The sequence below is a fragment of the Chamaea fasciata genome, unplaced genomic scaffold (genome assembly GCF_029207755.1).
Source record: "Chamaea fasciata isolate MVZ Bird 193981 ecotype frontalis unplaced genomic scaffold, bChaFas1.0.hap1 SCAF_2, whole genome shotgun sequence".
Classification (NCBI taxonomy): domain Eukaryota; kingdom Metazoa; phylum Chordata; class Aves; order Passeriformes; family Sylviidae; genus Chamaea; species Chamaea fasciata.
In genome coordinates, this window is record NW_027094087.1 from 93,239,159 (window position 1) to 93,311,247 (window position 72,089).

General features: G+C 36.3%; 1 long non-coding RNA gene across 1 annotated transcript; it reads left to right on the forward strand.

Annotated features, from left to right (window-relative positions):
• The first annotated feature begins 30,681 nt into the window (after nt 1-30,681).
• Nucleotides 30,682-35,629, forward strand: LOC136286070 (uncharacterized). Its single transcript, XR_010719727.1, has 4 exons — nt 30,682-30,895; nt 31,297-31,337; nt 33,588-33,636; nt 35,596-35,629. It is a non-coding gene; the product is annotated as an uncharacterized lncRNA (long non-coding RNA).
• Nucleotides 35,630-72,089: the final 36,460 nt, after the last annotated feature.

Here is a 72,089-nt window from a genome sequence, read left to right on the forward strand (position 1 = left end):
TGTTTTTTAATGTGTGTGTGACTGTTCAAGAACTTTTCCCACAGTTTGTGATAACATTTGCAAGACTGTGCTTTTATTCTTCTCTGACTTTTCCTCCAACATATTGTTCTTTTTATTTCCACTCTTGAACCATGGGTTATTTTTAGAACTCAGTCACAAGCACCAAGTGCCAAATAAAATATAAGGAGTACATTAATAAAGTATAAAACATAAAAAAATATGCCCATATTTACCTTAAATGTGAGGGACCAGAACCTCAGATCCCATTTTTTCAACAAAATAAGTTCCACTGAAATGAACTGTAGTGTTTCAAACGAATACTGCTCGTATAACTTAACAAATACAAACACTGTTCCATTATTCTCCTCAAATAATGGCCCAGTGTTACTTTTTAAATCTTGCAAATTTATCAGCATCTATTGCTTTTTTGCCATTTCATCTCTAATCCATCTTGCCCAAAATGTTATTCTTCTTTGCAAGCTTTGGGAAGTCCTATCCTGTGCAATTAGATATAAAATCAAGAGTAATTTGAGGGTACAGGCAAAGAGCCAGCCTAATTTATTTAAGATGATATCGGTTTTTTCCCAGCATGTACATTTTAGTACATTTCTCTGTACTAAATTCAGAGGAATCCTAACTAACATTCTGCTTAAGATGAACTGCAGGAAATTAGTATTCCTTTTGTGAAATTTATTTATGCATTGTCTTAAAGTGAAAACTGGGAAGGTGCATCTAGCTTTCTCTGGTACATTTTAAAAATCAGGGCAGAGTCACACCTACTTAGTACCATTGGTACTTAGTACTGTTGGTTGCCTTCCCTGACAAAGCTCACTGATGGCTCATGTTCAGCTTCACATGTGCTAGGAACCCCATGCACTTTTCAGCAAATCGGTGTCCAAGCTTGTCTATCATGTGCAGTTATAATTTATGAGTCTATAAATTGGTTATTATGAGATAAAAAGGTGCTAAAGAATAAATTGTTTAAATTGCTTTCCAAGGTGACATTGCATCTTGCTCAAATTTGTCTGGTTTCCGATGTAGCTGTTTTGAACTTGGAACCTATCCTTGTGAGAACTAATCTGCAGTGCTTTTAATAGAGAGCTATAAATCATCATTTGTTCAGAAGTATTCAAAGGAAGTCTGTATAACAGACTTACTTTTAAATAAAAAATCAAAATTAAAGGCAAAGAAAATTCCACTAAATATAGAAAATACTGAGTCAGACATAAGTGTGTTTTGTTCTAAGGCAAAATGCTTGCAACATTGTCTTTCCAAGAAAATTTCTTCTTCCTGACTTACTGGTACCTTTAAGTGAATTTGAGAATTGAGAGTTGTGAGTAGGGATGCTTTAATACATTTTTTTTTTATATTTACTGAGAGGGTTTATAAGTTATTTAGCAGTTGCATTACATGACCAAATGCATTTGGTTTTGGATTAAAAGTTTTAGGCAGTTTTCTCTTGTACTGTGTGTCAGCTATTAACGATCTGCTTTTCTTGTTTTGCTACTTTCTGAGATTTGAGTTTCTTTTCTTATGCTAAGTAATGAAATAAGTTTTTAGTCTCACATAATTCCTGAGATAGTCTTCTACATCTGCAGTGCAGCACAGCTGTGGTTTTGGCAGGGTTGTTTTTTATCACTGAACATAAATTTCCCTATGCTTTTTCAAACTTCCTTTGTTGTGCCTTTCCAGAATATACAATTCAATTGTTAGTGGTGTTTTGTTTTTTTTTTCATTTTTTTTGTTTGTTTGTTTTGGTTGGTTTTTTTTTGGGTTTGTTTTGTTTTGTTTAAATTTTTGAAGATCTTGCAGATGAAAGCATTTGTCCCTTTGTTGATTGTCATATCACTGCCAACAACTGCAACAACCCAGGCTTTAAGCCATTGAAATATGGGGAAATACATTTGCCATGGAGTGGAAGCACAGCAGTAGAGCACAAAGCCTTTGGAAAGTGCAGACCTTGCAAGGGAATGCATGTTAATTGACTGCACTTCTTTGAATCATAAACTGCATCACCGGTTCTTACAAACTCCTAGTAACCAGAAAAGGCTGAATTATGGGAGAAGGAATATATATATTTAAGCCTACTCCCAAAGCCATCGAATTTTCATCAAATGAAGAAGCTGATACTTTTTTTTTTTAACATGATTTGTCTAAGGTATGTGAAAGTTACAAAATATTATGCCACTCTGCAGAACACAGAAGGGTGCCTGAGGTACCTCACAGAAACAAGCATGCGTCTCCCTCCAAAAATGTACCAGTGCCAAAAGTTCACCCACAAGGGTGCTATCTGATTTGCCATCTCCAGTACAGCATGTTGAAACCGAGATAAATTTTTATGTGGGATACTTCTTCCCCACAGTTATTCACTGAATATTTGCAATAGAGCAAACTCAACAGTGAGAGGCACTGCGTTCTGCTGCAGATGCTGCTGTTTTGGAGATACTCAGCACATTTCAACCTACTTAAACATTCACAGCCAATCACTGCTATAATGTGATCTTTACATGATGCTTGTAGCACTCATATAGCTTGTTAAGGTGCTATTTACAATCTAGGCACTCTTGTCAGATGACACCAGCATTTCCTAGCTGATAGACAAAGACCCATCACATCTGTAGTCTTAACATCCTTCCTTTTCCTCATTCCTTTAATCTTAAAAGACATTTCCTCATCATGGAATAATTTGTCTGATTGCAGTACTTAGAGGATGAATCCTATTCATCAGCTTCATTCCTCTTTAACAGAATTGTTAAGCCTCCAGTTGCATTTATTACTAGTATCCAGATTTAAGATGTTCAAACTGAAGTGCAAAGCCTATGAAGAAAAATGATCTGATAGCTGTCCAAGTGGTACTTGTTAAAAACCTTGTCCCAGTTTTCATGTTATTGTTGATACTGATGCTCTGATTAATTTGCTTCATTTGACGGTTCATCAGCATTTGCTGAGCTCTTACCCTGCTGTTTTACATTAAGGCCACTAAAAGCCCATTGTAAAGATATTGAACATAAAAGTAACACCCAAATATCAGCCACTGATCATATATGTGGAATTTCAAGTAAGAATTTGTCTGGGCCCCCTGGAAATTCTGAGTGTATTAGCTTATTTGTTAACAAGTCTACTCATGAAAAGGAAAAGGAGGAACTACTCCTGATTAAGTACTTAACTTCCTTTTCCACACTGAAGAGTCATTGGCATAATAAAATTTATGGTTCTCTTCCCCCTAAGAATCAGAAATTAAGAGCCCTTGCTCAGAAGTACTATCAACATGAGAAAGGAAGTTTACTACTCTCTTAGCTCTTTAATCATAACAGTTGCTTAAATAATCTGAAGCAGACACAAGTATTACTGCAGAGAATAAGGAAGCTCTAGTGCATAATTGTGCACAGTGAGGCCATCAATGAAATAAGATTTGCAATTTTCCACAGAAGCTTACATTCCCTAAGCACTTGTGGTCTCCTAGAGAGCTATACCAATCCATCACACCTACATCTCTACAAGGGCAGTGTTGAATTTTCACTCTCACTTTGAATTTTTGTCCCTGTTACTGAGATTCCACAACAGCTCCAAAACCACACTGTAGAAAATTCTGACAGAAGAAATATCTCTGGCTTCAGTTACTTAGCATGTTTTCAGTGTTCATGCAGGATGCTTACAGAGAGGCACCAAGGAGAGGAGTATGAAAGGCAGAGACATGAGTGTGAAAGGTGCTGGAGCAAACACTGAGATGCCAGAAAGAAGCAAGTGATGTCATGGTGCTGCTGTGTACAAAAGACCAGTGGTGTTTGTAAGAAAGGAGGGTGTCCTGTGTCATTGTGGGTGTTCAGGGTAAGGAACAGAAAGCAAGAAAGGGACAATTTGGAGAGCAAGAAGTGAAGCAGTGCAGCAGAGAAAAAGAGAATGAAAGGGGCTTTTGAGGTGTGAGAAGGGGCCTGCCAATACACGTGCCAGCAGCATCTGCAGTAGACAACACAGCATCTTCTGCCTCATCATTAAGCCCCCTTTTGAATACTCTTTTCTACACAAAAAGGCTGCCTGAAGAGCGGGAGGGCTGAGAACCTGCCTGGTCATGGGGCTAGGGCTGTGGGGCAGGGGCCAGCACCAGATGGACCCACAGTGTGCAGGGTGTGCATGTGTGGGGATGTACTTTTGTGTGTGCACGTAAAGGTGGGCTGTTCCAGCAGCAGGAATCGTGTAGGTGAAGGGAATACAGGTGACCTTGCCCCTGATAAGTAACAGATGTGTTAATTACCCAGTTCAGCCTTGTCTCTGATGAGTCACAGCTGCATCCAATAAAGATAAGTGTGATAAAAAGGGAGTGGGTTAGTGGGGGTGGGTGTTCAAGAAAGAGGAGGGGCCTTGAGGAAGAGAGAGAATGATGAAGAAGGATCCTGAGGAGAGAGAATTGCTGCTGTGAGGTCAGTTTGGGTCTGCGGTTAGAGTCTATTGTTGGAACCTGCAGCCACAGTCTAACTTGGTAAACGCCTGTATTCAGGGTCTGCAAACTAATACCTGCAGTCATAGTTTAGCAGGAAATAGCCAGCGGTCAGAGGCTGCAAGGGAAACCTACAGCAGGAGCTTGCTGCAGCCAGAGTCAGTGAATAGTTGGAGTCAGGATGGCTGAGCTGTAAAGAGGAATAAACCAGGGCCCTTTTTGTGCTGTGGTGAGCAAGAAGTCTGTGTCTTGGCTCATTTCTAGCCTCTAATAAGAGGGCTGCTACAACAGAGTGGGTCTGCAGCTAAAGGAGTTTGTAGATATGTGTGCCAATACGATACCAGGGTCAGCTACTGTGTAGATGGTGTTAAGTAAAGTTCCTTGAGAGTCTCATATTTTATATATGTTTATACATGGGTTTATTTTCTACTAGTAGACCTTCATCCTGATCAGTCAGCAAGGTGAACAGCAATAGAGCTTTGGTGTGCTCATGTTTCCATGAGTGTCCCTGCCTGCATTTCTCTCAGTGGTTTTCCAGCAGAGAAACCCTGGGTGCTGGCAGTACACATGCAACCTCACTGAGGTGGGACCATGAGCTGGGAGCTGTGCAGCCTCACCTCTCTCCTGCTACCTGATTTGGCTACTTGTAACAAACGTTTAAGAATCTTTTATAGTTGCTAATTTCATAGTTTAACTGAAAGGAAAAAGAGGTGCTTCACACTGTTTACTGAAAATTGAACCAAATCCCATCTGTGTGTCACCTCCATGGTTAAGATGCTTGCTCTAAATACCAATTTAGACCTTATAGTTGAGTGATTTTCACTCCTCCATGCAAGGAATAATTTTTTTTTCTTTATTCATCTGGCTGAAAGTGCTGTCACAAGTATATCTCTTCTTCCCTGGGTACTGAGCATATATTCTAATTGTTTCTCCAGGGAATTGCTGACTGTTTCTTCAATATCCATTGGCAAATGACTCAAACGCTAATGAAATTGCCAAAATGCACAAGCCTCAGCCATAGATGTAAAGGAGGACAAGCTAGGGAAAATGAAAAATCTACAAGGGTCACCAAAATAAACAGGATTCAAGTATGATTCAGTAGATTGTAGCTAACAGTGAAGGGGTTTTTCTGGTATGCCACTTTGTAAATGGGCATGAAGCTGGCTAAGAGTCTAGAGAGTAAGTCCTAGGAGGAATGCCTGAGGGGGCAGTGCTTTTTTTAACTTGGAGAAAAGGAGGCTCAGGTGAGAGCTTTTCACCCTCTACAGTTAGCTGAAAGGAAATTGTGTCTGGGTGGGGGGTCAGCTGCTTTTCCCAGCCAAGCAGTGTCAAGACATAAGAACATAGCCTCAACCTGTACCAGAGTAGGTTCAGGTTGGACATCAGGAAGAATTTCTTCACTGAAAGGGTCATCAGGCATTAGAATGAGCTGTGCAAGGAAGTGGTGAAGTCCCCATCCCTGAAGGTATTGAAGAAAACACTGGACATTCCACTTAGTGCTATGGTTTAGTTTGCATGATGGTGTTTCGTCAAAGGTAGGACTCAATGATCTTAAGAACCTTTCCCAGCCTCAATGATTCTATGACTGTACAGCTCTAAATTTGGCCAGGACATCAATCCTGTAAAGTAGAAATGTACAGGTAGGTGAATATAAAAAATAATATAATTGTGGTAGAATGAGAGTTGTGTCACTATGAAAGCATGGTAAAACAACTCTCATTCATTCACCAGTATTTTCTTTTTGGATGTTAAGTGATACTATCAAGAATTAATTCCAATGTCATTGTCTCAAAGGAACCTCTGCACTGGTTACAGAAACAGCTGGTTAAATGGCGTGGGAGGGAGAGCCACACAAACAGTCTAAATTACTGGTTTAGGTCACTTAAAGAATCCCCAGCAAAGTTGTCAGTAAAATCAAGTTTAATACAAAAATAAGAGTATAACAAAACTGGCTGGCAATGATTGAGACATAAGGTTCACTGTGGCTTTGATCAACAAGTTAGGCCTAAAGGTTTTGACAGTACTTGATCAATAACCCAATAAAACAAAATGAACAAAAGCTCTTAAAGCATTTACTATACCCCAACAGTAACTCACTGATAAGTTTAACTTACTTACAACTCTAATACACGTAAGAATCTAAGAGAGCAGCATTTGTAGTACGTTTGCCACAGCCTATTCACACTCACATACACACAGACCTAAATGAGTATGGAAAAACTACACCAGTGAAAAATTTCCCCTAAAGTCAGTGAAGTACTCCTTTTGGATACCTTTACAGTGAAGGGTTGAACCTCTAGGAGTGGAGGTATCAGCCCAGGCTCTCTGTTAGTGTTCAGCAGTGATCCTCCAGGCATAGCAAACTTGAGTTTGCTGGCTCTGAGAGATGTTCTGCCCACAGGGAGATCACTGGTTACATCTTGCTGCTGTCCAGGAGAGCTCAAAGGATCTCACTTAGGATCACCTTTACAGATTTGTTAAATAGGCCATAAAAGATGGCTTTACTCAGAACAATTTTTCGTCCTGTGTCTTGGTTTAGGAAGACAGGTATCTGCTAGGTAAAATTACAATCAGAGGCTCTTTGGCAAAGATTTGGGAAATAGGAATAGCAGTTTTTTACTAGTATGTAATACAAAGCAAACAAACACAAACCCCCCCCCCCCCCCCCCACCAAACAACTACAGCATTAATGACAAACGACAACAGTACCAAGAACCTTGAGGGCTTTGTTTCACAAAACCCAGGGCAGTTTGGTTTCGGTGTCCCTGCAGGATTCTCAGAGCACCAAGCTGGAACAGTGGAAAAGTCCTGGGCTGGTAGCTGGGATGGCAGGGTGTCCCGGCAGGCAGGGGCAGGATGTCCCGGCAGCGCAGGGAGTGCAGGGTCACGCTGCAGCAAGAGGAGCAGCGCCGAAGAAGCTGAAGACGAGGCAGAATAGAGGCCTAGTTTCTGCTCGGCGTGCTTTGCGGCGGCTGAGACCCTCCAGGAGCGGCCGACACGCGTCTCCCGAACGCCGGAAGCAGAAAAGCCCGCAGCCGCCTCAAGCTGTGTCTTTTACCTGCGTTATCTCCCCCTTCCACCTTTTGTCCATCTCTTTGTTTCAGCCAAGCACTCTCAAGTATCCAACACCCGGTCCCCTTGGCAACCTGTGGGGAAAAAATTCCCCAGAGAAAGAAGGAACAAACCCAACCCTCAACATCCTGGATGCAATTTGGGTTGGTAGATTTCTTTTAAAGTTCAATAGCAAATTATTCTACTTGGCTTATTATTCAGACAAGAAAAATAAGTTTCCAAAGCAGTTTGTTAAAGGACAGGAACCTTTTAGACAGCGTAAGCTCTTTGGAGCAGACAGGGTTTCTGATAAACTTAGGAGGAGCTTAGTGTGGGTGTTGTTGATTAAGGCTGAGGCCAAATGAGTGTTTCTGAGATCACAGAGCACCCCAAAGAGGAAATGCACCACCACAGGGAGGAACACTTTCTGATGATCATCAAACATTTTGCATTTCTAACTGGTCCAAATCACACCATGTAGAACAACACCCACAGAGCCATGCAGGTTTTGCTATGAAATAAAAGATGGGGAAGAGTGAACTAGTACTTTCAAACATTACTTCACACATAAGTGGACCTGAAAACTAATGTTTTCTTGTGGCTCCAGTTATTACATTCAAGAAAAGGCATAGTGGATTTGACAATCAGGCAAACACCTGGAAGCACTTGAAGCATGGGATATTCAGTTGTCCCATGCTCAGCTTACCACAGAGTTGGTTTCTATCACCTGCACTTGAATATTTTCATTACAATTGAATGCTTACTTTGTTCTGAGATTGTACTTGGAAATGCAGTTCACTTTTACAATTCTTATCAGCCCAGGCTTCTCATGAGCATGCTTCTGGTAAGACAATTCTATAAATTCTTTTGTTGCAGTGCATTTGTGACATTACTAGATAGAAGAAACATTTCATGGTGAAAAAATTAAAAGGTTCTGGGACTACTCAAAAAAGTTGCTAGATCAACTGGTAAAACAAGGAATTGTGTAAACTTTAAACAGAAATTATAAATCATGGAAGAAATATATTGTTAGCAATTGCCATGAAAGAACATCAAAATAAAGCAATTAATTCAGAGACTGGGAAAAAGATAAAATAATTTTAACATCTCATATCTTTGAAGGCAATAGTTGAGAGTAAAAAGACCTGGTAAAAATGCACATTAGGTAAAATAATGTTTGGGTTACTGCTATTTGAAGGAATTCAGGTTCGTAAATATATACACATACATATGTGTATCTCAACTGAGTTTAGAAAGGGAATGTGATATTATGCTGGTGAGATCTTCAGTAAAGGGAGTAAAGGAAAAAAAATTTCAAAAAGTCTTGGGCTTCTGGCTTGAAAAGTATATGTGCAAAAGTATGCCTGAATTTTCTCCAAGCAAACTATCAGATTTAAAGAAAAATCCTCTCAGGTTCTCAGAGATAGGAAAAATGGCAGAATGCTTTCAAAATTAGTTTGTGGGTCCACTGAAAATAGAAATCCCTAAAGGAATAATTTCTACATAGGGAACTGTAGGTTCCCTCCCTCAGTATTCTGAAGTGAGGTGATAACATTTCTTTTGCAGGGGACTGTTGAGCAAGCCACAAATGTAGACATGGTGGAAAAGCCTTTTTTTTTTTTCTATAGATAGTCCCAGTGAAGGTTGAATCGGACAGCTGTTCTGAGAATATTCAGAGACATGCAGAGTTCAGTAGCAAGAAAAAAAAAAACAACCCTTTCTTGTGATCTCAGCCACCTGGAATAGTAGAATAAATGAAACAGATGCTTAAACCAACACTAAAACAACCCTGGGAAAATAACCAGATGAAAAAGGAAAATTTGGATTTGACAATTCCCTTAGTTCCAACAGCTCCTCAAACCTTCCTTGCTACTAACAGAAACTTCCTTTGAGGAGTTTGAGACATACACAAGACAGAATGTCTGATGTGGTACAAGGGCTGTCAGATACATGGGTTAAATCATTATGTAAAGATTATGTTAATTTTGAAATCAGACACATTTTTTAAGTAACTACTAAATTGCAGAAATCCAGGACTAGAGCAAAAGCTTGTTTTTACAAGTTTCAAAGAGAATACCTGGGAGGGTGGAGATCTGGGGATGCAATTAGCCTATGCAAATCCTGAACATAGGCTGTGTCACAAATGCAATGGGCTGTAACCAAACTACAGGCAAGGTCAACCCTTTTGCAAATTGAAGTTACTGGAGAGAAGAAAGCAATAGATAAGTTTTACCATTCAAGTCAGCTGAAATTGTGCAAGCAAGGAAATTTTTCATGACTGTGGAGACCCATCTCTGGTGTAGTCATGCAAAGATGGGATTTGGAAGAAAGGTTAATTTTTGCTTCTTTCTTCTGAGTGGCTTTTAGAGAGCTGAATTTTGTGTTCATAGCAGTTCTTTTGAAAATGGAGGCTAACATTTAGAATTACTGAAATGATCATCATAAAAATAAAAAATTAGAAGTTTTTAATTAAAGATGATACTATTTTGGGAGTGAAGTCTGTAGTTAATTTATAGTTTTAAAAGATTAATTCCCATTAGAAAAGTCATTAGATTTCTGTAAAAAATTTTAGCAAAAAACCTTAGACAATTATGTAAAAATGTGAAAATTTTCTATACCTGAGACTTTATATTATACAGTAAGTCTGATTCAGGATGCAGATAACTTTTGGAGTCCAGGGTGTGAGGAAACCCCCTCAAATTTCCCTTGGGAGGGGTCCGAGACTCTTGCTGGGACCCCAGGAAAGCATTGCCTTTGACCTTAGTCCATGGGAAAAACTTCCAACACTTATGGATTAATTGATAAGAACAAAGATTTTAAAAAAGATAATAGTTTTGTTTTTCACAGGGTGAAAATTTGTAGGTTTGGGTTTTTAGAATTGAAGTAGATGAGTGCAAGATGGAGAATTCTGAGCGGTGCCTTAAGTTCTTTGACTCCATCTTCTGCTGTGACGGTGGAACAGAGACATTGGTAGAATGTATTTGATATAGAAGTTGCGTGTCTAGAATCAATAGTGATTATTGGCAAAAAACTGTAAACATAGTTCATTTTAAGAGTTAATTGGGGTAGATACTTTTAAAAGACCTTGAGCACTAGGCCTTGTGTTCTTGTCAGTGGTGTTTTCCAGCACGTTAAGTCTGGTGTAGGGCAGCGCACGGACTTTGAGATATGAAAAATGAATAAACACATTTTAAGCTGCAAGTTCCACTCATCTTTTAAACCCAGGCACAGGACTTTGTAAGGAAAAAAAACCCTAATTAGGGGATTCACAGACTTCAAATACAAGAGATAAATAACACCATTCAGAATACAGAAGAATGTTTCAGATTCTCATGAAACACTATGGCCCAATACTCTTTCTGTTATAACCTATTTTCTATGCTACAAGCACAATGGAAAATTTAAATGTGGTCATACTTGAGATGGTAGAATATCAAGGAGAATCAATTGGAAGAGTTGTAGTGATGAGGCTGATCAAAATTGTATTTGTATGCTCTTATCCAAAGTTCACTGGCTTTTTTTAAGAGTCTATTGACTTCTGTGCCCTTTAAAAGGGGTTTAAGTGCCTCTTTCTGAGAGATTACTGCAGGATATTTTGCTCCCCCATGGTAAACTGTTCGATTTCTCATTGAACAGATTATTGCAACTGGAACTAAAAATCTCAAGCACCTAAAATATAGAAGCATTATTTTAAAGCAAAAGCATTATTCAGAATAATTCATTAAATGCAAAAGCTAAAGTTTAATTTGTGTATTTGTGTTTGGAAAGAAATCAGTCAATGTTAATATCTGTAAATTCCAGGTAAAGAAATAGTTTCTGAATTTCATGTTTTCAGCTGGGAGCCTTTTAATGATTTTATGATTACACACAAGAGGTCACTTCAAGGTGAACTGATTACAAGCTTGAATATAATAAATGAATAGAAATGTATAGACATGGTTCATTTATTTTTCATACAAATAAATTTGTATGTAAACCTATATAAAAATTCTAGATAAACATTCTGCATAAATGGATTTGTATGTTGTCAAGCAGAAAATAGAGTTGAACTAATATGATCAGTTGCCACAGCTCTCATTGGCCTGTGCACCTTAAGATAATGCTGGGTTCAGGGGCCCTGGGTGCTACCTCTCCTCTCCATCTTATCGCCCTTACATCAACAAAGTAAATACATACAATGAAAGAGCTACCACACCTGTGACTGGATATGAGGTATTCTCTTTTGTGGTTCTGTGTGATAGATTAAAACCTCATTCATCATGAAAAAAGGGTTTCAACACACACACAAAAGGCCACAATCTATAAACATAGTTGTTTAATAACCATATAAAACACTTCCGTAATTAAAATTTAAACAACCTATTTCTTCTGACTTCATCATTGCACTTTTGCTAGGCAAGTCAGTAAAGACCTAATTCTAATGACAGGGTAACATGCACTAAAATAAAAAAATTTTCAGGGTGGTCAGATACCTGAGAGATAGTACTATGGCATTACATAATAAGCCTCATTCTTCTTATTTAATGATTAAAATTTGTTATAACAGGATGGAATGATAACATTTTTAGCCTTATGGCTCAAAAAAAAAAATTTAAAAATACCACCACCTAAATTCTTCAGCCTTGATTGAAAGTCGTCCTTCAGCCCTGTAGAAGATTCTTGAAAGTAAATAAACACACCCCAATGCTTTCTTTATGTTGTGCAAGAAATAGACAAAACCAGTATTTACATAATTGTGATCTTATTTTGGCATGAATGGACAGGTTATTGGACACTGCACTGTCTGGAAGTTTTTCTTTGCAATGGTGGTGTCATCCTCATGATGTTGAAAGACTTAAATTTTTTTTAGTTTTTCGTGTGAGGCAAATGAATATAAGGCAATATGTGACTTAAGAGGCTAAATTTGAAGAGGCACAAAGTTCAGCAGTATCTAGGAAAATTTGTTTGCAATTCCAGGTTAATTAGTCTAAAATATGAGTTTTCTGCATGTGGATGCCTACTTACGTTTTCAGTGTTAACCTTACATGAGTTTTCTTTTTTAATACAGATAAAAGACTGCTTTGTGAGGTTGATATAAAACCTTGATAATATCTTTTAACTTTTCTCCAGGGTCTTAATATATTCCAGCTATCTCAACCTTTAGGATTTAAATTAAAATTTGAAAAGCAGCATGTTGGTAAATAAAAAGCACAGAAATTTAAAAAAGCTTCTTATAGACTGTTCATCTACCTAAGCAAAAGTGCAAAAAACTAGGAGCCTGAAAATTTATGTATGAATTCAGAAATGTCTCCAGTCTAAAACAGAAATGAAAATATTTTGCTGGCTCATTTTTAAACTCATTTTTCACAACTAGCATCAGCTTTCATCTATGCCCATATGGAAGAATACAAGCACTGAGTCTGGTTGTGTTAGACCATACAAACACTTCTGATACCTGTGTTGTAACTGAGAAGCCTGTGGAGGCCTCTAAGTAGACACACAGACACACATTATAACCATAACATTACTGTCTTGGGGTTTGGTCCATCTGGCAGTAACTTGGTAATTTGCATGTATTTCGATGTAGCTCAAAGTTGTTCAGTGAGCAGTAATTCATTTTCTCATCTACAACACATGCAAAGCCTAAGTTTGTAAGTTTCAGTTACTAATGTCTTTGTTCCCATGTTTAAAAACAGTAATCTTTACAGGTAAAGGCTTACAAGATGAAGAGGAAAAGTTAAAGACAAAACCCCACATGGTAAAGAAATATACAAATTAAATGAGCTTCTGTGAAAATTTTTGATGAACTGGAAGGTCATTTGCCATGCAAGAGTTTTATCTTCCTACTAGAGGTCAAAAGACCTTCTGTCAGAATCAAGTATTTTGTCATTCTGTTGTGGATTTGTTCTGTGAATGTGGTCCATTCTTTGGGCCTTACTGACAAAATTTTCTCATCAATACGGTTTGAATAACACATATATCTAGCAGAAATACCCAAAGGCATTCACTAATATATTTCACAATGCACAGAGATAAGAAATGGCAGCCAGATGTTAAATATTACCCACATCACTAATCTCTATTTGACTGCAGAAATGAACTACTAAGTGCTATAACTGGAACACTGTACTTTTTTCTTCCTTGCCTTCCGTAAGTCAAATGGTACAGTGAGGGTAAAAGTTCAGTCTCAAAGTTGTGCATTAGTTTTTGACATAAGATGTGTTAAAGCAAGGAAGTCTGAACTCCTCAGGTAGGATCTTATTGTGAAAGAAAGTTAATGTCAGAAACACTGTGGAAAAGGGCTGAGTAGTTGCATAAAATTAACTGCTTGCAAGCGAGTTATGGAGTGTTGAGATAACTGAAACAAAGTTCAGCCTAGTTGCATCGAACCAAGATGTGTGTCTCACATCAGCCATGTAAAGCACAATGTAGTATGAAAATATTTGAACAAAAAAATGTTCCACATGGTTCCTGAGAGGTGTGATTTAAGCACATATTTGCTATAAGGCGTTAATGAAGACACTTATCTGGGAAAGATAAGCACTTGAAAAAGGTTTTCTGAAAACAAGGCAAAAGTTGGAAACCTGTATGAGAAGAGATTGTGTGTAGACTTTTAAAACAAGTGTTGTTTACAGGATCAAAATAATAATAAAAAATGTAGGCTGGGACACAGAAAAAAATATTAATGAACATATATTATATAGAAACACAGCAAGACATAACAAAATAGACTGACACAACATGATGATTAGTATACTTGCTCACCTGGAAGTTGCCATTCAGGTGGTCTCCTCTTCAGCAGCAGGGGACAAATTTGGTACTTGCTCTTGATCCTTTTATTCTTTTAATGTGTGTCTCTGTGTAAATATTCTCTTATTTACTTGTCTACTCTCCTCAGTATCCGCATGGTCAATGCATGGCAGGCAAGACAATAAAATCATCTTTATTTCAGAGTGCCCTGTACTGGTTTTGAATCAAAACTTTTCATATCAATTTCAAATTAATAAAAAAAATACAATTAGGAAAAAATAAATTCAAATATTCAAGTTTTCATATCAGCTTCAAATTAATATAAATAATATAAGAAATTAAAGTACAAAAGTTTGATGTAATGTTTTAGAGCAGAGGAAGCTGATATTTATTTACAAATTTTTTAGGGGAGTTGATTTCAGATATCACACTCATTCTCACATGGATTTTGTTCATTCACGTACATATTTTTTTCACCTGCAGAATCAAAATCATCAAGGTATGCATGTCCATGTTGCCTGTCCAGGAACGCTTATGTGTATTAAAGAGGGTTGTCTTGGATTCTTCTTGACTGGCAACAATGAAATTTTTATTTTTTGACAGAATTTTAAATACTCTGCAAAAGTCAACAGGTGTTACTAGGCAGTCCTTTTCTTCAGTATGTCACTTAGTCCAGCCTCCATAAACCTTAGGCAAGGCTGTTGTTCTGAAGGGTGTTTTTTTTTTTTTGTTTTTTTGTTTTTTTTTTTTTTTTTTTTTTTTTAATTTTTCAATGTAAGGTTGAAATCTGCACACATATCTGGCTGTAGTTTATTTTCCTGGTAGGGTAATGTTATATACTATAACCTTGCTTTCATCTTTTGACTGTTTAGGGTGCATGACTTCCTGCTGATGAGTTGTTCCTCATGTGGTCTATTCAAAAAACAGACCTTTTGAACTTGATGAAAAAACCCTCTGTTTTGCTTGGTTTTATTGCTTGTGGTGGTATTCTGCTCAACACTGCATTGGAGTGGCTTGTGCCTGTGAAAGTCTATATAGAGCTAAGGCAAAGACTTGGCAGTGTTACAGCTGGTTCTGGCAGTGTATTTGGATTGTATATCAAAGGAAATTTTATTAGTCTTTTTTTAGTTAATTCAATTAGATTCTCATATTAGTGATTATGATTTAGAATAACACCTGGATTCTGTTACTAATAGCAGCTTAATAAATGGAAGATTTTCCAAGAAATATTGATTGTTCCCTATATCTTCCCCAGATAGATCCCCAAGGAACATGGCGTTTACAACAGCAGCCATTTGTAGACAATTGAAAATATGCTTCTTGAAATGCCCTAAATTATCAAAATAGCCAATTGGTCTTTGCATTACAGTAGTCCTGAAATCTTTTTCCAGTCTATGCTACAGAGCAGCTAATGGTTAATAGCAGAAGAAAACTCTGTAATGAGCACATTTCTCTGCTAACTTTCTTTTGCAAAAATTGACCTTTTGCTGCTCTTTCACCCAATCTCTTTATTTATCAAAATTTGAGTGTAAAAGCACAACTCATTTACAAAATTATGCTACCAAATTAGGACCAGTTTCATACAAGAACACTGGGAATCTTGTGGAAAGGTCTTGGAGTAAATTCTGGACAATACTGGAGACGAATAGATATAAAATTAAAACCATAATGAATAGTGAGAATATAATTACTGGTAGTCAACATGATTTACTGGAATATAAATATTGCAAAGTAAATCTGATTTCACTTTCAGCCTTTATAAGATTATAGATTTGATAAATAGAGTTGAAATTATACAAAGTATTTGACTAAATACCCTATAATATTCTAATGAAAGGAATCACACAAGTAGATTATCAGTTGCCTTACAGACAGGAGAGTTACTACTCTGTTTGTTCTCTTCCATGTTCCACAAAGATTTGTACTGGACACAGTTCTGTTCAAAATTTTCATCAATGTCTTGATAATAAATATAAATTGCTACTGAACAAAGTGCACTGGAAGGAAGACATGCCCTAACAGTGGAATTATGGAAAAAGCACAGCTGACTGAACTAAAAACAATGTCTTCGAGCAAAGTAGGAACAAAAATGTACTGTTTTTACTAGTAACTGTGTAAATAGCAGAAGTAGAATAGTAAATGCAGTTGTGAGATAATCAGATTTGCGTGATTTGTCTTGCTATTTCATAAACTAATGCTAAAAAAGTTTTATAAGGGGGGAAACGATATATTTGACAAAAAACCAAACAACCAAACATTAATGACTGTGAAACATAGTATTCAGTTTGGCTGTTTTTAAAAGTCATAGAATGATAGAATCATTTAGATTGGAAAATTCCTCTAAGATCTTCACTCCTGTTAACCCAGAACTGCCAAGTCCTCCAATAAACTGTGTCACTAAGTAGCACATCCTTTCAACACTTCTTGGAATGATGATGCAAGTACTTCTCTTGGAAGCCTTTTCCAGTACTTAATGACCTTTTTGGACCCCACCTCCCTCAGCTGCTCCTCATAAGATTAGTACTCTAGACCCATTACCAGTTTTGTTGCCCTTTCTTGGAAAACGCAAATAAAATGGTGTTGAACAACAAGGCCAGGAAAATTTCTGAGACTTCTGCATTAATGTTTAGTTTGCTTTATAGGGACAGTTTTAAAGTAAATCCCTTGATTCTTCTCCACCACTGTGCTTTTGGTTACATCACAGGGCCGTCTTAGGCTGCATGTGGGTGGATGTAGTGCTGTCCATTTGTGCTGGGAGTGCAGAAAGTGTCAGATGTTAATGAGCGCACATCCAGCCCAGAGTTTGCTTGGTGTACAAGCCCCCCAAACACTTTTATAGCAGATGACCCTCAAGAAGGTGTTTACCTACAAGTCTAACCATATGTTCTGCCATAATGTGAATACAGCCAGAGTTAGAAATTACTCAAGGACTTTTCTGTTTTATCAGACTCTGTTTTCCTCCCATAAAACTAAAACACACTTTAAAACCTCTGCCCAAAAAATCTCTCTCCCCTGAGTTTCCAGGATTTAATTTTCATAAAAACCAAAGCAAAAAACAAACAAATAAACCCCCCAAAAACCATTGCATTTAGTTGCTAGACTGAAGTGCTAAGTGGGATATATTGAATTTTCTACCTCTAGAAATGAACAGTTTTTTTTAAGATACACTTTACAGCTGCACTTTAGACATTTATAGTCTTTAACTCAATATTGGAAAAACTGGTAGATTGGCAAATATATGAATTTCTGGATAACAGGATCATTTTCCTGTGAAAAAAAAAAAGTGTTACCATTGGCATTGCGTTGTTTTTGTGGACATAAACCTCTGTTTAAGGCTAGGAGCCTCAAGGTTTGACCTTTTGCTTCATATTATTACCCTGCAATATGACTTTTTAACCGCCTTTAGAAAAAAAATGACACATAAGTATGTATTTTCCAACCTGTTTGAAAATATATACTTTACTGAAAACTAAAGTGTGATTCTCCTTTTGAATCTCTTAACATCACAAGTAGAGTACTATAAAAATGTATTTTTCAAATTATACTGAATAGGTTTGTTTCAGTTTTCCTTTGGGTAAGATTTCTCATAGCACTTGAATATTAATATAAACAGGATGAAAAATAAGTGGAAAAATACCCAACTTTTCTAATGCTATGTAATGTTATGGACAGCAAGTGGTGCTGCTGTATGTAGAATACATTGTAGTTAAAAATCAAAGAGAAATAAGATCCATATCAAGAAATTACTGTCCTCTGTCTCAGGCAGAATGCACGTCTGAAAAATACTTATAGTAATACTTCTCTAGAATACTACTAGAAAAGTAATATGTACACTCTTCCTATGTCAAACACTTAGAGATATTACAGAAGCTCTGACATGAAAACAAAAAATAAATTAAGCTTTTTGTATGATTCACTTAAATTTTAAGTTATTTACAGTTGATTCATGAATTATTATTTCTCCTGTCAATCTATGATATATGGAAATTCTTAAGCAGCATCAGGAAGATACTAATTAAAATTATCAGTTTCATTAGGCAGAAAACCAGCTACAGTGGTGAAAATAGTAGTATTATTGTATCATTATTATTATTATTATTATATTTTTAAATATGCTATAATTTAGTTTTATTAGTTCAAAATATTACTCATACTTGGCTAATTTAATTTTTTTTCTGGTATTGCATAAATCATCATTCAACATCCGAAACAACTCTTTCTTTTATTGTGTTCTTACTTCCAGACACAGAACACCGGATCAAGAAGTGTGTGTGTATATGTATATATATATATGTGTGTATGTATGTATGTAAATGCACTGAATTTTTCAGAGAAACAGTTTCAGTGGCATCAAAACAATTCTCATACAAAAATGTGTCCTAATTATCATCCATAGTATTTTGGTGTCTTGTATTCCATAAATTAACATAATAAGATATCAAATTCCTATCTGAAAATGTTATTAGTGTGATATTTGTACAGCTAGAAGGGTAGAAGATTTTTATTTTTAATTTCTGCCTGACAAAACAATGAAGTGCATGATGCTATTCTCAGCTGTCTAAAAGTGTTATTTCTTCACATGCGCACGTATTTTGGTCTGTGTTACTTCTACACGATAAGTTATGGCATTTTTTTATCTACCTTTTTGTTTTCTTCCAATCTACCAAAAATTATAAATTATCTGGACAACAGAACATGAAGCACAGAAAAAAACTGTGCCCCTCATATTTTAGTACTCTTCAGATCCATATTGTCTGCTCTCTAAAGCCATCAAAATGAATTTTTTACCTCCAAAATGGTAACAGATGGAGTCCTTTCAAAAACAATGGTGAAAGAAATGTGAATACATTTTCAATTTTTTATGGCAACTTGAATCAGGGCCATCAGGCACTGAAGGTTCAAATGGAAAATACAACAACTGTGAAAATCCAGGGAATATTACACCCCAATGAGGGAGAAGTTTTCCTGTTTTTTTTCCATTGGACTGGGCACTGGTTACCAGAGCAACATGGTACTAGAGAGCTGTATGGTACCAGCTTCCAAGCCAGAGATGATAACCATTATGTAACTCTTAGAAGTAACCATAGTTAAGTAAATTTCATAAGTAAACCTATGAAACTTGGAAGTAGAAATGGAAAAAACATTATTTTTTTGAACTGCGCACAGAGATGCAGAAAAAAATGTAACACTTAACCTGAGCAGAAAAGATTAGGATTCACTTCTGTAAACCCTGTAAATTAACCTCTAGATCTGCTCCTCTGCATTGCTTCTTTGCATGGCAAAATAGTTTCTTAACTGGAAGTTGTGCATTTCTCTTGTGTGGTGTAGAACAGGTATAGAAGCTGTTCCTGAAGAATATGGGATGCTGTTCTGAAGATTTACTCTCATATTTAGCCTGACCGCATTATAGGACTTTCCTGTGCTATCTTTCTACCAAACTGAAAAAAGAATGTATCCTCAATTCCTTTCATTCCACTCTTCCTGATTTTCTCCTTTGAGATTGCTTTCATGAAAGGATACCAAGCTAGCAGAGAAAAAGGCCGAAGTGAATCCTTCAGTTAAAATCCTTTATCTGTTAGTCATTCATCTGATAATAGCACAGAACTCCATCTTTTCTTGGATATATAATCTTGGGTTACAGTAGGAGGGACTGGTTAAAAGAGATGACTACATAAAAGAAAAAAAACATAACTAATCAAACCTGTGGAAAAAAATACTAAGTTGTACAGAATTTCTGCAATGTATATAGATTGAGCTAATGGTAATAATATTTCATTTATAGATACTTTATTATATTTTCAGAGAAAAAGAATGAAATATCCCACTTTGTCAAGATGCAAGGTTTTGAACAGAGAATATCTCCCAGGCATGTTGGTTGAATGAGCAGAAAATCAAATGGAAGAAACATCTCACAAGAAAAATATAAACAGAGATGACCAGCGTTGACTGCTGAGCCTTTTCATGAATAAATTACAGTCAAAGTGAATTTTTACTGAGGAGGCAATCTCTAATCAGTTTTCAGTATACTAGCTTGTGCCTCATTTTATTTGCTGAATTCTGCTTATCTTCCTTTTAAATTTCTACTATGAATCCTCCCACTAAGAGGTAAATAATAAAATAGGGGTAATGAATAGTGGAAATAACTCATGTTCAGTATTTATTCTTATTGAATTGTTGCAATATAACTGTTTTTTTTCAGATACATTTTAAGGAGTAAGAAAGTCAATTATCCTAGGAAAGTATTGATAATGGACATCTCCCTCTCTTTTTAAGATATTTCTAACAGGATTGCTCACAAAACTCTGTCCCGAGGCAGAAACTGTCTCATTCAAAGTTCTTTCAACCTTTGATGACCATGGTAGACCTCAGCTATACTTTACCACAGAAAACTCCAGAGACTAACAGTAGCTCAGGAGAGTTTTGTCCAACATTTGTGTGCTGGAAGCCAATTCTTTTTCTCCAGCCCATTCTCAAAATGCTGAAGGAAGAAATTCTTCTGGAATGAAAAAATAGGAAACTTGATCATGACTCCTTCACATGCTTCCTCCAAATAAGTTAATAATTTCTCTGCTGTTAAGGGAGAAATAGAACTCAATAGCCAGCATAAATACAGAAAACTGTTCCAGTCAGAGGGGGAAGCTTCCTCTTACTCAAGGATATAAGGAAACCCATGGGTTTTGGCTCTTCCTGCCGTGAGCCTAAAGACCAGTCTGCGTAGATTTTTGTAATCTCTCTTAAATGACACTTGGAAGAGATGGAGTATTGAATAAAGGCATAATTGTTATTGCAGGATAAGCAAACAGTCATAGTGATAGATTGCAGCAGTTTACATGACAAGGATAGAGCTAAATTGCAATTTAAACTAATTCCTTAAACTCACTCTTAAAGAAAAAAGAGAAAAAGTGAGAGAAAACATATTACTCTAAATTAGGAGTAAAACGTGTTAATTAAAGGGAAAGGGAAATTGGGTAAAAGTGAGAGACTAACATAAAATGAGCCAGACTTCTGCATGAATAAAGGAAAATAATGTATTTAATTGTTGGTTTTCCTTTTTAGAAGACTGCTATTCAGAACCACACTGTGTATCTTGTAAAGATTGCTGTCCCAATGGCTTACAGGATTAAGACTTCTCAACTCTCTCCATTCTTATCCTTGTGAGTGCTGTGAATTTTAATAGAATGAAGGTGTTTCCTCAGGCACCTTTCTTTCTCCTCACAAAACACAGAGTTGTGAGTGGCTAATTTCCTCTGATCTAAGGTAGCCACAGGTCTACCTGTGTAGCTCATTTTAGTAATCACATATATCTTGACCACAGACACTATTCATTATAGATAAATTCCAAAAAAAATGAAGATAAAGAGGGAATTTGGTTGCCTAAAATGGCCATCTGCACCATTCAGATTATAGAATTTAACTAAAAAAAATTTAAGAGTAAGAATCATGTTTTCTAGTGTAACTATTGTGGACTATATTATTTGCTCTGGAGATATGAAGAACTGGACAAGTGAGTAAACCTTCTGATAAAGTCTTCTGTAGTTCACTATTTCCCATTAGCAGATTGATTTGAAAATTTAAATAGCATCACTGTTTGATGACAGATGGAAATAATACTATTTATTATTTTGGGGTGTTTTTTTTGTTGTCTTACTTGCTGGTTTGTTTTTAGCCTCTGGCTCCCTATCAGGTCTTTGAGAAGATGTTGAGGACTCTTAGGGTCAGTCTGACAGATGAAGGACAGGCCTGTTTAATAAATAGTGAAGAAATGTTATAGATCAATTCTAACCACTATTATTTCTGTCTGACCTTATTTCGAGTTATGCCTCATCTTTCTTTTGAACCTTTACATGTCACACGGTTTTGCATAATTACATATATTTCTCATACCACATTTTTATGTTGTAGTTGGACCTTGATATTTCAGCTAGCACACAACCCAGAAGGGTAGGTGCTAGATGGTAGATATAATGCTATTAATATTAACACCTGCATCAAAGTTCCCTGAGGGTCCTGTTTTGACAGTCAAAAAATTTTTTCAGAAATATGGCTTTCATGAATTATTTTAAACTGTAGTTTATAATCAAGTCACTTCAGCACTGCTTTCTAAACTAATATTGGATTGCAATGAAAGTTCGTGTAAGGTCACCTGTTATGTGAAGTCAGTCCTAAACACCAAAATCTTTGGAAAGTGTTGTAGGTGCACAGTCCTTTGTAACAAATTCTAGCTCTGCTTTGTTTTATATACCTGTCTAAGCCAATTACTTGGTGCAAAAGGTCATCAGCAAAAGGAGCCTTTACTTGTGATTTTTTGTCATGTTTGATTTAGGTTTATATATAATCATGAGAGTTGAGAGGGAAAACCATACTTCCCCCCTCTAACTTTTAGGTTCAATCTGATTTATAAAACTTAATATGGATTTTTTTTTTTTTTTTTTTTTTTTTTTTTGCCTTGCAACTGCAATTTAACTTGAACAACAATCATATAAATACAGAAAATGCTCAAGGTCTTAATTCCATATACTATATATCTGGAATGATACAGAAATCCTTCTGAGATGCTGGGATTTTTCTGTCATGGGTTGACATGGCTGGATGCCAGGTGTTCACAAAACCATTCTATTACTTCCCTTTCTCAGTGGGACAGAAAATAAGATGGAAAAAGCATCATGGTTCAGGATAAAGACAGTGAAATAAAGCAAAAGCAAGGGTTGAGTGCATGGAAATGAAAAAAAATATTTTATTCTCTATTTGCCATCAGCAAGTTATGTCTAGCTACTCCCCTTGAAGCAAGGCTTCAGCACCCGTAGCATTTTCTCCTGAAGACGACCATCAGAACTACTGGAGACCCCGAGCATCTCATTTTGCTGAACTGACCTGGGTACAGGGATAAGAGGTGCAGTATTGGTGCTGTTTATTCTATACCACACACATCACCCTGGAGAGTGGAGAGCAGTTTTCAGCAGGGAATGCTGAGGCATCAGGAGTGGAACATTTTTCTTGCCCAGTCATGGAAGGGAGATTTTGTCATTGTTTAAAAACCATGGAGGAGTCCTTTTTCTTTTGCTGGGCTTACTCGGGAGTGAGTGGAACTTGCAGCCTCTCCTCAAGTCCCCCGATGGCTCCATCTGGGGAGCTGCTTCTGAGGTTGTTGCCAATGGGGACAGCCCCGCCAGGTGACGAGGACCGAACAGCTCGGCAGCAAAACTCCTTTCAGAGAAAATAGCTTTCCAGGTTTTCTTTGCCCCTTTCCCTGGTTTCCTGACTGGGGGAAGGTGTTAAACCTTGGAAACTTATTTGTAACATTGTTTCCTGGCTGCCATCTTGTCTTTGTTCCCCAGGGACCCATGTGGCACCAGTGATATCTGAAGTAGTGAATACCCGTTTTATGGGTAAACAATCCTCTCTGTTGTCCAATCTTTTATTAATATTGTTGTATTTATCAAAATTTCTTCAGTAAATTGTGATTCCAATTTATAACCTCTCCTAGTATGCTTCCTCTACTATCAAAAGGGAGTGATAAGAGTGGATTTAATTTTCCTGTTGAGTTTTAAAAGGAGCACAAGGACATAATAGCATTACCAAATATTTTGATTAAATTTTATATAAGTGGCTTTTAATCTGTAATTTACTTGCTTTACTTGCCCAGAACTTGATACAGTTTTTGGAAAAAAACAAACAAACCAACATGCAGATAAAATAGCTATGCCTTGTTTACATACAACGAAGAAATAAAATCAACACCAACATTAATACTTGAAGAAAAGATTGTGCGTTTCAAAATTTCCCTTACATGCCCTCACTATAACTGATTTTTTACCTCATTTTCAGTGAGAGAGAAGAATGAGGTGACAGACATCTTTGTAAACCTGTTTTTGGTTTCCTACCTGCCATGGTCAACTGCATGATTTGGGCCTGTGCTGCGCTACCATAACTTGTTTTCAAGCTTCTGTTAGGAAAAAAAAAAAAAAAAAAAGGTGTTGCTGTGCAGTATTTAATAAGTATCCCTCCTTTTCAGCTCCAGTTCTTTTTGTACTCTTACCCTTGTCTGCCCTGTCAGACTATTGGCCTGACACAAGACTATTGGGGAGGACATAAAGCAGGGAGGAGAAGATGAACACTACCTCAGGCACATCAAGACTCTCCTTGAATAGGAAGCAAAGCTGCCCGTGAAGAAGGATGCAGAGAAGTTTGGTCTATGCCCACAACATTCATAAATATAAGCAAAAGAGATTTGAACATCATGGTGTACAGAAAAACTAATTTATGTTTTTTTTTTTTTTTCCTTTGAGGCCTGTAGATGTGGATAAAATTTTTCTGAAGCAGACTCATTTTACAGCTGATTGTATTCAGAGCAAAACTCTGTGGAGCATTTCTATAGTAGCTTTACTTTGTAAAACAGGGAATTTTTCAACAGAATATGCAGTTCTGCAGTGTGAGGATTTTATTGCTGTGGATTTGATATGAACTATATAACTCACAGCTTCACTATTCATGATGAATTTACTGACTTTTTATGTATACAGCCTAGGAAATGTTTAGGGTTGAAAGATTCCTTAAAAACAAATGCTATGAACTTTACTTGATCATACAAATTGCAAAGGTAGCCAGTAAAGCAAAAGTTACTGAAGATTTACCTTTTGCAGGGGTCAGACAAGTGCAGAACTGCTTCATGACAAATAGCTTGCAATAAAGGGTTCTGTTTCAAAGATGAAACAACAACAAAAAGAACTCTGCTCAGCAGAGATGAAAGAGAAGACCATCTTTGTGATGTATCCTATCTATCTGGCAACTGTATGTAAATCTTGTATATAAATGGACTTTTTAGACAAGTAGGATAAATATTTTTCTCCAGTTTGAAGTCATATTGGTTTATAAATATTTTTATATATATGTGGAGGTGTAAGAGGCACGGAGTGTTCAGCTACAGCATATTATTTACAAGAGATCCATGCCCTCCAGGGCAGCAACTGGAGGCTGGCAAGGTAGTGTAGGGCCTTGGAAATAGCATGAACTACTGATAGGGCAACTGAAGTTGAAATATGTATCTCCATTGACAGGAATTTAAGGTGAGGCAGCTAGTTCACGTATACATTCTTTTGTGCTTTCACCTTAAAGCACAGTTAGAATTCTTAGTCTAGATTTTAGATTCCACCAAAACTGTAGATGAAAGCTTTGATGGTGGTGTCAGTTTATTTTGATTTATGCTAAGTTCCCTATACTGTTAAAATTATCCAAGATTAGTCAGGAAATTTTATCAACATCAGAGCTCGGACCCAGGGGTTGCATTACATCATGAAATTAGTAGTCTTTGTAGTGGGAATTCTTGGTACTCATACACTCAGAATTATGATTAAACACACTATTACCACAACACTCTCAACAGCTACATTTTATCTGGTACATTACACAGAATATCCTTTTATTTTTTTAAGCTTTCATGAGGGATATTGTCCTGGGGTGACGTTGTGAGGTTTGTATCCCCAATTGTCTGTTGGGTCTCTGTTGGATATTGCCCTGTGTGCCTTTGGTGTTGGGTCTGGGAGCAGGGGGAAGGGAGAGGCGCGCGGTTTGTTTTCAGAAACTTTCCTCTGCCAGCTGACCTTGAGAGTCGGATTCAGCAACACACGGCGAGGGACAGAGATTTTTTTTTTCTTCAGTATTAGTTAGTTAGGAAGTAGCTGGCAGAGGAGGAGAAGCTTCACTTTTTTTCCTCTCCTCCTGTTTTTTTTCTTTTTTTTTCCTCTTTTTTTTTTTCCCTTTCCTGTTTTTTTTTTCCCCTCTTTTTTTTCATCTTCCCTTGGAACTGTTAAAATCTCTCTGGACTGATGACTCGGGGGAGCACCGTGGGGTCTCGCACCTGGAACCCACCAAGATCCATCCTGCGCAGCATGTCCCAGTGCCAGAGGGACTGAGACAGAGCAACCACCTCCAGGAAGGACTACTTTTCTAATCCTGTCATCTCTCCAGAGCGGCACAAAGTTCTTGTCATCTGGTATTGTCGAATTTATTGTGCTGGGGAGTGCTTTGTCTGTTTAATAAACAGAGTTCTTTCCACTTCTCTCAGAGGAGGGTTTTTTTTTCCTTCCCTGAGCTAGTTGGGGGAGGGGAGGGAGAGCCCCCTTAGGGGATTTTCCTCCCAAAATCTGCCTTGAACCACTACAGATATCTAGACACAAACACCTAAGACACAGAACTGCTTCTTGTACTTACATGAGCCAATAACAAGAATAATGCAGCATCTGAAATTTTGACTCATTGGTGTCTGGCATAAAACTGATTAACAGCTTGGGCTGTGTTTTACACAGGAAATTTGATCAAAGTTTCTGCAAAGTATTGCATTGTAAAACTGTTGCTTTAAGGGCTAGTTGTGATCTTAGTAAGGTTGTTGTGACAATGACAAAACCACAAATGCTCACTAAGGCTGCAGACTTTCTAGAAAATTATCCATAATATTTCTCAGTGGTGAGCAGAATGCTTTCAGTACTTTCAGTGTTTTCTTCTTTTTTCCATAGTGAAGCAAAACACAAGACTTTTTGGCATTCTTCTTCTCTGCTCCTCAGTTATTCACCCTGAATGTGGAAAATGCTTGACAGTACAACTTGGCCATTATTAGTATGATGATGGGATGAAGCATAACTCCACAAAAATTGATCAATAATTTTATCTTGGAATGTAAAATTAGACTCACACCAGTTATCACTAAAGATTCTTATAGTTTGAAACGTGAAATGGTATCCACAGTGTATTCAAGGAAGTTTAATTTCAGATTTTACTTTTATTAAAGCTTCCATGTTATTCCTGTAGGAATATATCTCAAAGGAGTTATTCCAAGCCACTTTACATCTTTCTCACTCCATGTATGGCCCTTGTCCTATTTTATTTCAAACTGTTCAGACATTAGTTATAAAGTTAATAACTATCTCATGCAATTTCCTACCATGATGCCACCATGGATTTTCACAGCTTCATAGCCATTTAATAAAGTCTTCACAATGAATATGGAGATATAATTAAAGAATAATAACGACTCAAAAACCTTAGCACCAAAGCTGTTCAGTAAGCTTAGATGCCTATGTTCTGATTTTTAGATTATTCTTTTGGCACTTTCCCTTCCCAAAGTATTCCCTACTAAATGGCAGTTGTTGCTATTAAGCATTAAGCAGGCCTGCTAATTTGATTCTCAGTTCTCAGTGGTATTCAGAACATGGAAAATGTAGTTAGTGTGCATCTCAGAAAATGTTAATTTACATAACTTGCCTGTCATCGCAGAGAAAGACCTGAACTGAAGGAACCAGATTGGTGATTATCTGCATTACCTGGGCAAAGATTCTTTTTCCTTCTGCCATTCTTAGTTCACTCACAGCACAAAATCCAATTTCTACAGCAACTGAGACAAAGACCCTAGTTTACTTCACAATTCAGTTTTGGTATCCTGACAAATACTTTGTGCAATTACAGAGGCACAATCTGTAATCACAATACCAAGTGACAAGGTAATTAAAGACTTACTCTGAATGCTTATACAAAACATGTTAAATTGTCACCCCTTGTTACCAGTATGAAGGGATTTAAACTACAGTCTATGCTTTCCTATCCACTGACTGGATGTCATCAAGTGTCATGAAACAGAAAATTACAGTGGATATTGCTAAAGTTTGGCCAAACTGCAGTAAGATGCAAGGTATTATGCTAAATTATTGACCACAATCACCACTTAGAATAGTAGTGATTTTCCAAGAACACAGAATAAAAGAATTTTTTCCCACAATATTTTCTCCTCGAAAACTGATAATACACATTTACTCTTCTCAGGTTTACATTTAGGAAGGTGTTTCATCTCTTTACCTGTGGAAACCATGATTCACTTTTCAATTGCATGTTTCTCTATGGTTTCTGATTTTGCCTAGCATTCTTTTTTCTTATATTGATTCTTTGAGATTTTACATGGACTATGTTGTGAGTGGCAAGGCTGCTGTGGTGGTGTGTATCTCATGGAAGGAACACATTTGGGATCATAAAATGTCATTTTATGATTCAGAAGTTTGGGTTTTGTTTTTCTAAATAGACAATAAGGTGTTGTAGCTATCTTCTAAAGTACTTGCAGATATTTTTAACTCTATCATGGCAAATTATTTTTGAAATATAGCTAAGTTGCTAAAACTTGCTTGTGATATTGTTCAAATGTACATGCTAAAGAAAAAAATCATCTCCTTTCTAAGGTGCATCATCTGAAATTAAACAAGGTGAAAGATTAAATAGCTGTGCTGGTGATTATGTGCATGCGTGCATATATATATTTCATTGAAACACTCTTCCTTGATGGGCATAGATATTAAGAACATTAAGGAATATATCTGATTTGAAAGCCATTCAGATAGGTTAGTATATCTCTCATACACTTTATAGCCAAATGTCTATAATGATACTGTTGGGACATGTGCATATGATCAGTCCATGATGAGCAGTTAATGATTTCATTCTTTTTCTTCTTGCCCAGATAGGTCAACCCAGATCTTTTTTTTTTTCATTTATTCTATATTGTTTCTTCTTCCTTTAAGTTAGAAGATATACGTAAATTCTGTTAATTTAATTCAAAAACACTTCTTTAATTGCTTGTGAATTACAATAAATTATTGAAATAAAGTTTATAATACCAGAAAAAGCTAAATGAAATTACCATCATTGTAGATGACTCATCTTAAGGAATATTTGGCCATGAATCTCATGTTTCATTGGGAAGAGGTAATAGAAAAGACTTTTCAAGTCTTTTTGTCTTAGAATTTCCTTAATAGTCAGAATTTCTGAGGGTAAAATACATAAATTTAAAATACTGAATATTAGCTGGTGTAAAGACAAATGCAGATACTTGTTCACCACTGATCACGTGCCTTGAACTACAGTTGTCTTCCTTTTTAAACTGGTTCCTTCCAACTTCACAGAAATACATTCTGTTTGAGGTCTGCCTCACAATTCCTTTCTATTGCTAGCTGTAGGAAATCATCATTTGAATTTTGTATTTTACTGGAATTTACATGGTATATACTAGTCTTCTCATCAAAAGAAGAAGCCTCTCTCTTTGTTGCAACTTAAAAGTATGGAGATCTCTCATTTCCCAAGACTTTTGTGTTTCTATTGAGCTGTTCTCACTTTTAGGTCCATGGATATCTTCTTTGATTCCTACTCTCTGAGTTTCTTAGAAAGCATTGAGATAGTAAAATTGGGGTCAATTCTTCTTTATCCAAATGAATGGTGAGGTGTTTTTGCAGACTGTACACGATGCTTGAGGGGAAGCTTCCATTTTGATCCGTCTTTCTTTCTAGAAAAGAGTGATAGTCTTGGGGAAAAAAAAAACAACAAAAAACAAACAAACAAAAAAACCCCAAAAAAACCCAACAAACTCAAACCCCCACAAAAAGAAGAAAAAAAACAAAACCAAAACCCCACCAATACCAAAAAGAAAACTCCCACCTTATTAATGTCTTTCAGAGCAGTTCTCATCTGCAGAAGACCAACAAAATCTTGTCATTGCTCTACTAATTCAGTTTATAGGAAGGTCTGCGGTGTCAGTAGGGGAAGATTTATTCTTTGGAAAGAAGGAAACAAATCTGTAGTTTAATGAGACACTGACAGTATACACTGCATTGCTTTTCTCTCTTGTATTGACAACAAATGTTCAAACATTGGAAATTTGTGATTACCCTGATCATATGAAACAGAGTTATTACTTAGGTCAATATATCAGCTTGGAAAAATGAAACAGGAAGAAAAGATGATAGCCCAGGATTTATTCAGTGCAGAGGTTATCATTATGCATCATTTGATATTTAATATGCTTTGATGGAAATGCAAGGGAGTCCTCTTACAAGACAGGTTTTTTTTGTTGTTGTTGTTGGTTTTGTTTGTTTGTTTGTTTGTTTTTGCTGTTAGTTTATGGTTTCAAATCTGAATCTCATTGATCTTTTCCACTTTCAAATTCTTTTTTAATTTCATATAAGTTCTGGGATTTTTATTCACTCCTGGGGTGACTAGAAATAAAGTATAATTTTGTAGTGGTTTTATATTTTTAAATTTTATTTGACAATGTTTTTTTCTGCTGCATCCCAAAAGAGAATATATTCTATAATAGTCACTGTATCCTGTCAAACAGAAAAAAAAATTAAAAGTGGGGGGTGGCTTCCTGCAGTATAAAAATAATAAGCTGTGACTAGAAGTGATCTGAGGATAATAGAACAATTCTTAATTCATCAGGCATTGTGAAGCAATGTCTCACAGTTTTTCCTTTAAGGGGAGTTATGTTTTTCTTGACAAAAGTAGCAGAAAAATTCTAGATCCTTCTCTTTCTATTATTAGCATTGTCTTTTTCCACGTCTCCTTCCTTTCCACCCCATCCCAACAGAGATACATGTCTTTTGTGAGTCTTTTTCAGATTCTGCAACTGCTGTCGGAGGAAGTCCAAGATACCTACAGAAAGTAACTTGGAAGGAAAATCAATTTTATGTAAAAGAGATTCTTTTGGCTAATTTGAGCCCATATAAAGATAACAGGAGAGAAAGGAAAAAGGAAGAAGAAAGCAGATTTCCAATAGTGCATACAGAACAGTACATTTCCCAATGGTTTGCTAACCCTGTCACTTCTGGCTATTGATATTCCTACATGACCTGATGGAGCATGATGAACAGAAAGGTATGCTGTCTGTGAGCATGTTTACTGAAGAACCCTGAGTAATAGCTCTTTACCAGCACAAAAACTTAATCAAGTCTCCCTAGAAGAACAGTTATTGGGCCAAACAACTTCTTGACCTGCTCTTAAAAGTGTCGTGTTATATAGCCAGATTTCATCAACAACCTGCACATATTTTCACTTCTGTTGGCTAGACCTCAGGTTTAGATGATGAGTACTTGCAAAACTTGCCTGAACACTAATTATATTTCTTCTACAAGGAGAATATTATTATAATAGAATTATATTGCTTCTACTATACATTGCAAAACCTTTTCATAAATTGAGCTGGATGGAGATTTTCCCTTGAGTTAGGATAATGAGAGGTTCAGAAATGTTTTCTGTTTGTATTTTCTTTTAAATAGAGAAGGAGGAGAGCTGAACAGAGAAGCTGCACTGAGAAATGGTAAGTGAAATATGTACTTCCTTTTGTCAAATAGTCTCTCAGGTTCCTAAGATGATTTATAATGCAATAAGTATTTAAAATTCAAGAAGCAAGTTCAAAGTTTTAAGAAATACAGTGCATTAAGGGATTTTTTTAAGGCTCGTGGACTAAATATAGCATCAATGCATTCAAGTTTTATTGGCAAGGAGTCATATCCAGTTGAATGAAAGACACACAATAAAATGACACACACAATTAAATGAAACTGTTAAATTCTGAGATTAATTAATTGTAAAGATGTGCTCAGAATTTCTTTGGATAAAAAAGATAAAAGAGGAAACCAGAAAGCATAGAAAGAAACTAGAAACTTGGTAGATTTTGAGCAACAATTTTAGTTAAACAAAAGGCTTCTGCTCTTCCTGAGAGATGATTAAATGAGAGAAAACTTTGAGAGCAGTGAGATGTCTGATTAAAAAAAAAAAAAAAAGGGGGACTAAGCCACAAGATCAGCAGTGTATTTATTACCCTTTAAGAATATCCAAAAGTTATATTGACCTCTATAGTGTTTTAAGACCCAAAAAACTTACTTGATGAGGCTTTTAAAAGGTCTCACAGTTGTTCATGTACTCTGGGTTAGATGCACAGAGGAAATACTGACAAGATATTCTCAAGTGGTCAAAACAACAAAAAAGAATTTACTGGCAAATAAAATAACTTTGGCAAAAGGTTTAGAGAAGCATTCAATCAACAGGAAAAACTTCTCAACACATTAACTTAGTCCATTCATCTTAGCAAACTCTAATCTCGTTTGATTTTAGCTACTCAATATTCCAAGAGGAAATTAGAAGAGGAAGAAAGAGAAAAAGACAAAAAATATATAGTAAAGGTCATACATAGCTACTAGCTCCTGGGTTCCAGTGATGTTCAACTGATAGAAATCCCAAGAGAAGGCAGGGTCAAGATGTGTGCTTGCTGCATGTTTGGCCTTAAATTCCCCTTGGCATTTCTGGGCCCTTTCCCCACTTAGGATTTCTGGTAATTTTGCCACTCGGGAGCTGGGTTAGGAGTTTGAGGCAGGTGTGGAGAGCTGCCTCCTGTGGGCCTGTAATTAGCAGCCACTGTCAGGCTGGGATATGGACTCTAGGGGGTTGGAGGATGTGGGGCAGTTTGCTGCCTTGCCACGTCAAGGCCCAACCTGCCCTTTTCTCCATGCACATGGACCCCAAAATATCTTGAAACATCAAACCCTTTCAGTCTCAGTCTCTCACAAATGTGGCTGATGATATCCTTACAATATGATATCATCATACATCAGATACGAGAGGAGTGTTTTGTTCTAGCATTTTATAATTTCATTCTTAAGACTGTAACCCAGTATTTACCAAATATAACCATCTTGTACAGTAAGAAAATTGAGATTTTTCCATCTCTAAAAGTGTACTCTGAAAAATTAAAGACTTTCTATTACCTGAAGAAAAGGCATCATTGACTCTTTCATTCATGAAGGCTGATGGCATATCTTTCATTATGCAAGAATAAAATTTTCATACATCATCAGTCATTCACATTTCAGAAGGAAGCATACTATAGCAGCCAACCTTCACAGGTGAGATTATACCACCCAGCATGTCTGACCCCAGAGCTGAAAGTCTGTTTAGCAGACAGTTTTCGTAGACATCCTGATTCACGAAGACAAAGGAATCTTTTTCACAACTTAATAGCTCTCTGCTACTTCCTAGGCAGCTTTCTTCTGCGGGATAGGACACTCAGTTTCAATAATCTGAGCTATCCTCAGTTTGCAAGCAATATAGACTCCTGGGATGGAAATTATGCAACCTTTGAGTCTTTAGATTTTGACTAAGCACTCTGGTTGTAGAGAAAAATTCTGAGCTCAAGGATGGAAATGGAGGTTTAGATCAAATCCTAACCAGGATAAAAATCTGCTGTACTCTACAATTGTTAAAAGCTCTACTCCTTTAAAGTTAGCAGTTGTAATACTATTAGTTGCTTGTTATTTTCCTTTTGATAACAACATTAACATATTTCTCTGATCATTGTGATCATATGCCTGCATTTCGATTTACCTGAATTACACATGTTATTTTGTTGTATTTTCTGATTGGGTTGTTCATGTTTTCTCCACAATTGAGGATCCAAGCACTTCTCAGATATACTGAATAACATGAAAATTATTATTATTATTATTATTATTATTATTATTATTATTATTATAGTAATAATAATTTTATTATTATTATTTGCTTTGAACAGCATAGCAAGTTTTGTTCCTCTGCAGAGAAACTTCAGTGAATCTAAACTGGTAACTGCTTTAATTCTTATCCTGCTTTATTTTTCTTCCCTCTGTATTAATTTTTTAGATTAAAACCAAACCAAAAAGATAAATAAGGAACATAATTAGGTGTTTCTGAAACTACTTTTTAAAAAATCTTTTCCCCTCAGACCTAACTGTAAGAATCCTTTAATTTTAATTATCAGTCTATGTGAGATTTAAAAAATTTGTCCTGTTGTCTTAAGAGAGGTACAAGAGATACTATCTATTTATATGGAGGGTATATATTTATAAAGGGAGTTTGTGAGCTGATCTAGTATCAAGATCAGATACAGAAATGTAGATTCATCACCACTAGCTCACATGTGGCTTTCTACAAGTCAGACACCTGAGGTCCATAGTGAACTTAGGTTGATAGGAGATGGCATCAGCATTTTTGTTTGCTTAAGTTTCGTCAGAACTATCTTTTGTCATTCTACAAAATGTGCTAGATGTGTTTCCATCCATATACTGTAAGAGGACAAGTGTTCAGTGCTCTAAGGTTTATTGAAAATTTGCTAAGGCAAATTTTTCTGTCACGTATCGTGTGTCATCCGTGGGGTTTTGTAGAGAAGTAAAAGCAAATATTTTATGAAGTACATTTATATTTCTAGTGTAAGATAATGTATTGAGTCTGGAAAATTTTTCTTCTTTTCTTTCTGCACTTGCAATGCTTTCAACAGCTCCAATATCAAGACTGAATTAAGGATCCAGCAGCAGAGAAGGAGCAAGTGTTTGCCTCTATGCTGTGCATCTGGCTAAGTCAGATGAAATTTAAAATAGAGATCAGCTATTGCAGCTAAAAGAGTTGCAAATGAAAAATTGATCACAGAATTCTAAACTTCAATAAATCATAGTCACTGTAGTTATTTAGTCTGTATGACTATAAAATCCTGCAAAAATGCATTACTGAATGCACCTGAATATGGTAGTATGTGGGCAGCTTTCTGGTTCTAAACACTAGCTAAAAATTTTTCTTTACTCTTTGGAAAGAAGTTGATGACATTTTCCCTTGTTTTTATTTTTTTTTCTGAATTTGCGATCCTTGGCAAGTTTGGAATGCATAATTTCTGAATTATACACCTGAAGAGGAAGGTATGTTAGGTTACTGAGACACTTGTAAAGTATCTTGAGGTGGCTCTAGGTGGTGTGAGAAAGTCATTTAAATACAACTTTTAAAGAAGTGATTGAGAAACAGAAGAACATTTCTACCTTAAATATTCTTCAAATCTATAGCAATAAAGTAAGCATGAAGTATAGAACTTCTGACTTTAAAAGAGATTGCCTCCTTACCTGGTTCAAAATAACTGTTGATCTGATCTCAGATTTTAGTTATGAAATGATCTGTGAAACTCTGTCCTTTCATAGCTGAACAACTGAAAATATCTTAATGTACACTAAGATATTTAAGTATCTTTGATTCCCTGTCTTCATACCCTTCTGCCCCCTCCTTTTCAAAGCTTTTGCTTGGTTGCATGGGGATCTATTTGTAAGAGTGTTTCACTTAAATGAATTAATATTGTTTTATCTAAAGTTTAAAAAGACTATGCAGCAGAGCATTAGGTGGGAAAAATAAAGTGAAGTTTAAAGTATGAGTTAAATATGAAGCATGTAACTTTTTTGAACCAGAAAGGTCAAGTCATAAGACAGAAAACAGTTGAAATACCTTTCAATCCTCTTACAAAAAGCATTTACTTAAACCACTTTAATGTATATGATGGAATTTGGTTGTTTTTTTTTGGTGAAATCCAAGTGTTCAGGTAAACTCAAATGCAGGCAGCACTTTATTCATAGAATCACAAAATTAAAGTTATTTATGTTATTCTTTTTTTTTCTAAAATATAACGTATATAAAATGCTTAATATATTCACATTAATGTCCCAACGCTGGCATCACATTGGATAAATCAAATTGAATAAATATTGATTTTTAATATTTTTCTTTTTTAGGAAAGAATTTGGAAAATCACATTAACTAAGTAGGTGGGTTTGATATTAATTTCAGTGTAACTCCTATCTTTATTGTATCATAGAATTCTCAGATTTAGTATTAGTCCCAGAATACGAAACAGTGGCGTTACCACAATCTGTTGATATAATCTGGAAGAGAAGTTACTCCTAGAGAGTGTGTATTTTTTTAACTGACTGCAGGTATGTGAATGCTTCTAATACTTCAAAATGCCTTCAATAAAGTGAATATTTTCTATGTTCACTGTCTAAGAGCACCACATAAATCTATTCCATATTAGACTGGTGTGTGAATATTCCTTTTGGCTTTTACCTTTTATGAATCTGGGAATATTTATCTTATTTCAGATTTTAAGCTGGTGTTATTTCTTTTACTTATTATGACCTTTTAAGTCATAATAAGTAAAACAACTCCTGCAACAACTATTTTTTGGGGGGAATTTGTCAGATGATTACCTGGTACTGCTTTGGAAGCTATGAAATTGTGGTGAATTAAGAGGAATCTATTAACCTACTAGTTTTGAAGAAGAACATTTGTTTTAAAAAAGTTTTTTGCTATAAAAAGGCCATAAAATTTTTTTTTAGGAACATGGAAGAAGAACACATGAGTAGACCAGTAAGAACTGATATAATTTGGATTGGATCAAAGGGATATTTTGATATTAGATGAAGAATTTAAAACATATCAGCTACTTTGAAAAGAATAACAAAGTTTTCTGCCTACAGTATACATATATAGTATATTTTTTTTCTCCATTTGAGTTTGCTACATAAAGAAAAAATATTGTGTTTGGTTTGAAACACACTATCACTGAATAGTGAAAGTATTTAAAGATATGATTATGTCTCAGTTGTCTACTAGGTTAACCATCATCTAGCATCATCACCATGTTCACCATTAAACCATGTCCTCAAGTTCCATATCAACACATTTTTTGAATGCATCCAGGGATAGTAACTCCATCACTTACCTGGGTAGTCTGCTGAAATGATTTACAACCCTTATTGTGAGTTTTGGGGTTTTTTCTCTAATATCTCATCTAAACCTCTCTTGGTGCAACTTGAGACTATTATTTAATAGTCACTGTATAAAGAATGGCTGAAAAAACCGTGAATATTATTTACAATTTTGTCTTTAAATTTTGGTCTTTTTGTTTATGTAACTGATTTGAATCGTCTTGATGATCAGAGAAGGGACCAAAAGCTCCTATTATGTTTTCTGACAACTAAACTTATTTCAGAGGGTTTGTGCTATATTGCATGGGAAATATTTTTGTCTTTCTCATGTCATTCATAAATTTTGCTTTCTGTAACAAGCAAAATTTGCCTGATCCTTTTAAACTCAAATATTTTGGAAATTTGTGAAAAGGATATTCAAAAACTCTAGTTTCAGGCAATATTGTGTATTTTCTATTTACCCTCTAGCCAAAGGCAGCCCAGGAGGATGTGGAGTTTGTTCTTCTAAAACAGAGATAGTTGATTTCTGAATGTAGGTTTTTTTCCTTCTAGCTGAGTTTGTTAATCTCTTGTGGTCAACACAATGGAAGCAAATATTAAGAGAGATTTTCATGTCTTTACATGGAATATGGCACATAGAGCTTAAATTGGAAGATTAACTACTGTGCATTTTATACTAGATTTATTTTCTCTCTCCAGTCCGTTCCTATCCTGCAAAGAGGAAGAGGAAAATATTTTAAAATCATGGAAAAAATCAGACCACTGCCATTAGGAAGTTCTATTTCCTTGTATTTTCAAATAGGGCATTCACAAGTGTTGTCTTTTAATATTAATCACTTTTTCTTTAATATCTCTATTTATAATTGCTGTGAAGGCTTGTCTATTAACTTTTTTTTCTTTCCTCATTGTGTATATTTTTTGACTGGCAAAGTTTCAACTGTTGCTGTTCCCTGACTTTTGTTCTCACCTTCTATTTTAGGATGAAAGAAAGAAATGATGAAAGAAAATTTTCTTGTGAAAAATGCACACAGAAAATGCACAACCTTACTGTGAGCTGTTTGCCATATTCACAGGTTTGAAGAGTCTACAAGCAACAGAAATACAAGAAATTAATTTTTGAGAAATGAAAATATAAAGAACATTTATAAAACCCTTGTCTACTTTTATCTTTTGTTGTTACCCTAAATTTTAATTCTTCTTGTCTGAGAAACATTTCAAAACAGAGTAGACCCTAGTTTTTAAAATAGGCTTTAAAATTGTTTTTGCAAATAACTGCATCAGGTCTTGCCCTCTTCACTGTAATTCTTTAGAAATATTCCAATTACATATTTCTTTTTCTTAAGTGAAGCAAAGCACTTTTCTCCTGTATTCACTTTCAGGACCCCATTTTTGGCTGCAGCTTTAAGGAGATATTGTATCTCCTAATTCTCAGGGTGGGGAGTACAGCATCCCTACTAGGATTTGAAAACGATTAATCCACAATGCTTTCTACTGTGGAGAATGCCCAACCCAAAGGTGCACAGCATATTCTGAGGCTGAACAAAACATTTCCTGGTCTGCAGTCAGCCACCTTTCTTTAGAGAGTCTGAGGGTTTAAGAGTGTGGAAAGATGCCATTCAGTGTCAGCTGGCATAAGTGCCAGAAAACAGCCTGAGTACATTTAATTTACTAATGTAGGCATATCATATAGCTCTCACCTTCTAGCTGAGGGAGCTTTCTCATTATGCTACTGTCAGATTCTCTTCTGTATTCAGAAATATTATGTTCTTGAATATAAACCAGCCTGAATTAATATAAGGATTGCCTTGGAAGTAAGAGGCGTTTGGACTATGCTCAGTAACAATGTTCTTAGTTAAAGTAAATGCTTTAACATGTGGTTAGCCTTGAATTGGTCAGACAGTTGGACTAGAAGATTGTTGTAGGTCCCTTCCACATGGAAATATTCTTCTCTTCTCTTCTCTTCTCTTCTCTTCTCTTCTCTTCTCTTCTCTTCTCTTCTCTTCTCTTCTCTTCTCTTCTCTTCTCTTCTCTTCTCTTCTCTATTTAGATTGTCTTCACACTTACGTTCTTGGAGTTTGTTGTCAATAGCTTATCACTATTTAATGATTTACAAATCCACCTCCTGAGTCTTGTATTTTAAAATAAAAGACACTTGTGATGTTTAACACCTCAAATACAGTGTTGGATTTAGACACTGAATTTCTTATGATTGAATTTCCAGATGCAGGATCTTTTAATTTTCTGTCAGAGTCCTTTGAAATGAATGACTCATAGTTTTTATATCAGAGTTGCTCCATAGCTAGACACCATAATGATTCCATTGAAGACTATGACCCTTATAAATGGTTATGTTTATATTTGATATTTCACTCTGTATGATCTCCATTTTTTAAATTAAAAATATGAGCTACAATGTTAATGGAAATATTTCCTTGTTGGGATCTACATGTTTGGTGTAAGACATCATGACAATATATACATAGCTATAGATATTCCCTGAATGTTCCAGTGCATTTGAACAGTTTCAAGCCTTATAAAGAATCCAGTATATGATGTTCCATTTTCTTGTCTGAGTTCTTCACTGTTTTCATTTTTCTAAACTTTTTAAAGAATTTTCTCTCTGTCTTAGCATTTGTGTAGAATAGCACTCACTTTAGTTCTCTTGACATATATAGGCTTCTATAAGTCTCTTAAATGTCAGCATGTTCATGCTCTTGTAAAGGATAAAATGCAGCAAAATTGAGTGTGAATGTCACAGCAGCATTTCTGTAATACTTTGAAGAGTATTTAATATAAAATCAGATTAGTATTAATATACATGAAGAGTAGAAAACATACCCATAGGCTTTAACATAAAACAAAGTTTATATTTGTACAGCAACTGCAGTTCCTTAGTTTTTCATCCTTTATATTTAAACAATCAAAGTATGGTATTCTCTGTGGATGTAAAGTCAAGGATTTTGTCCTACAGATAGGGTTGTTGTATTGAACCTATTTTACAGGTAAAAAAGATAAAATAGCTTTGTTCCTGGCCAGAAAAGATTTACCCCTCATGTTCCTGTTTATCTTCAGAGGGGTATCATATAAGAAATAGAGTTAGATCAAGACAAAAAGCACATTCTTTGAACTGCCCTGCTTTCAGGTAATGGGTGGTCATACAGTTGGAGTTCTAGATATTCTAGTCCCTCTAGAATCTAGATCTAACTCTGTTTCAAGTTTCCTTGCTGTCTGTTCAGGGCTAATTTATGACCCCATCCAAATTTTTATTTCACTTAGGTCTGCTGGCATGAAAGCTTTGAAATACTGTAGAGAACAGTTCAACTCAAAAAATAGATATCAGTATAGACTGATATCATGTAGTGGTGAAGGGGGTCCTCCATGTGTGTGAGCATAGCAGAAAGATTAGATAGCACTGAGTTATAGAGAAAATAAAAAATAAAGTCAAGATTAAATTAAATGGAAGTGGAGTAGCTGAAAGCTGTGTTTCCAGCTTTAAACTTCAAAATAGGTTGAGGTCATACAAATCTGAGTTTAACTCTGTACAAAGGATTTAAGTATTTCTGTATGCAGCTGTTTTCCTTTCCCTTTTGTATTTCCATCCTCAAGCACCTATACAGACTTTAAGAAAATAATACCCATGGTCAAAGGTAAACAGTGAGGCTCTATAATGAAGAAAAAATAATCTTATTTTGAGCAGGTTTGCTTATTAACAAACAAATAATAAACCCCAATACTAGATAGCTTAAAAACTGAGCAATTTCAGAATTAGTAATTGTCTGATGATTGTTTCAGCAGCATTTTGCTTTGTACTGCCAGTGGTTTACTGGAATAGTTGAGATTATAATAAGGTGATTTCTCGCAGCAGGGTTTTGCTGTTTCCTTTTTTATTTTTTTTTTCTCAGATTGAATTTAGAACATGCTAATGTATATTTCATTGGACTAACAATTACATATTCTTTCCAAATGAAATTGTGAAGAAAATTATTTGATTTACTAGTTTAAAAGATGAGATGTCATGTACAATTTGTATGTTCCAAGATAACAGCTTTATGGGTACACATAGTTGAAATTATAAATGTCCTAATATTGACATTTAGAGATTATACAATGGGAGGACATCAATGACACACTTCTCTTTCAGTACGGTGCATAAAAACTAGCTGAAGAAATACAATCATAAGCACTCAAATTAGAAAATAAAGCAAAAGAGTCGCCATTAGGAAGTGGGTGAAAGGCAAAAAGAAATTAAAATATTATTCTTAAGTTTTTGCTTTGAGTTCTGACGGAGTGAATTGCTAAAGAAACAAGGCATGACTTCTAATGAGAATTTTAAGTACCAGAATCTGTGAACAATTTTGATTCCAAAGAGTCCATCAAACACACACCTTTGTCATTCAATAGCATTGGCTTTGCTTCACACATTCCTTTTATTTCTGTTTGCCTCACTTCCAGAATCCTTTTTATTCCTCAGAAGTCCTTCCAAACATCATTGGCCACCTCTGCAGAGGCTCATCCACTGACTTTGGCTTGTGGGATTTTTTGCATTTTCCCTGGACTGGGGATTTTAGGTGTTTAAAATACAGAATTTAAACATTACTTTTTGTAAAAAAATCTTATAAAAGGCACAAAATGCTGTGTAAAAGTCTACCATTGAAAATAGAGTTTGAGCAGAATAAAAGCTTGGATTCTGCAGTCATTCACAGTTTCTGAAAAATTGATGGTTGATACGATAATGTGCTGATATATGACCCATGAGAGGAAACCTTCATAGTTGAAAGATTCAACTGTGCTTTCACCCGCAATTATTAATAAAATGCCTTTTTTCTTCAACATTGTTTTTATCCAAGAAATAGAGATTTCACCCTCCCAGAGGCAGTGCTACTCCCTTTGTACAGGCATATGAACAGAGTCTGACTTCATGAAGGCTGACAAACCTGGAAACTGCCATGAAGTCACAGGTGTCACCTGGAGAAAGTCCTCTGCGGACATTTTTATGCCAAATTTTGCCTGAAGTGGTGTGTCAAATTAGCCATGGATGAGGGCACAAAACTTGCTGATTACACATTTTCTGATTTAATGCTAGTTAAACCCAGCTGTGGTGAGCCAGATGTATGGTATAACTAGGTGACATGAACTGTCAGTCAGCTGCTGTTCTATGATGAGCACTGAAAAAGATAAGTGAACGATTTAGCTAAAGAGAGAAGCAGATTTTATGTTACATGTGTTTATTTGCCTAACTATATATATATATATCCAACAGGCTATCCTGGTTTCAGCTAGGACAGGGTTAATTCTTTTCCTAGTAGCTCGTACAGTGTTTTGATATGGATTTTAAACAAGTATAATATCCATAATACCCTGAAGTTTCAGTTGTTGCTGAGAAGGTCTTGTCCTCAGTCAGGGGCTGTTTAACTTTCCATACTCTGCCAGTGAGGAGCTGCAAAACGGCTTCTGGGGGAGCATGGCCAGGAAATCTGACCTGGACCGGCCAAAGGGATATTCCACACCATAGAAGGACATTCCACACCATAGAGCATCAGGCCCAGTATGTAAGCTGGGGGAACTCTATGGGGACTGACTATCACTGTTCAAGGACTGGCCAGGTATCGTTCTGTGGGGGATGAGAAATTGTATTCTGCGTCACTTGTCTGTCTTGGGGTTTATTCCCCCCTCTCTTTCTCTTTTATTTTCATTACAATTTTATTAGTATTGTTATTATTCAATTATTAAACTCTTCTTATCTCAACCACAAAGTGTACCTTTTCTGTCTGATTCTCTTCCCCACCAGTTACTAAAAAGAAAATGATTTGAGCTGAAACCAGGACACAGGCTTAATAGATACATGCTAGCACTGACAGACACCCTCAGCCATGAAGAACTCAGTATGATGGTGATACTATATTGCCAGACAATGCTTTAGACAAAAATTCAGTATTTGTTCCTTATCAATTTTCCAATCTAAAAGTATTTTGCCAAGTAAAATTGTCCACAGAATATGAACTTCCAAGCTTGGTGTGTACATGGGGAAGAAATACTGGGTTTAAAAGAAGGCACTACCAAAGCAGAAAAGTCCAAAAGAAAGTGTCCAGAAACTCAAGGTGAGCCTTCCTAATTAATATTCAACATGTATTCCCAAAATCTTGTCAAGGACTGAGAAGTGAAGGTGATGAGCCAATAGTACATAAGAAAACAACCCAATAAATATGCCTTAGGAATGCATTGCTCATGAACTGACTTCATCCCACATTTTGTGTGGAAAGCTCTTCAGTTTAAAAAAGTATACTTAATCATATTAGAAGCTCTGATGGTTTTTGTGATTTTTACTTTTTCTGTAGGCTGGGCCCAGAGGTAAAGCAGTAAGGTCTAGTTGAAGGCCAGTGACTAATGGTACATCCAAGGGGTTGGTACTGAGTCCACATCTGTTTAACATCTCCGTTAATGATCTGGATGTTGGATTAGATTATACTCTCAGAAACTGTGCTAAAGACACAAACCCAGGAACGCTGTCTTGATGCCTTGGAAGGCTGACCTGAAACAGAGACTGGACAAAGCTAGAGAGTAAAGTAGGTATTTATTGAAAGGGAGTAAAGTAGGTATTTATTGAAAGGCTTCCAGGATCCACCTTGGGCAGCAAGATCCTGACCAGGACTACACCCAGGGTGGACCAAGAATGGTCAAAAAGTGGCTGACCAGTTACCAGATCTTAAATTTTTTTAAGTTTTGGTCCATTTGCATATTAACTGTTCAATTACATCTTCAGGTTGTGAGGTCTCATCCTTCTTGTTTTCTTTTCAGTCTGCTGTTGTTGGGCTGAAAGTTGTCCTTGATCTTCAGCAGGAAAGGATTTGTTTTATTTACCTACTCTGAAGAGAGCTTACTGGCACTTAATATGAGGCTCAGAACTACAGCCCTACGCAGCATAGAATATGAAAACATGAAAGCTAAAACTCAAGGCATCAGTCTGATACACCAGAGGGCTGTGCTACCAACCAGAGGGACCTTGACAGGCTGGAATCAAGGGGATAGCAGCAACCTCATGGAGCTCAAGAAAAGCATAGCCCCGCACCATGCAACTGGATTTGGATGGCCTGAGAAGGGAGGCTGAACCTCCAAAGGTACCTTCCATCTGCAAACTTTCTGCCCTTTGATTGCTTCTACCTCTATTTAAATTATTTTTAATTTATTTTGATTACTTGCTATTTGTATTGAGATGTCTTGAATCTGTGGTCTTTAAAAATATATATATTAATCTTGGACTTTCCCCCAGTCCCAGCTCCTTTTGCTCTTCCCTCCTGTAGATGAAAAATCTCCAAAGACAAAGAGAGAACATTAAGTGCTATACCTGGACTGCTCACAAGAAATGTTGCAGTTCCTCTACAAGAATCTCTATCAGGTGTATCACCTCACTGACAAAAGATGAAAAAAGAGCTAAATACTTGAGATAAAGATAAATTATAAAAAAAAAACCCACCCAAATAACGAAAATGAAACCAAAAAGAAACAAAAAGGCAACCCCCCTCACAAAACCCAAAATACTAAACAAACAATATTTTGTATGAAATTGCCGAGAGAATGTGAATGGATTGAATTTTTGGGACTAAGAAATTAACTACGTTTCTAAACATATGTGGACTCTGTCAAGAGAGTAATTGTCAACAAGAAACTCTAATTTTTTTCCCAATTATTATTTTCCACTCTTAAATTGACATAAAACTGAATAAGAAGATACGAGATTGAGAGAAATTGTTGCACTGCCAGAAAGTTCAATATTGAGTTGTTTAAGTGTACAGTACAAGATAAAGAAATAGGGTTTCCCCTTCCCCTCCCTCCCTTTCTTTTTCTATTTTAAAGTAGTGCCAAATAGTGAGGACTTTATCCTTCTAGTGTCTCATGTGTCTATTCATTACTTTTAGGATTATATTCAAGATGGTTCTAGAAGTAATTCTTGCTCAAGAAAGCATAATTTAATTCCATGTTGGTGCCATAAAACATTAAAACAAGATAAATGTTGAGAAATTACAGCACAAATGTTAAAAGTTCACATAGCATGCTAAAACTAGTGACAAACATAATAAATACTAAAGACTTACATACAGACTGGTGAGTGCATCTGCAAAAAGGAAACAAAATAAAGGAATATAAGCCACAGAATTCATAAAAGGCCCATTAATTATTCTAGGCATCAATCAAAGCCATACTGATGAGCTTTAAAATGCAAAGAACAGTGACTTCTGATCCTGCATTACAAAGGATCCAATTTTTTAAATCTCTAAACATTTTAGGAAGGCTTTTAGTCCAGCAGTCAGCTACCAAAAAGAAAATATGCTAGAACACTAAACCCTTAGAATCTTCTTTGTAGAAAGGAAAGCTTCTATAATGATTTTTCAAAGGTGAAAGAGTAAATATAGCTATAAGCCTATAGAAAACAAAATACATGCATTTATTTGTGAGTTTTAGTTTTTACTGTATTTTCAGCATCAGACTGAAGAAAGCTGGGGCATATGGATGGGAAATTCATATTCACATTAGGAAGCACACTGAGAGATATTTGATTCTCATGAGAACATGCATTGTGGACCTACTTTTATGCAAAAGAAAGGGGAAAGGAAAAAGAAATCATTCCAGTTCACAGAATAGTGCAAGGTTTTCCCATGATCCCCTTATCAAGGAGTGCTATATCCATGCAAAATTGAATGAATTTTGTATTTCAGGTAAAAAGAAAGTTATTTTTTCATACTTTTACAAGACATTGAAATAATTTGTTCTCACACTGTTGTGTCGATATGTCCTTCTTGTATTTTTCTGCCCTAAGGCAATTCAGCTAGTCTTGCCTAGACCATTCTGGGGTGTACTGACATGTGCCTTTGGAAGAAATCATGCCATGGGCTGTTCCATTTGCTCAGAATTTTTCCAACTGGGAAGCAAAAGTGTCTCTTTTTTTTATCTTTTCCTCTTCTTGCCTTGTTTATTCCCTCTGCGGGAAGGAGATTAAGTTAGGTGGGTTGTGGAAAGGGGCTTCATAGTAATGGAACACTTCTGTTTGTGGTTATCTCTTTGATTTTGGAAGACAATTATGAAACACAGTAGCTTGGAAAATGCTATATGAGATGGTTCAAACCTATTCTACTGTCACTAGTTAAACCACAAGGGCTGCAGTAAGAGTCACAGCCTGAAGAGAGACAATGGTGGCGGGAAAACGATCTTTGGAGTTAGCAGTTGTTGTGAACAGTGTGAACAGCCAGAAAGGTGACTGGGTTAGAAGGGGAAAATTGCTGAGTAGAAGTTTCTGCTAAAATACTGACAGGTAAAACACCGGCCAGACTGGGAACTGTCTATCTAGGCCTGTGAACCAGAAGCAGCCTCGAGAAGTGCAGCTGACATCTTTGGAGTAGAGATGCGTACTTGGAGACCGCTGACATACTGAGATATCATCAATTACAGCAAATACAACTGTAATGGAAACTTAAATGAAAAAAAAAACAACTGAAAAACAATCTGGAAAGAGGGGAAAGCATTCTAAAAGAATGAGAATTTGAAGCTGTCATGGGCTGTTTTAATTGCTAGAGCAAGAAAGCAGTTTAGAAAAGCAAAAGTTGGTCTGAAAAGAAAAATCAACTTAATCTCTATGATGCCCCAGATAAACTTAACCACACCTGTTGGCTGCTTGAAGTGTTGGTGTCCTATGCATTCTTATATGTCTATAATCCAAAAATGACTTATTTTTTGTCCAAAATGGATACTGTCTCTTGGAAATTCATGGTTGACTCCTATGTCTGTGGTCATCTCTGAAGTGAGACTGTGTTACTCTACTGGTCCTCCTCTGCATTCATACTTCTGGGATTAGTTCAGCTTGTTCTCCTATTTCTGGGATGGTTGTGCCCCGCCCTCTGGGAATGAGTTATCCTGCTCCTTGAGAGAGCTTGGTCATTTCTGAAATCTGTCTAATTTTCTTGACACTGATACTGTATATCTCTCATAAGTATATCCACTTTTGTATTGTCTCTAAGCTTGCTTCACTAGAGACAAGTTTATAGTAAATCGTTACAGTACTTGGACATTGCTTTTACATTGATTGTTGGTATAAAATTGATTATTTCTATTAATGATTCCTTATAGTAACTTATAATAGCTTGATAAATATATATTCACTTTATTAGCCATAGTTAAACTTGCAAGTGGTGATTTCTGTGAAAACATATTTGCTGCTGGTGAATTAAATGGCATTTTTTATAATCTGAAATAAAACAGAGAAACTTAGGAGAAAAAAACCTCTGTAGTCTTGTGTATTACAGAAAAAAATGAATGCACGGTCACAGTCTTGGAACACCCACAGGCTGGGTAACCTGCTAGGTTATGACATTGATATGATACAAAGAACAGAGCAGTCAGCTCTCTGAAAATTGCAATTTCTACCTGTATCAGTTTTGCTGCTTAATGTCTTCAAGTTTGTATTCACAGTTTTGGAGACTACAATTTTTTTTCTCTCCATTAAAATCTGAGATGATATATTCTTAGACCTGATAGCTAAGGCTTATGAGGTACTCAACCCTCAGCTCTCTCAATCCCTTATGCTGGTACAAAAAATTATGCACAAAAATAGATTTTATAACAATTATATTTTAGTGAACCTCATTTGCAAAACATTTTATTTCCCGTATTAATTCACCACATAGGAAGGTGAAGATAAAAGAAAAGGAAGCAAAACTTTGCTTTAAACACATCTTTAAATGAAATCTACCCAGGCTCCATGTGTCTTAAAATAACACAGGTAATGTGCTACACAAGTTAAAATAACACAGAATAACATATAAACCTAAATCATCATCCAGAATAATGGGAATGGCAGTGCCCTGTAAGTTCTTAACAATAACCTAAGTGTGTTTGACCAACATCTGACATAGCCCAGTGCACTCTGCCATCAAAAAAACTCACACCAGGTGGGAGTAAAGTAATAAGGGCTTTTTCTGTAGACTTCAGAGAATATTTTGCTATCATGTGCTGCAAAAAACAACTCTAGAGTTTGTAAGGTCTGCATTTCCACTATTACTAATTAAAGGAATGTCACAACAGAACACACGAACACACAAACAACAGGCACTAGATATCAGTTTCAAACAAAAACTACTCAGGTTTCAAACTGAAAGATTATGAGGCATACATAGATACAGAATAATATGGAATGAAAATCTGGGGTATAAAGTAAGCAATGAATCTTACCCAAATTCGTACACAGAGAATTATCAAATATGTTTAAAATGTTCACTGGCTTTGGTAATTAAAGTAAAATCTCTCATTGATCACAGAAATTAAATTTCATTCTCATCATATTGAACATCAACAGAGATGCAATGAAAACCCAAACAGCAGTTCTTAATAATGGATCTGATAAACCAAAAAAAGAAAACGATTTTAGAATTGTAGCCACTTGTTCGTTTACTGGTTTAAGTTCTCAAACAACTGAACTGCAAATGTTTATTTTTTTCATTACACACTTGAAGGAAAAATCACAATCAATTTATTAAAATGAACAGTTTCCTACACAACCATTGCATTTCAAAGTATTCTTCTTCAGACTTAACAATAAATTTGCCCTTTATTAACTGAATTGCAACTCATTTTTCAAAGCCTTTGAGCAAGGTGTTTGGTTACTGTGATTATTCTGGCATTAATAATCAGTATAATGCAACAGTTGTCATGTTTATATTATTTATTTCAGCCTGTGTACTGATTTAATCCACAGCAAATTTAAAAGGCAAACTAAAGTCAGTATTACAAATGCTGTCCTTAAGTAATATTTAATATTCTGAACATGTAGAGATGATACCACTTCCATAGATTTCATAAATGTGAGGCTGAATTATAATGAAGTCTCTGAATGAAATGCATAGTGGTTATCCCTCTGTACTTCCATATTATAATGTAGAACTTGCGAAATTATGGCTGTAATAGAGAAAGTTATGTGTGAGTTTTTATCCCATAAGTAGAAAAACTAACAGGACAAAGTAAGTACAGACATGGCTGATCTTTTTCCTACCAAATACAATCATATACATCATTATGAAATATAATAATGATGTACTGCAGTGCCTGAGGTGCTTTAGTACCCTGGTCATATTAATGCTAAAGGCATGTTCTTTGCAGCTCTGAATAAAATAAACAATAGTCTCTTAAATACTTGATTGTCATTATCCAACAATACTTGTGCACAGAGGATTTAACACATAATCAATATTCAATGACCACACATGACTGGTATATGTCAACCTGTGCTAACATCATCACAAACAAGAACAGATTAAAGCAAATAAGAGAGGGTCATGGAAAAATTATATAGTTCTAGGGGCTAAAGGTAAGGCAAAGAAATCATCATCACAGCTGTCATGTTCCTCTTCATCACTTCTTTCACTGAAGAAAACCTCCTTTAGAGGATGTTCATTTGGAATCCTGTCAGTGCTCTTCCAGGCCAGCTACTGATGAGTCTTCATCTTCCCTTGTCCTTGCTTTTGTCCAGTTTTCCTCCTTTTCCTCTTTCTCTTCCCCTTTTTTATTCTTCTACCAAAGTAGATTTCCCTATTAGAGTTGCTGTGTGCTGTCAGTTGTTGTATCCACTAATAATTAACTTGACCATGTGGCTGTGGCTATTGAAATCTTAGACTGTTCTTATGACATTCTGATTTTTAAATCAATGGGCTGCTCAAGGAGAGAAAATATCTTTACCAGATCTCCCTCCAAATGATTTTTATTTTAATTTTTCATTATCATACTGACTTTGTTAAAACCTCTTGGTGACAATTTCTTTGAACATTAATAAATTAGTGTTGAATTAAAGATGACAGAATATTTCTCCCATAAGACACACCAGAATTATAGTTTTCCCTTTGATAGTACTTTAAAAAAATCTAACCTAATGAAATATTAGTTTCACCTAAAATTGTTGATAAAGGAAATATTACTATTTGCATATTTTGAGTAAAATATTTTATGTTTCACTCATTTTTAAAGGTTATTGATAAGCCTAGTCAAAACCCAGGGTTATTTTCCTCGAGTAAAAAGAGTGAAAAAGAAAAAAACTGCTGCTCAGTTTTGGTTGCATACAATAACTCAAAGATAATGTGAGGATGATCTTCATGTGACCATGTGTAGGAATGTTTGGAGAAAGGCTTTAACCCTTGTTCAGAGCTGGAATATTTGATCAGGTGCTATTTCTGACTGTTAATTTCCCTGTGTCTACTGCAGGGCTATGGTATAATGTAGGAGGTCGTGGCCCAGTGTTTCCAACAGAACTACCATGTACTCTCAGTGGTCAAAATAACTAAGAATAAAATCAGTGCTATCATGTTAAATTTTAAAATTGGTGTACTTTAGCCTAATAAATTACTAATAGACATGTAAATAAGTACTATGGCAGAATAAGAAAATAACAGGAACATGAAAGATGAGAAAGTGATGAGGAGTAAAAGGCATGAATTCACCAAAGGGGAGTCATGATTGACAAGCTTGTTTCCTTTCCGTAAAAAACTGGCAAGCTTGGTAGATGAGGGGAGAATGGAGGATATTCTCTACCTGGAAACCAGTAAGGCTTTTGACAGGATTCCCATAGAGGAGTTGATGATGCAAAGATGCTAAAGTGGGTTGAAAATTGTCTACATGGCTGGGCCCAGAGGTTTAGGATCAATTGGTACATTTAGTTGGAGGCTAATGACTAGCAGTGTACCCCAGGAGTGAACACTGGGTCCAATCCTGTTTAACATCAACATTAATGATCTGGATGATGGGACAGAATGTACACCAAACTGTGAGGAGTGGCTGACATGCCAGAGGGCCATGATACCAATCAGTGTGACTTTGACAGATTGGAGAAACGAGCTGACAAGGAACCAGCCTCTGGCACTGGTACTGGACTTTCACATTCAGCAAATGCTTAATGTAATACACTGATGCAAGTGCTTTTTATGCATTCCAGTAATAAGGGCAGTCAGGCTCTGTCAGGGATTGATTAAAATGTCATTTACTGGACATAACAGGAGAAGGAAAAAAGGGATAACACAAATAATCTTACATTCCTTCAAATGGTGAGAATCCCAAGTTTTATAGGATTGAACTGTACCCCGGTAGTCAGAGCATGGCATGCTACACAGATCCTTTCTGTGCTGTTTGCCAGCACTGCTATCTTTAGAGGTTTTATAGTATTTTCTCATTAACAAAACCAGCTCAAATCATCATTTCTATTGTCAAGCAGGGGAACAATCCATGTAAACATGCTGATTACCCTTAAGATAAGAAGATACATGAGGTGGCGTAAAGGCCAGGGGCCAAGAGGGAGGTGCATGTGGACCTCACGTTACAATTAATCAACGAGGGTCATCTGCAGACTACAAGTGTGTACAACACAGCACAGACCTGCACATATTCAGGTCAGCCATCCAGGGGATCACTTGTTTCTTTGATGCACAGTAGTGCTTGGGTTAGGACCACTGTTCCCCAGCTGAGCTATTACACTCTCCCACAATATTGAAAGCACTCTTGACAAAAAGTAGACAAACACTGTCAAAGTCAATTAACAACTTCACACCACAAATTAGTGTCACAGAGTAACAATATGACTATTTTCAGCAGGGTGCACCAAAAGGATGGATAAAAGAAAGATTAAAGTCAAAGGCTGCAGTAACTCTGAGCAATGGATGCTGCATTTGCAACCATTCTGGCGCTCTAAAATAAAATTTATTTCTAGATGACTTGTCTTGACTTCATCCCTGAGAAGATAAGCTGCAAGAGTTTGAGGAACTGTTGTCCTTCTGCACTAGACACATAAAGTAGTTCATGTTCATTATCTCAGGTATAATCCTACAATTTTGTGCATCATGAAATGATATCTAAATAAAGATTATTCATGAGCTGGAAAAAGGGGAACATTTCATGACCAAATCCTATCAAATTTGCAGGCAGACTTCTTCCTTCCTACATTTTAATGTAACAAAAGAGTATGCATTATTAAGAATTTAAATATAGAAGTGTTCAGCAGTGGCACAGCAGTGAACTGCACACGGTATGAACTACTACAGAGAGCACCTGTTGTGTAAGTAGCACAATTAAAAAAAAGAATGAGTGTAAATTATCCTCCCACATCAAGAAAAGAGTGCTGGGGTTAATAAGATGGAAAAAATGTATGAAATCCATCCAAATTAAAGGCATTCTATAATTAGAAGCTTTCCTGCTGCATTATTCATTATGGTAGACATAATGGGGAAGAAATGTAGATTTATCTAGATGAGAAAATCATTTTCATTCATTTCTGTATCCATATAAATTATATGACCTATGAATTAGCTAGTACTCTATTACTTATCATAGCAGTCATGATATTACTTCACTGCCAGGGTTCTGAGGGCATCACCAGTCCTGACTATTCCTGTCCAGCTGGGCTTTGGGGCTGCATCTGCCCTGCCTACAGCATAGGATCCAATTTCAGCTTCCTAGGATTTCCCTCATCCTGTCCACAGGGCAGTGTCTGAATAGGAAACTCCTAGTGACTGGGTAGTACCCCAAATTCAGCTGCTTTATCTTGTGTTCCTTCTTTCTGCCTCACATGAAGGATTTCAGTGTTCCTACTGCTGCAAGTAAAAGAGATTTCTTTAGCACATCTATTTATTTAAATGAAATTTCCAACTACCTTCATATCTTTTTTTTTCTGAATTCCACTCTCATCAACCATATTATACCACTACTCTGCAGCAGGCACTAACACTGTAATGATGTTCTGCAGTGAGTTTAACTTTTTTGCTTCCTTCTCAGCATGGCAAATTCTGCTCTTTTTTCCCCCCATATTTGTTATGGACAGTCATACACACACAACCTGCACAAGAAGCGAAGGGAAAGGGCATGAGGAAGAGGGGTGGCAAAATTCTGAGTCTAAATTGTGTTCACAGTTTCATGGGGATTTCTGAAGATATACTCAGGGAGCAGAAAGAGAGCTTCTGCATTACCCCCCTGAGAGTTCATGAACTTCAGAGAAATAGCATGAACCAACTAACTCCTTAGTCTGCATTGCCTACCTAATGGCTAAGAGTCCAGTTTAGATTGCTTATAGAAATTGTCATGGTGATTTGTGGGTCAGGATTCTCTGATTTGGATCTTGCAATCTGGTACCACTGCAGAAGTAAACTATGAATCTGACCTTGATTAACATCTGTCAAGACTATTGGATCTGGAAACCTTTGGGAATATAGGAGATTGCTCCTCCTACCTCTGTTGGGGCACCTGTGTCAGTCTTCATTTCCTTCTAGTTGTTGGGGGTTAGGTTTGTTCCTTCTTTCGCTAAAGAATTTTTTCCCCACAAGTTACCAAGGAGACCAAGTGTTGGATACTTGAGAGTACTTAACTGAAACAAAGAGGTGGACAAAAGGTGGAAGGGGAAATAAAGCAGGTAAAAGACAAAGCTTGAGGCAGCTGCGTGCTTTTCTGCTTCCGGCGTTCGGGGAGACGCGTGTCTGCCGCTCCTGGAGGAGCTCAGCCGCCGCAAAGCACGCCGAGCGGAGAACGGCTGTTGCTGGCTGGAGGAGTTTCACTGTGGCCAAAGGGATCCAGTCCTGGGAAATCTACTATCACCGGTTCGACCTGAATCCGGAGTTTTTCTCTGCCACTTGCGGAGGCTGGGCCGCTTTTCTGCCTCGCCTTCGAGCTTCTTCGGCGCTGCTCCTCTTGCTGCAGCGTGACCCTGCACCCCCTGCGCTGCCGGGACATCCTGCCCCTGCCTGCCGGGACACCCTGCCATCCCAGCTACCAGCCCGGGACTTTTCCACTGTTCCAGCTTGGTGCTCTGAGGATCCTGCAGGGACACCGAAACCAAACTGCCCTGGGTTTTGTGAAACAAAGCCCTCAGGGTTCTTGGTACTGTTGTCGTTTGTCATTAATGCTGTAGTTGTTTGGTGGGGGGGGGGAGTTTTTTTGTGTTTGTTTGCTTTGTATTACATACTAGTAAAGAACTGCTATTCCTATTTCCCAAATCTTTGCCAAAGAGCCTCTGATTGTAATTTTACCTAGCAGATACCTGTCTTCCCAAACCAAGACACTAGTCTAATTAAAGAGCTGGTCTCTCCAGCAGCAAGTTGAGTGTGTATTAGTAATAGGCAGCTTACTCTGTATGCAATATATACACATATATACACAGCTGGCCACACAGCTAGCACAGGTGCATCCACAGAACACTCATGAACACAGGCAGTACCAGCTCCTCTGGCTGAGCAGGAGAAGGGACCAGTACTGAGTGTCATAATTCACCTCCATCTTGCTCAGCCAGAATATATGTATAAAAGTAAAAATTGTCCAAATATATATTTGTGCATGTTTGTTTATATGTACAGCAGAGATCCCTCCAGCAGCTAGACTTAGGTTTCTGGTATGCCCAGAAGCTGTATCCATAACCCAGTCTCCCCAGTGGATGGCATGTAGGGGACATACAAAGTTCTCTCTTTGCTGATAAGGACTTTGCTGATAAGGATTGTCTTACCCTGCCACATCTGCAAACACACTTAACCTCACGCACCCACCCACAGCCATCACTGGCTGGGACTCCTCTGATCCCCAACAGCAACCTCCAACCCCACGATCTTACCCTCAGAGAATTCTTGAAACCCAGCCCACTCACCTACTCACCAGTACACCTGGCTTGCTCTTTAGCAGTGCCCTCACACTTGTACTCCTGCATTCACTCCAGGTATTGCATCACGGGAACAGGTGGCTTTGACCCTTGGAACCACCCTGGTGCCTGTCACTAGGTTTCACTCATTCAAGTCTCTCCATTTGCTGCCACCATGGACACACAGGTCATCTGGACCCACGTTTTGACTCCACTTGCTGGCACTCAGACCCCTCATAAACACATACAGACATAGACTTAAGAGCCTATTACTGGAAAAATAACTGAAAGCAGGACCTAATGTGAAGACAGAACAAACTGTAGTGATCAGGCATAGGATATCTCCAGATTGTTCAGAAAAGACCCTACTTACACGTGACTGGACCTTTTTATTTCCTTGTCTCTTAATTTGCCCCATAAACCATTATGTCACCTTTGGTTCCTCCCACATATACCCCATAACAGCTCATGTAATCCCAAAATTCTGCTCTCCTGCAATCTGCACTGTATCTAACACCTACAGGTAATAACCATATTTTAGTCCAAAAAGGTGTTGCAGAGAGTTGCTGCCATTATCTTAGTGGGTTTTACACTTGAACAGTGGATCTGCTGGTCCTGGAAAAGTCCTGTGAGGAGTCTGGGCCAGATGTGGCTTTTAAGGATTCTGTAGTTTGTGTTCCTTTGCCTTTCATCCTGCCTGTGTGTTCCCCTGTACCTGTGGAGATGGGCCTTTGATGGTCTGGTGGTCCTTCTTTGACAAGCTTGAGAGCAGCCAGGAGAGGTTGATTTATCCCACTGACACTGTTTCTTTTCTACTCAATTTGTGTGTGCAAAAGAGTTGCTCATCACTACTCCTAAAAATAGCCCTCACTAGGACTCCAACATCTGAATGTGAAATCTTGTTTATTACACCTGATTTAATGAAATACACTGTTTACGCTATAGGCTTTTTTTATAAGTACAAGTCCCTGTGTTGTCTTTCTGCAGTGCATCTGTAGAGAAATGGCTCATCTACCATGTTTTCAAATCACTTTGTGTCACCTAAGATTCAGAGAGGCATTCTATGTGAGTACAATATGGAACAGTTTTAATTGAGAGATTAATCAGCAAAGGATCATTAATTAAATCTTTATTTCTTTAAGACTATTTGGGAGTATTAAGAACTACACTTGGGGAAAATATGTTCTGGAGAATAAATCCTGTCTTCATCTTTTTTTATCTTTTGAGTTTTATATATTGCAGAATAAAATTCGAAGACTAGAAACACATTTTTTTTTTCCAACACAAGGCTTTGCTTTTGGGGAAGTTTCATTCTGAGCGCAGAATTACTGAATCACTGCAGAATAATGCATTTTTCTATGCTGCCAATACAAAAAGACTGATAACTTGCCCAGGTTTTCTGAATTGCTCCCTGGAGGTACTTAATTTTCCTTACTGAGTGTAAGGCATCATTACTGCTTGCTATGACTTCACCAAGTAGGACAGACTCTGCTGCCTAGGAATTGCAATACACCGGTTAGGCACCCATAACACAGCATCTGACTGCAATTCAGAATAAAGAGCACCTACCCTAAGCTTCCTGAGCCAGGAAAAATAAAAAATCCATTACATTATTCACTATTTTACAGTTGAAGCTTTACGATCTTCAAATTCCAGAAATATTCCAATATTTACTGATGATGAAATTGTTTCTTCAGAAAATGCATAAATTTCAAGTATAGCCTTCAATGCATTAAGGAAGAAGTTCAATTCCTTCATTGAAGATTTCTATTGATTTGGATAGGATTTCGGGGGAAAAATGTTAATAAAATCAGAATTTATGGAATGTTCATTAAAAAAAAACAACCAGCTCCAAAAATTTCTACAGTCTTGTGCCTATAGTCATAGAAATATTCCACAGGTTAATGACATTTTTTTCAAATGTTGTTGTGATGTCCCACTCCTAAGAGGAATGAAGCATCCAAGATTCATAAAAGCCCATGTTAGAAGAAGAAAGAAAAATATCAGAGGCCCAAAAACTCTTGCAAATTTTTTAGTAAATTGTACACTTGTCATTGAAATTGGTATAAGTTAGTCTCTTATCACCTAGTAGTAAGAGAAATACAAGGAAAAAAGATAAGAGACATATTAAAAGGAGGGAGAGAGAAAGAGGAGAGGAGATCATCAGTCCTGAGTGCAATGTTGATCTAGCCAAAAGGGTGTCCAGGGTCCTGGGGGTCACCCCCTAGGCTTTGTGAGGAAGCCTTTTTATGGATAAGTTTTCCCTGTCCCAGGGTTAAGATTCTCACTTGCTGTGCAAGAGTTGGCATGCATTGTCCATTCTTCTAGACTTTTCTGGAAATCAATAGAAAGGCTTCAGGGATCTTTTGTGCCCTGGTTTTCTCCTTTACTGGCCTTGCCCGCTGCCTGACTCTTTCCTGATCTTGCAATGTACTTTGTGGTGCTTATCTCCAGGAGCCAGGACAGACCACTTGCCACCGGAGAGTGCTGCCCCACCTCCATATGGTGCCCTTCTCCAGCCTTAACAATCCTGTTCTTTTCTACCTGTTTCTATAGCATGCTCGTATGCAACAGTCCTTGGTTGACTCCACAGTTATTAGCCCCGTATATTCTGGACTTCTACAACTGTGCAAGTGGAAGTGAACATTATTTTATGCCACAAATCTGCAGATTTCACAAAACTGAATATCCATTGTTGCTATTGTGACCATAAATGCTGAGTAAGTGATACACACTTCTGAAAATCTGACAAAAACTTCCCACAAGTGTCTTAGTATCGCTTGGGAAAAGTATCAAGTCGAACCTAAATGCATATAATATATTACAAAACATATATATATGATATTCCTCCATAATATTTTTCTCCGCTCTACCAAAGCCATAATAGATTTTTCAGAGTCTACTCCAGAGAAACTTTCATTTAATCATCCACATTAGCTGGAGTAATTACAATATTCAGTACCTGACACTTCTAGACCTCCAAATAGAATTACCTTGAAATGTTATTTGTACTGGCATCTTAGTATTCAGAAGATGCTGTGCAATTTCTGTCAAACTCCTGAGATTCGATAGCTGTAATGTCTTTTATCTGACTTCCACTTTCTTTCAATAAAGAAAGTGAGGGCGTATTTTCTTTGAGATGTGTAAACCTATCAAAATGGGTAACATCTAAGCACTAACACTAATAAAAATCAGAGGATGTGCGATCAAAATTTGTCAGACATCAAGGTGTCATGTACATTACTTGTTGCAGAAAGATATCTCAGGTTAATAATTGTTTCTGATTGTAAGACCAGGAGATTACATTGAACATTGAGGAACATTGAAATGTTGAGTTATTGACTATAATTCTGAGGTAACACAGATGCTTTCAATATCAATGTTTACAGAAGACAAATAGGTTTGAAATGCAGTCACCAATAGATTAATTTAATCATGGTCTTTTTCACTAGTGAAACTCCTACTATTCAGTTGTTTCTAAACTGAAACATTATGATATTCAAAGTGATTAGTCTTTTGTTTTGTGCCTATTTTCAGATAGAATTCTGTAATGAAAAATTTCAGGGTTGCTGTGTCTTAGAGGAATACCTGGAGAGTTGGTCCACTTACTACACTAAAATAGCTAATGGGGAACTGCAGGTAGGACAGCAGACACACTCTTATCTCCTCAAAATCTCTGCAGTTTTAGCTGAGATAAACCACATTGTTCACTTTGCAATTGCCACTATTAACATTCTCTTTCTCCTATGCCTTTACTCCACTTTGTAGCTCAATCCACAGTTTATGAGGGAATTAAACATCCTTCCACAACTTTCTTGGAGACTTTTACGGTTTAGTCATAATATATCATTTAATGGTTCTTCATAGGATGAAAAATTAATTATGTGATATTGTAGGGGCAATAAGTTCTTTTTTTTTTTTTTTCAGATGTTCAGAAGAGACTTAAATGACATAATTTCTTTTGTGGTTAACTTCCAAACTATTCTGCACTACCATTATGTGTTACATTGGGATTGCGTTAGGGAATGACAGGCTAGAAAGGAAATCCAATCCTCTCTCAAGAAGAAAAGTAGATTTTCAGACCAGAGATTAGGTTTGGGTTTAGGCCATCCTTCTTGATTAATAGAAGGAGTCAGAAGCATTGATGAGAATGACAGTGGGAACTTGACAGTGCCAGTACCAGTCTGATATACGTTTACATAAATTTATATGTGCTTTAAATGAGAGGTTTATGATCAATTGCTTTCAATTTTGCAATGTTTTCAGACTTTTTCTTTTCATTGTCCACCTTACCTGGGGAAGATGTGTATGGAGGAAGGGGTGAGTAGAAAACAAGAGAAACTATGGAAATGACATGTGAGTTTTTAGACACTGAAAAGTTATTTACTTACTTGTCTTGATAGCTTTATAGATATCTGATATCACTTGTTCTGGATACTATATGGCCACATGTTCATGAATTGTATTTTTATTGCTCAATAATTCTGAAAATAAGCATCAAAGCACAGTGAAAAATAGAAGTTTCTATTTTAAATCTAGACAACTGTCATTAAAATTAATATTAATATACATTCAAAAACTTTTTAAAGTAAATTCTTTTTTTTATATTTTGACAGATCCAAAATCTTGTGAGAAGTGAAAATTATATCCTAGAGGAAAACATTTGAGAAGCAGTATATCCCTTCTCTCTGTTTTTATTTCTGTAAGGTCTTTACTTTGAACTGCAGAAAACCTGAATACCTGAAGTATATTTCAGATACTTCTGGCATTATGAGATTTAAGATTCCAGTTTGAACTTCATGCACTGTTGGGGAAGGTGAATCAGGGAAACCTTATAAATATGATTGCTTAGCAAAAGATTCTGAAAATATGAAACCTATAATCGAAATAGAAATGGAAGCTTACTTTGAGTTGTAGGATACCGAGTCTTAGTTACTATATAACCTGAAAACAATAGCCTAGCCAGCTGAAGGAGAATCCCTTTTGAGTGAACAATACCTTTCTGCTGGCTAAGAATCCAAAGGTCAATGTAGCAAAACAGAAAAGTCTGAAGAGTAGTTTTTAGAGTTTAAAATATAACAGAGTATGGTAATGTAGTAGTTCTTATAGGCTATATGTAGATTATATAGGATTTTGTGTCTTGTATTGGTTAGTCACTGTAAATTAGAATATTCATCTCAAAAGAAGATACAATGTATTGTAAAAAGGACCTCGCTCTCTTATCTCCTTCGTTTTGCTCTTACCTCTTGCTCTCTTCACCTCTCTGCCCCCTACTCTCGTTCCTACCTCTTCCCCCTGCTCTCTGACCCCTGCCACCTTGCTTCCTCGCTCCCTTCTCTCTTAACTCTTACCCTCTTGTTCTTTCTCCCGCTCTCTCTGGGACTTCCCTCCAGCCAAGGCTGGTGGCTGAAGGCAAGGCCCTTTTTACCCACGACCCTTGCAATAAAACCACGTATTCTAGAATATCTCAGGTCAGCAGAGTTCCTTCTCCCTGCCATCCATGGATGCTCCTACAATGCACACTTGAATTAATGATAGGTTACATTTGAATGAAAAAAACATTAGTTTCCGATATAGCACAATATCCATGTGCAAATTTAGATATAAATATTAATCATCTTACCATTGCAACCTTTCTCTTTTAAGGTTTATAATTATGACCTTCCAGTATCTGAAAGGAGCCTACAAGAAAGGTGGAAAAACATTTTTTCACAAAAGCGTATCGTAATAGGACAAAAAGGAGTGGCTTCAAATGGAAAAATACCTGTAGATTAGATATCAGGAAGAAATTCTTTACAGTGAGGACAATGAGACATGAGATGTGTGTGGCCCATTCCTGGAAGTGTTCGAGACTGGGTAGGATGAGGCTTGGAGCAAACTGGCCTAGTGGGAGGAGCCCCTGGGCACAGCACAGGGGTTGGAACTAAAATGGTTGTTAAAGGCCCTTCTAACCCAAAGTATTCTACAATTACATCACTTCTTCAAGTGAATTCACTGGCTAAAATTTAAGACGTTGTAGGGACATTGTACCATTTATCTAAAAGTAGTGTCGTTGCCCACTCTTTCGAGTATCAATGTCCTTTGAAAAAGGTGAAAAATGTAGGAGAAAAAACAAGTTTGTTTGAAATAGTTAAGAAAAATATCCATAGTTTAGTCCTTACTGTCTAATAATCAAACATAATTGTTTGATTGGTGTAGTACTCTGTCTGTGAATTGCCTACTTTAGGTTTCCTCCCACGCAAATAATTTCTGCCAATAAGATATTCTCATTGGTGAAAGTTTTTATTGTTTCTGAGGTAGTTTCAATAAATGTCATACATTTCATTTTAATAAAAAGTGACCTTCTAGAACTTATTGAATACACTGAATAATCAATAGAAAAAATTTCCCACTTTCCAGCTCCCTAGCTGTGGAATACCATTGTGGTTCCTTCAACGGGGACTATCTCATGAGCTAATTGTGTATAATATCACAGTTACTACATTATATGACAAGAACAAAACTTTTTACACTGTAGGAATTTAACAATCTCCAGTTTATATTAACCTCCAAGTACATTTCTGTGGAAAACTTGGGAGATTGGATGTCAGGAAGATGTTAATGGAGTAAGCCCAATTGGTTCAAGACCTGAGACTTATAAGGCCAAGCCCCTGCCCAGTAAATACGATTGGACACTGGCACCAGGTAAAACCCTATAAAATGCCAGGTTAACCACACCCCCTGGTCTTTGAATGCAGCCTACAGTCTGTTGCATTAACAGGACATCTCTGGGCTCTCCATTGTACCCTTCTTGTTTATTAGCCACAATCAACCCAGCCAAACCGGGACTGGGGTCATGGGGACACCTTCCTCCCTCCCCCCCCCCCCCAACACTTTTTTTGTAGCTTTCTTTTATTTACTAGGAAAAAAAACCAAACAAAAAAGAAGTAAAGAAAAGAAAAAAGAAAAAAAAAACCAGCAATTTTTTAGCAAAACACTAAACCATATTGGTCTTGTTGGGGTTTTTTTTGTTCAGAATTGAAACAATAATTTCTATTTGAGGAAATTTAACACTCATTGCACTAAAATGGAATAAGTATATTTAGAAATAATAGGATCATATTTAAAGTAAATTACATATCATAGAAATTATTAATCCTATTATTTTAAATTATGTTCAATGGGTTTGATAGAAGCCATAGGAAATACATCTTGACTTTGTCTATATCTGTTTTTTATCTTAAAACTTGCACATGAATGAAGGCTAAATATGCAGTGGAAAAGATAAACATCTAATCATGCTAAAGAAAAAATAAGTCTAGCTTAGTTAAAATAAATGAGATCATTTTGTGAAAACAAATTACACTCAAAGCCAGCAATCACTCAGATTTCACCAAGATTACATATATTCAATTGAGCATAAATAAAGATTCTGCATTTTTTAATTTGAAATTTTCTTTAACAGCTGCCATGCTTGTTTTGGGAGAGAAACATAATTTAGTTTAATCTAGTTTTGGAACAATTTTAATTTAATACTGAATAACAGTATCAAGTGTTCATTCTGCTTTATTGCTCTAGCCTTTCACAGAGAAAGACTGTCAGACTATGAAATTCCCATAGCAGAGTTTTTATTAGTACTTCACTATTAAATAAAGCCCTTTCTACCCCTTTAGTCTGTTTTCTCTTAATTTAGCAAGATAATAAAACATTCTCCATAAAAATTCCTTTGAATTTCTGCAATATCAAACTGTCCTTTGATTTAAAAGGTTAAACAGATCAAGTCATTTGATAAAGACTTATATTCAACTGGAAAAATCCAATAAATTGTTATAAAATTTTAATCGATATTGATTTAATTCAACTGAATTATTTGATTTTTTGTGGCTTATTCAGAATTTGTTCTGACAATTTAAATTTTTATTTGAATTTTTAGCATTTTTTCCTTATCATAAATATAATAATTCAATTTTTATGGCTTATCTATATGCAAGTACTGGATTTTAATATACTTCCTGGATTTGAGCAAGACTTTAGTCTGCAAATTTTCTTCTACTGTTAATGGCATCATTTAAACTGGAAATAACACATAAACTTAGTAAAATCATCATCCACCCCAAAATTAAAGAAAAAACCAAAAACAGCTTCCTGTAAAATATGTTACTTCTCAAAGGAAGGAGAGTATGCCGATGACACTCATTTTCATGGACAGGTTGAGCCACAATAATGCCTCCTATTAAAAATGAAACCTGAGGACATTTGAAGTTTTTAATTGTTTTAGGACTATCCTATTATCAGAGTGAAAGCAAGGGATTCTTAAAATACTATATTGGTTATTTTAAGTTTTCACTGTGACAGGTTGCAGCCGTTCAGTATTTGAAGGGAGTTTTTAAGAAAGATGAGAACAGATGTTTTAGTGGGGTTAATGGTTTTACAATAAAGGAGGCTTGGTTTAGACTAGGTATAAGGAAGAATTTTCTTACAGGGGATGGTGAAACACTGGCACAGGTTGCCCAGAGAGATGGACGCCCCATCCCCAGAAACATTCAAGATCAAGTTGAATGTGGCTCTGTGCAACCTTATTGAAATGAAGGGTGTCCCTGTTCTTTGCAGGAAAGTTAGACTACCTGACCTTTGAGTGCATCTTCCAACCCAAACTTTCTATGAGTCTGTGAATCTATGAACTTTCAAAAGTGATATTATCCAAGAAGTTTCTGAGAATCTGACTGTTTATATAAATTCGTGGAGGGAGCAAACCAACAACACACAAAAGCCCAAACACAAACTAACAAAAAAATTAAAAGCCAAAAATGGACTGCAAATTTAGAATTTTGAAAGAATTACTGAGCATACTGATATCTGCAGCTGAAAAGAGAGATACTGTATGCCCTCATGTGTCACATGTTCTAACATTACATATTGGTCTGTAAGTATGAGAAAACAGAACATAAGTAAACAATGGACAACAATAAAACAAAATTAATATAATTGCTGCTTCAGTGTAAGAAATGTGTTTTTGGAAGCCACTTGACTTTGCAAATAGTCTGTGTTCTATAATGTGTTAATGACAATGTGTTCAGAGTTGGCAAAGAACAAATTTGCAGGCCATACCATCCTACATTAAGTTGTTTGTTATGAGCTAAAAGAATGACAATAAAAGCCTTAGAATGTTTAATGCTTGAGCAGATTTTCATATAACTTTTTTCTTACTTTTCCATTTGGTAGAATGACAGTGTAGCTCATTAGCCTTTTCTTCATCACCTTTGACTAGTAAAGTGAGAGTGAGCTATTTATAAAGGTCAAAAGAACTAGGACCTATGGACATTAGGACAAAATGTAGGTTTATTTGACAAACTCACAAAATTATTCTGCAGCGAGCTTTTCATTGGGAAAAGTGAGGAAAATAAAGGAAAAAGAAATGTTTACTTAGCAACACTTAAAATCCCATAATCTATTCTTTCTTCAACAAGCAGCATTGGAGTAGTTGGTTTTAGGAGAGACCATACTACTCATATTTTTTTTTTTAATCAATGGAAAGTGGGCCAGGCAAACAGTACCTCACCTAATGATATGTTAATTAGATGATCACAGTCCATTCTGAAATAGTAGAGTCCCTGTACAAGCACTATGCAGAGGATGCTATAATTTGTCTGATGAGGTAGAGTACTTCAGCTTTGTCGGTACAGAAGTACTGAACATTTCTAACTATTATAGCATGAACAGAATGCTTACCACTATTCTATTATCCTACTGGAGTCACTGTAACTTACAAAAGAACTTCAGACCAGATGGAGAAGATTTGTCTGCTTTTATTTAGTAAGTTAAATGACAATATCTTAGGCACCTAAATTTGAACTGGCAATTTCAACTTATTTTTTGCCATTGTTCTTCCACAAGTTTTGGAAAACAAAAGCATCTTTTCCTTCATAATAAAATTTTGCTGGCCACAGTAACATAAAGAAAGAGGCAGCCAGTGTGTACACAGCAAGAATAGTGAAAGGTTTCATGAATGTCAACTGTTGCATCATTTCTCAAGTAATTTTTTACCTGACATCTTCCACCATGTCTTGTACCAGGAGGACAAAAACACAGGATTGTTTTCAGACCCCAAAAGAAAAAGCGTGACAGAAAATATTATAATAAAACTGCTTTAATAAAAAGATATAGAAAAGAAAGAAATAAAAATAATGAGTATGTCTTCCATCCCTTTAGGTGGTTTCATGTAGCACCAGATGGACCTCAGGCAGAGAGCCACAGCAGGCTGTGCAGACCCTACCCATGGGAATTGTCATTTTCACTATGCTATGGTTTCTGTAGTGTAACAAACAAAACCATACAGCTGCTTTTGACTGAGAGGAATGTTATCTCTTAATGTCCACTACAGCAATATTAGCTGCACATATCTACAACCTATATTTCATCACAGTGAGTGTACAAGGTATTTCAGCACAATCTCTTATGCTCTGATATATATATATACACTGTGGTGACTTATCAGAATATATGGGTTTCTTAAGCCCTAAATACAAAACCTAGTATGGCTATTTTGGCTTGCTGTACATCTCTACCTCCTTATCTCTGTCTTCTACAAGGCTCCTAATACATAACATCAGTAGACATAGACTCCCAAGCGTCAAGTGCATGTTTTTAGTTGAGAGCAAGTCATTCACAGAGAGTCTTTAGGACTTTTGTGAAAAGCCCAGAATTGCACACTATAGGGATGCAATAACTTATTTAGAAATATTCCTATTATTATTCATATTTATACCATTGACCTTAATCCAGGAACTGAAAAAAAAATCTCAGGTTATTTGGGAAGATACTTCCATTATAGGAAAAAAAGTGAGGTTACCAGTGGTAAGCCACACTTCTTAATTCTACTTCTTCTCTATGCTATGAATACAAGTACCACAAGGCAGAGGATGCAAAAAAAAAATTTGGTGTTAGGGCTCAGAACAAAAGATATCTGCTCATAACCTGTAGAGAAATTATTTATGGAAGATTATTTTGTTTTCTTCTTTGTCTGGAAAGTTGTAATGTTTGTTAGCTTCTTTTGATGAATAATGTTATATAGAGGTTAGGACTTGAAGGTCATGAAATAAGATGTTGTCATCGCTGACTGATGATTGCCATGTGAAACAAAAACCAAAATAACCTACTTATGTTTCCTGTCTTCATAAAAATGTGCAAAGTCATGGAAGATATTTTCTTGGTTTTCACTGCCTGTGACCTTTCCCATTACCTGACCATACTGATACAGCTGGACTTTGGTTGACAGATAAAAGCCTAAAAAATATTATGCCTTGACAGAAGGGCTAATAGATCATCTCCTGCTCTGTCTACACATTAAATCCTTGCCTATTGTAGATCCTTTTCCAGAATTTTTTCTTCCAATACCTTTGTAGTATCATCAATTTCTCTCCTCAAGTAAAACACTGCAAAAAGCCTTAAAAATGTTCACAGATGACACAGGACATCAGAAAGCTAGAGAGACTAGTGATAAAAGAAAATGAACCAGCCAGGAAACAGGGACTGCACACATCATTTGTAATAAAGGATCAACTAGCTTCCAGGGTTATATAGACTGTTTTCAGGGATATAACTTTGCAACTCAAGGAGTTGCTCATGATCTATGCTGAGACATTTTCAAGGATATTAAGCTTCAAAATAATGAGATCAACTACTCTCAAACTGTAGAATATGCTTTTTTGAGATATGAGAATGTTTCATCCCAGCCAAGTAGTTCAAAGAATTGTTTAAGTAGCTAATATAGAGCAGACAATGAGAACTGACAAAATATTTTGGGAATTATTAGAAGATGGTTTTGGAATACATATGTTAAATAATACATCTGTTTTATACACTGTTTATGAACGATGAATGGTCTCTGGAAAGTGATAACCATGGCATAAGGAATATAACCTTAATAACCATACTGAGAATATGAGAATTTTACAGTGATTTTTTTCTTATGAAATATGATATATAAGTCCTGTGTAAATGTGAAGAATCACATAATGGAACTAAGTCATACACAGTTTACTTGTGGAATAGACTGGAATATTTCAGTGGGAAAGGTACTATAATAATCATCCAGACCAATGGCCTGATCAGTTCAGGGCTGACCAACAGTTTAAACATACTGTTAAGGACATTGTCCAAATACTTCTTAAACATTGGGAAGTTTAGAACATTGACCATCTCTTCAGGAAGTCTGCTTTAGGGTTCATCCACTCTCCAGGTAGAAAAATGGTTCTTGGTACCCAGTCTAAACCTCCTCTGACACAGGTTTAAACCATTCCCATGAGCTGAATCCAGGACCAGGTGGCTCAATTTCTACTGGTATTATTAAAGACTGGGGTGAAAGAAACTCAAATCTGCATTGAAGGCTTCTACTTTTTCTCCATGCATATTTGTTAAATGACCATCTTCAGCAAGTATTGGTCCAATGTTTTCTCTAGACCCCATCCTGATATTAACAAACTTACAAAAACTCTTCTTGTTATCCCACACAATGGCCATGGCGCTGTAACTTCCTTTGAAGACTGACCTGACTTCCAGAGCTGATGGCAGAAGGACTGACATTAAATCTGAAGTTTTTTAATAAGTATGTGAAAATGTAGAAACAAAGGCAGTTAGTAGTATGCAACCAACTCTACATTGCAATGAAGGGAAAATACCAATGTTGTTTGAGAAACTTACTCTGGAAAGGTAAAACAAAGGAGTACATTCATATTAAGGTTCATCTTGTAAAAGAGATGTGATTTTTCTTCTGAGAAAATATTTAAAAATGCATCAATACAATTACTTCTGTGTGGGAGTAATTATAAATATCTCCTAATGGATATACTGACACAGTATTAAAATGCACATTTAACAGCTAAAATCATCCTTTCCAATGATGATAAGTATATACAAAAGCACATAGTCATAGCAAGATAATAGATAGGAAGGTAATTATGATTCATATGAACATGGAATATCACTGTAATTGCATATTGCATGATGTTGAAAGGTAATTAGTCCAGCAAGAACTTTTAATATGGATTGAATGTGCTGAAAGAAGTACTTTGCCTCAAAAGTAGAGGATAAAGACTGGATGCTCTTTGCCCAATTCCCATTAATCGTCTGAAGATCAGTGGTTATGTACTTCTATCTTTCAAAAGCTCCTCTAAGAAACTCGGCCTAAATATGTCTTGGGGTTTTAAGCAAGAGCAAAGAGCAAAGGAGAAACATAGTTTTAATCTGACACTCAGAACAGAGAATAAATTATTAACATACACAAGTATAAAGAACTATTAGAGGATAAAGTGAAGGAAGGAAAGATTTAATCTGAAAAACAAATACTGTTTCCAGATGGTGATTCCTGATATGTGAGAGATAAGTAAGAATTTTAATCCCTCACTCTATTAAAAATACTATTTCAGTGGGGAAAGAAAAAAAATCCCACTGTAGCAATAAAACGTCTTAAATACTGTAATAGGTTTTTCATACCTCTAACTTTTCTAACAATTTTGTGACTAAACACTATTTTAGGGATGCCATTTTAGTTATATTCATATGGCAGTTACTCAGATAGAAAACTGAATTAAATGATTCATTGCCCCCATGGCAGACAGGTTGGAACTATATGATCTTTAAGGTCCCTTCCAACTCAAACCATTCTGTAATTCTATTATTCTATTATTTCTGTGATTTCTATCTGTATAAATGGGCTAACATCATGTTGCACCTGTAGCAGAACACTCTGCCTAAGCTGCCAAAACTCTATCTTGTTTACAAGTTATCAATGATGGCTTGAGCAAGGAGGGTCTGCTGACCAGTGATAAGATAGAGCAAAAATGATCCCCTGTTTTAGTGCTGAAGAACTGTACAGCCAGTTTGACCAAACTATCAGACCCACCTACAGGACATGCAAGACAGGTCTCCCTGACTGAGGCTGGAACCAGAAGACATGCAGTCCCTGATACAAAGTGAGAGTTGGAAATGTAGAGCAGTAGAAACCACAGCTGATAACGCCTTTTTCATCAGAGAAGCATATTTTACTGAATAAACCAGACAATACCAGTCCTGGAAGGTATGTGACTGACATTTAATCACTATTCTATAAAACACCACTGTTTCATGGTAAGGACTTCTAGCATATCTCTTGAATGTGTGTGAAAATAATTCCCTTGAGTGGAGACAGTCCTCAAGGTTACTTCTCAAGGCCAAGCAAAACAGTTTTATCCACAGTTGTTCACATAGGTGAGTAATATCAATCACTACCTATTAATTGTTTTGCTAGCTTTAATATAATTGCTTCAATATAATTTATTTAATTTAATGTATTTGTTGCAATATTGCTTAAAAATATTTTATTATACTAGTAGTTACAACTATCCATACTGTTTAGTAAACAATTCTTATAAAGGTATTTTGCCTAAACATTATCACTATGGTAATCAATTTAAATAAATAATTGTATCCACATAATTATATTTGATTTTTCATCCTTAATCTTCCATGACAAAGTTGTTTAAACATTTAATTGCATGAGTATAATCTTTTTAACATAAACCACTGACTAAGTCTGGGGTTAAGATTGGATCCAACCTAGACTCCTCTGTGATAATACAAGGGAGGCTTTTTAGGACCTTGTGACTGAACCAGAGGGTTTCCCTGATAAATTTTTCTAAAGCTCCCATTCTGTTCATGAGAGCACCTACAGTTACAATATTATTAACTGAAGGGCATCCCTATTCTGATATTTTATATAAAGGCTGAAGAATATCTTTTAATACTGTTATTCTTATGGTCAGAGTTTCTGCTTATTTTGAAGTTAAAAGTTATGATTTTCATCATATATTCTCCTTATTTGCATGGTTAAAGCCAAGTTATAAACTTTCTGTCCCTGCTTCTAAGCATTACTGCATTTCTATACACAAAAGTTTGATGAACATCCATCAACTGCAGCAAGACGGATATATATAAAAGACAGACAAGTTTAAGTGCCACAGAAATCAAGTTTGAAGTCTTGGAGTAGGGAAATACAGACTTTTTAGCTCCCTTCGTTGCTTCCCTCTTCTCCTTTTGATGAACTCTGAGTCTTAAGGAATGCAGGAGAGCTGTCTTTGTACTCTTCTTGGTCCACAGCATGTGTCAGTAGGGATGTTCTTTCCTTTTCTGTAGGAATAGATTAATGGACTGGAAAATGTGATTGCTGTAAGAATGTGTGCCACCATTACTGGTGGTAAACGTGGTACCTCTGCTTATATCCTGAATAAAAAAGCCTTTAGTTTATCAGAAAAAATCATCAGAAGAAAAAGTATTTGCATAGAGATTTTCAGTGTCCTTCTTGATTGTGTTAAAAAAAAACTCTTAGGATTTTTTTTTATTGATGTTGTATTGCATTGAATTGGTATATTGTATGTCAAAAATATGTTCATATTATTAACTTTGTAGAACTCTTAAAATGAAAGCTTTGTTAACTTTTTCATTTATGTTTTGCTTTGTAAAAAATCTCATTTACTGACTGCATTAGTTACAGGCCTCTCTAGTGAGACAAAGTAACTACAAATAAACTTAGCCCAGCAACTAAGTATGATTTTTGTCTGCTCTTTTATCATTATCAGAGGTCATAAGGCATTACAGGTAGGTCAAGTAATTTTTTGCCCAGCTGTGTGCTGCAAAGAGCAACATAGAAACTCAACAACCAACTCTAAGCCAAACTGAATGACAAGTAGCAAAGTTTAGGAAGGGTATATATTGTATGTTCCACGTTTCAAACCGCCAGTTTTGCAAGGATGACAAGCAGAAGACTGTGTGTCTCATAAATGTAATCAATTCCTCACAGAGTGCATTGATTCAGAGAGCCAAAATGCAACTCCAGTTTTCATTAAGTCTGATCATCTCTATCCTATAGGCTGCTAGGTGTGCCATAGGTCTTCCTAGAAATAGGGCAGTGCTTAAAAATGTGTAAAGTCCACTTAAAAAAAGATAACAGTTATCAATTTCTTTTTTAGCTTTGAATAAATAAGAATCCATCAATTAGAAGTGTTTTTTTTTTACTTTGTAACTTTTCCATATAAACTAATCATTGTGAACATTTATATCTATGTCAATTCAGCAGAAAAAACCCCAAAGGATTAAATACCCTATCAGTTTGAAAAACAGTGTGTTAATGGCATTCCTATACAAAAAGTCAGTTTTGATTTGGTTTATTTTTTTTTCCTGATGAAATGCCTCCCTGCTCGAGAAAGAAGAATTTTGTAACACAGGAGAGAAAGCTTTGGTGCTACTGTCAACTCTGATGAAAGAGAATAAGGGATTTCACCTTCAAAACCAAGACAGAAATGAATAGGTAGTGATAGCAAGGATAAATGAGAAGCCAATGCAGTCATACAAACACTCATCCTAAGAGGGCTGACAGGAGATATTAGGATTCACCCCGCAGTTCTCATTTTCACATTAGTGGGGTGAGTGAGCAACAAAAGCTATTGATGCAGCCTCTGGGCATGGACTTCACCAGTGGCACATTGTGTATTATGGATTACCATTGTGATGCCCCTGATGTGAATTCCAATAAAATATATCTCAAAGAATAACTCAGGGTGTGTGTGTTTATGTGCATCTGCTCCCTTTATTATTCCCATATATTCCCAATATGTTCTCAAAAATATCCCCCAGCAATAAATAATTGTCGAATTAGATTATTTGATATTGCCTCTCCTCAATTTTAAATAATAATCTTACGTCAATACTTCGAGAAAATGCATGCAGATAAGCATTTTGGACCCCAGCTTTCAGCATTCAGACATGTTAAATCAGCAGAAAACTTCACCCTATGCTCTTAATAAATATTCTAGCTGGTTATCTCGGCCTTCTCATGGGATGACGGTCTTAAGTAGAAACTGTCTTACTTGGCAAGATAGGAATCCGGAAAGATGAGCAAAACTCCAGAGAATCAAGTTATAGTAAAGACAAGATCTCAACCCCAATGCCAACTCAAGTTTTGGGGGATTTTTTTTTTTGAGAGATGAAATGCAACTCATACACTAGTGAGAGATTCTCTGGAAGTGCTTTAACCCTTGGCCTTAAATTGCACCAGGGGAGGTTCGGATTAGGAATATCTAAGAAATATCTAGGAAAGAAAAATCATTGAAAGAGTGGTTAGGCATTGGAATAAGTTGTCCAGGAAGGTGGCGGAGTCACCTCCTCTGGAAGCGTTCAAGAGATGTCTGGATGTGTCTCTTGGGGATGTGGTCATACCTGACAGCACTTTTAGACTACTGCATCAGAGACAAGCTGACCTTAATTTTTGCCCTCAGGAAAAGGCAATAGAAATAGTTTGCTTTTACTGAGCTTTTAGCTTCACTGCTGCCCTCAATTCTTTACAGTTGTCAGCAGCCCTTTTTAATTAGATGTCTAAATGCAGTTGCACCCCCTTTTTCAAATAATGTCAGATATTTCCCCTTGTGGAAAAAATGGGAAACAAAAGGTAAACCACATGAGTTAAGAACAATTTAACAGTTGAAACTAAATATACTACTAATAAATATACTACTGATAATATTATACGAGCATTATTATTGTAATTTATTATTATTATTTTAATTATTTAAAAGAACAGAGGAATAAAACCCAACAGAAAAAAGTGAGAGACAATAAAATTGCTCATCACCTGCTGACTGAAATTCTGCCTGGATATAAACAATGAGTGGTCCCTTCTGGCCAGCTTTCCCCAGTTTATATACTGAGCATGATTTACTTCCTCCAGAAAACTCCAGCTTGTTCAAAAAACCCCAATTCTGCACATTAGAGCAGTAAGTGCACCCGCAGGCTCTGTCTATCCTTGCCCTGAGGGGTCTGGCTACACATGCTCAGGACAGCTCTGTGACAACCTATTTGAGTGTCATGGGATCATACA